Genomic DNA, 72089 nt, shown 5'->3' on the forward strand with positions numbered 1-72089 from the left:
GGAGTCCTCTCAGAAGCCTTCTGTGAGCTAAGGCAGCACTCCTGACTTGTCCTGTGGCATCATGGGGCCACCCTATTGGCAAAGTCCCAGTTCTGTCACTCCTAATCCACCTGTTCCAAACTCTTAGCACCCTCCTGGTTCTCTGTAGTTTTTCAATAGACTAGTTGCTGATAAGCACCCTGGCTGATAACAGTTTACTGCATTTCCTCTCCGATAAGGTGTTCATATCTTAATAGTGCCAGAAGCCACAGAGCAGCTCTGCTCCCTCTGGGTGGCCCATAGGATTCATTTGCTTCCATCTCCTTCAGTGGCTGCTTTGCTCCTCCAGACCCCTAAATAGGATGTCACACGAGGTCATGTCCTCACGCCCCCCATCTTCATTACATTCCTCTTGATCACAGACATTAGCTCCTTCCTGCCACTTCCCCAGGCCACAGTCTGTGTTTCCACTTTCTTATGGGAATCTAGCCCATGTCTCCGATGCCTGCTCCTCAGATGTCCTCTTTCCCTCTGCCCCACCCCCCGGCCACTTTCTACAACCCGTGGATCCTCTCATTTCGCCTGCAAGAAACCCATGTGCCTGTGCCTTTCTTTTCAGCCCTGTCCCCACCACCATCCAAGCCCTCTCCCTTTTCCATCCTTCTTGATTGTTGAAAATGTCGCCCTTCCCACCTTATCACTCTCCACCCCCATATCCTCTGCATCAACGTCAGATGCATCTTTTAATCAGCGTTGATTGCTGCTCAGTGCTTTTGGGGACGAGCTTTGGGCCAGGCATCCACATCCTCTGTGACTGGCGCCTGGAACCTCATCTCTGTAGAGCATCCTCATCACGGTGTGGCCTTTCCCACTGCTACTACTTTTCCTATTGCTGCTTCTGTAGGACATAACACTGTAGCACTGGACAGACTCAAGGGGTCACAGAGATCAAGCCCCTCATCCCAATGGCATGTCTTGGTGTCTCCTGCACATCGAGTGGCTCTTGGCCTGGACAGTCTCTTTTGGTACCCCTGCAGGGAGGGGTCTTTCCCCTCCTGAACTCTGCTGCACTTATGATCCGCGTGGCTCTTACTTTATGTCAGAAATAATTTTATATCTGAATGTTTAACCTGTGAATATGTTAGGTTACATGCAGAGGGAGAGTAGGTAGCAGATGGAATTAAGGTTGCTAATCTGCTGACCTTGACCTTGAGATCATCAGGCAATGATCCTGATTATCTACAGTGGCCCAATGTAATCACAAGGGTCCTTAAAAGTGGAAGAGGGAGGCAAAGAAAAGAGTCTGTGTCAGGGAGGTGTGACATGGGAAACACTTGACCGGACACTGCTGGCTTTAAAGATGGAGGCAATGGCCATGAGCCAAGGACTGTCCAGCAGCCTCTAGAAGCCAGAAAAGATAGAAATGTGGAGTCTCCCTCAGGGGCTCCAGAAGGGAATACAGCCCTGACAATGCCTTTGATTTTAGCCCAGTGAGATGAGCTCTAGAACTGTAAGACAATGAATCTGTGCTGTCTTAATCCACCCATTTTGTGGCTGTTTTTTTTTTTTTTTTTTTTACAGCATCAATAGAAACATTATATACTCCCCAACTAGATTTTCAGTATGTAGAGGACAGAGACATTCCTTGTACTTCTTTGTGTATCCCACAAGGCATATAGCTTAGTGTCTTGTTCACATTAGGTGCTCAGTAAATGGCCAGAGGTTGTTTTCAGGACCGTTAAGAGGGTGGTGCCAGCCTTGGTACCTTCCCACAGCCCTATAGAGCCCCATTGTGTCCTCTGGGCTCACATCCAGACCCCTGGTCATCAGCTCTTTCTGTATCTTCGTTAACGGACAATATTTTAAGATCGGACACTTCTTGGAAATGTTTTCATTTATAAGGGTAGTTCTAGAGCTATAAACACATCACACCCAAAGATTTTAAGCCACATACTGGAACAGTTAGGCGATGATACTGGTGGCCTTGAATCAGCTTCCTACTGGCTGGTTAACTTCCCGTGCACATTTCTACGCTAGGAAGCCAACGAGCCAGGAGATGTGGGTCCTAAACTCTGCTTCTCCACCAATTTCTTGGGTGTCCTTGAAGGAGTCACTTAACCTCCCTGAGCCTGAGATACAGGTTAATATGCTTTCCCCATTTCCCAGGCTGTAACTGGAGGCCTCCTCCAGAGAGGGGGGTGAGGCCCCACCCTGCCCAGAAATTCATCCAGTGAGACAGTGAGTCTGGAATGTGCCCATGTTTATTTTTAAAATAAAAATGCATTTAAAATGAATACACCTAGGGCTCTTGGGTGGTTCAGTCAGTCAAGTGTCTGGCTCTTGATTTCAGCTCAGATCATGGTCTTGCGATTTGTGTATTTGAGCCCCATGTCGGGCTCTATGCTGACGGTGCAGCGCCTCCTTGGGATTCTCTCTCTTTCCCTCTCTCTCTGCCCCTACCTCTCTCTCTCTCTCAAAATAAATAAACTATTAAAAAATGATAGATGGATACAGCTAGAAGACATGGCACAGCCAGCCTGTGGCTCTCCAGATTCCTGGCACATTTGAGGGTAAGACTATCGTAGTCTACGTGCTTAGCTCCACTAGCCTGTGTCCATCTGAAATTTTATTTTGATGTTTGTACTTCCCCTTCTCACCAGATGGAACTTCTCTCTTTATCCCAATCCTGCTCAGACAGGTGAGCAGAACCCATAGCTTGCCACCCACTGCCTTCCTGGACAATCACACTTCTCCCTTTTCCTCCCACGGGGGCTTAGTTCTGGACTCTCTTGCCTCACCTGTTGGTGTGATCAGTTCTGTTACAAAATCTGCCACGTGGAGAGATGGCGTTTCCCCTCTTGCTCAGACACATCTGTGTCCTGCCCGGTGGGAGAGGAGAAGGATCTTGTGGCATCCTGGTCACCATCAGGGCTCCGGTCTCAGCTCTGCCACCAGCCAGTGGAGCACTCTAAGCAGCTCACCTCCCCGATAGAGGTTACCCGTTTTGTACTGAAAAAGAGGGGCTTGAAGTAGATGGACCTGGAAAATGGGGTGACCAAGCATCCCCCTCAGAATTCTCTAAGGACTCCCATCACCCTCAGGAGGAAGTCCAACCTCCTCACAAGGCCTTTTGTTGTCCCTCCCCTCTTTATCTTGAGAGCTTCATTCTCAGTCTCCTCAGACTCAAAGATCTGGCAGCAATGAATGACTTAAGTTCCCAGACATGCCATATTCTCTCTGACTCCCAGGACTTTGCTGCTCCTCTGTCTTCACCACATTTCCTGTGCCCTGTCTTGCCTCTCACTCTCTTCCATTCTTACTTACTTTTAAGGGACTAAGCTAAGACTTCCACTTTCTGAGGCAGTCTTTCTGACCTTGGGCCCTCAGATTTGATGAGGTACTACTTTCTTGCAGGTCACTAACACGCTGCCTATAGCTTTCATTTGGCATGATTCTGACAGCCTGCTTTCTTGGCTGAGTCCTGTCTATGCCTGACAGTCTTCTGGAAGACTTCTTAAATCTTCTTGAAGGCAAGCCATGATTTGTTCACAATGGAATCCCCAGTGTCTAGAGCTGTACTGGCCAATATGGTAGCTACTAGCCATAGGTAGCTACTGAGTACTTGAAATGTGGCTACTTCAACTGAGATGTGCTAGAAGTATAAAATACACATTGGATGTAAAGACTCAGTAAAAAAAAAAAAAATAGAAGAGGAAAAATGTGAAATAATTTTATACTCTCATTCATAATTTTTTATATAGATTACTTGTTGGACTGATAAGACTTAGGATATACTGGGCTAAATAAAATGTATTATTAATATTAATTTCACCTATCTCTTTGTATTCTTTTGAATGTGGCTGCTAGAATATTGAAAATCACATATGAGGCTTGCATTTGTGGCTTGTATCATGTCTGTATTGGACTGTGCTGGTCCACAGTGTATTGCCCGGTGCATCTGTTGGGTGAATGAGTTGGTAGAGGGATCTCTAGAAAAGCACAGAACCTCAGCTCATGTTGATCGAAATGCTGGCTTTGCTCCAAGTATGACCCCACTCCCCTCTCATACTCAGTCAATGCTCTGAGCTGGGCGGTCTGGCTCTAAGTGACCTATGGGCCTGTGTCCTCCAAGGATGAAGCAAACTGGGGTGAGATACCCTGCCTTAACCTATGACTCCTGCAGGTACATTGTGGACCTTCTGCATATCTCTGGAATAAAATATTAACTTGACATCCTGAATTGGGAATAGGACAGATGTTCATTTTGAACAACTGTAATACCCTTTGATAGTATCAGAGGTGTTCATTCTCAGCAGCAGAGGGTGAGAACATTCTCTTACTGGAAATTTCTTGTTGTATAATATCTTGATGCTGTAATGAAGTAGGATGTATTGGTTATTTTGGGAACTTTCCAAGGCTCTGCAACCTTGAAGAACAAAGAACCTTTTATTAAAGTGCAACTGTAGATTTTCTTTGGGTCTATATTCTGACTTTTTCCTCATCCTGTACTTTGTGAGCTGATTGTAAAACTAGGTTGGAAAGGTGAGTTTAGTAGACCATGCTTATCACAGTCAGGAGTCTTCAAACTTTGATTTTTTGAGGATTTAGTGGTTGCTTGAAACAGCACTAGGTGTAACGAAACACAGTCTTTTGAGGTGCCAAAGCTCAAACTGGGCACAGAAATTCTTGAGTCTGGCTGACATTTTGAAAGCCATATTCTTACAACACAACAGGTTTGGGTTTTTCCATTCACAGCCAGCATTTACATAGTGCTTTTGTAATTTTCAAAATATGCTTGCACACACATTATCTATCTCCTTTGGTCTTTGTATTTATTTGGTACCCTTGTAAACAAATGTCTTTGGTAGTATTGTCTGTACTTTACTGTCTTCCATTTCTTTCTCCTCACTCTCTATAAACGTCCTCAATCATGCTTTCAGGCTCACCCCTCTCTTGAAACTGTTCTCCCAAAGGGTCACCCTCACCCACACGTTGCTAAATCCAGTCGTCAATCCTCAGTCTCATTTTACTTGACTCATCTGAGTCATTTGACATAGTTGATCGCTCTTTCCCCCTTGAAATTCTTTCTTTTTGGCTTCAAGATGTCACACTTGCCTGGCTTTCTTCTGACCTTGAGGGCAGCTCCTTCTCTATCTACTGGACTGTTACCTTCACAGTTTCCTGACTTTTCACTTTGCAACCTTCCAGATCTCAGATCTCTGATGTCTTCTCTTTAAAAAAAAATCTATAATCTCTCTATTGGTGATTCACTGGGTCTTATGGTTTTAAGTATCATTGCTATGCTAACAATTTCTAGATATGTATCATGGACCCGAACCTCTTCTCTTAATTCCAGACTCATAGATCCAGTTACTTACACAACATCGCAACTTGAATGTCTAAAAAGTATCTCCACCTTGACATTCCCAAACAGCCTGGAACTTCCCCCTCTAAATATGCTCCTTTCAGTTAACACCAACGTCATCCTTCCATTTGCTAAGGCCAGAGACCTGAGGGTTAGCCTTGACTCCTCTCTTTCTCTTACATCCCACAGCAAATATTCTCCTCTCTCACACCATTTCCACTGCTGCCATTCTGGTCTGACCCATGTTGTCTTTTGCCTGGATTCTCTTGGAAGCCTCCACAACTTTCTCAGCATAGTCTGTTGACTGATCCTGTTAAAGTGTACATTAGACCATGTTGCTCCTCAACTCAAATGGCTCCCACTTACCCAGAGTAAAAGCCAACATCCTTCTAATGCTCTTGAGGTCCAGTGTGGTGTGGCATTCCTTCTGACACCACCAATCCTCTTCCACTTGATTCTGTGCCAGCCACACAGCCTCTTGGCTGTGTTGTTCAATTCCAGGTGACATGCCTGCCCTGGGGTTTTGCATTTGCTTTTCCCTGGAATGCTCTTTCCTCAGATAACCTCATGTCTTTGTCTCTTACCCTCTTTTACACCTTTACGTAAATGTCTTCATCCCACAAAGGCCTTCCCTGACCAGCCGATTTAAGTATGCAACCCCTGCCCCAAACTTCTCCTGTGTCCCTTTCTTACATTATTTTTCCCCAGAGTACTTCATACCATCTGACATACTACATACTTTACTTATTTATATTGTTCATTGTCTGTTTGGTATGAAACTGTTAGATCCCTGAGGGTAGGGATTTTTATTTTTGTTACTATATCACTCAATGCCTAGAACAGTGCCTCACACATAGGACACACCTGCTAAAGATTTGTAAATAAATGAGTCCTATTAAGTAAACATTATGATTATTCTTTCCTCCATTCTATGAATGAAGGAACTGGGATCTCAACACCAAACATTCACATGCAAACTAAGAACAGGTAGAGCATCATCAATGTGCTTGACCCAGGGAATGGTCTGGCTCAAGATATGCATAGACTGCTTATATTTGGTAATAGTTGGTCTAGTCACTAAAGGATTGTAATGAAACAATACACCTAAAAATTCAGTTAATGATTTATAAATGTTACTTATTTAAAAAATAATCTTGAAGAAGCACTTGGGTGGCTCAGTCGGTTGAGCATCTGTCTTGGCTCAGGTCATGATCCCACAGTTCGTGGGTTCGAGCCCTACATCGGGCTCTGTGCTGACAGCTCAGAGCCTGGAGCCTGTTTTGGATTCTGTGTCTCCCTCTCTCTCTCCACACCACCCCCCATGCTCTCTCTCTCTCTCTCTTTCTCAAAAATAAACATTAAAAATTTAAAAAAATTTTAAATAATCTTGAAAACTTTTCATTAAATATTAATTTTCCCAAAGACATCAAAGTCTCCATTATTCATTCTAAGTATAGTAGCAAGCTGTCCTGTAAGGAAAGTGGAAACTGAAATGTCATCATGTAGCAATTGAAATGCAAAACTCTTAAAAGCAAGATGAAATCAGAGAAGGCTTTGTCCTCCTCATCACAATATTGCTGGATCTCTTGGGTTCTAGCAGTCAGTTGCCAGTTCCTACTTGATAGGCACAGGTGATAGCTTGAGGCTAACTTTTCCAACTCGCTGCTGCCACGTCCATGATTAGAAGATAGAGACTAGAAAAGGAGGTTTCAGGCATTGTCTTGGGACTTACCTCCTGTAGGAAGACTTAACCCCCACCCAGAACTGATTAGATACCCTTTTCCATAGTCACAGTCAGCTTCATGGGCATCAGACATCACAGGGACAACCTGTGCTGTCCCACAGGGCCCCACAGCCCCACACTTAGGAAGGCTTCACACTTGCCTTGATGCTTCGCTATGACTTAGAATTCTTAACCATTTTGGAACAGGAGACCCACATTTTCATTTTTCCCTGTGCCCCTCATGGGCCAACTCCCTGATAAGTCAAAGCTGGGTTAGGTAGTTAAGTGAAGTCCAGGATGGACAAGCCAACAGTCAACTTCAATTATGTTAAAACGATCATAGATGAGGTTGAGTTATTTGATAGTTCTGTGATCATATTTGCATAAATTTCCTGCACATGTTTGGCTATTGCTTCCTTTTATGATTCATTAAATTTTGTTCTATTTAAATAGCAGGTTGCAAATCGGTTCCATTGTGTTCTAATTGTTTTCCAAAACTCATAAATCTAAGTTTAGTCATATGGCATGTAATCTGTGGTAATACCTTTTAACATTATGCTGTTCTGATGAAATTGAGGAAACGCAATATCCAAATTGCCACATTCTTGTTGTGATCTTTTCTTTTCTTTTTTTTTTTTTTTTTTGTTGAGAAAATTTTCTTTGCCTCAGAAAAGCTAGCTTTTCAAATGTGAAAACTTTGGGATAGTAATTGCCTATCCAAAAGGCCCATAAAAGCTAGCTAGGTCACACACATAAAGGAAAGAGCCCCAGTGAATGGTATGGACCACGGCCAGCTGGGGAGTAGGTGTGTGGTTTAAAGGGGCAGCTGCTGTCTATCTACCTGCTCACTGAGAGGGGAGTGGAGGCCTGCCATTCCTGTGTCTTTCTTTGGCCCCCAAAGGGACTCTGAACAGAAATTTATGTGAAATACCTTAGTTTTTACTCCTGTTCACTGAGAGGGGAGTGGAGGCCTGCCATTACCATTACTGTATCTGTCTTTGGCCCCCAAAGGAACTCTGAGCAGAAATTTATGTGAAATACCTTAGTTTTTAATCTCTTGAGCTCAAATAAAACCCACTTGACTGCTGTCAGAGAGGTAATTCTTAAACATGATTCCTTCCCTTTGTCCCAAATAGCTCAGAAATATCTTTCCTTTCTCTCACATGACAAACTTTTTAAGATAAAGAAAAAAATTACATATAATTTCATTTTGAGGCTCTTTAGAGAGAAATTTTGTAACATTTAACACTCATGAAGAAATGTTAAATTTGAAATCCAATGACAGTAACCCACCTGGTTAGCTAACCTCCTGTCAGTGGAAACAGCCATTTGGTACAACTTCCGATGTTTCAGTAACCTCCAAAACTTCTCCATCACAATTAATAATGCTGTATGCTCCATCATAGCACCAAGCAATAGAAATATAATATAGGTCACATATGTAATTAGAATTTTTCTAGAAGCCACATTAAAAAATAAAAAGAGGTGAAATTAATTTTAACAAAATGTTTTATCGAACTCAGTATGTCTAAAATATTACCATTTCAACATGTGATCAATATAAAAATTACTAATGAGATATTTTATGTTCTTTTCTTTCATACTAAGTCATTGAAATCCAGTCTTTATTTTTTTACTTATAACACACCTTGGCTCAGACTAGGCACATTTCAATGGCTTGATAGACACATGTGGCCAGTGGCCAGCATATTGTACCGCTCAGGTTTGACATGTTCTGCTGTGCTTACGTGTCCAAAGTCATTCAGCTAGGAAGTTGGCAGATCCAATAGTTTTGCTCAGTATTTTGGACTCTTTGTCCTTCTCACTACATTGATTTGCCCCTAAGTACAGAATTCTTCACTTGGATTTGGCATTTGCAGGATTTGAGAAGATTCGGGGCCGGGCAAGTGATGGAAACAACAACAAAAAATAAAAGACATGACTAAATCTGAAAATGCTGTCGTGGTTGCAGTGGTCACGTACAGAATTTCCAGGCGACAAACGTTCTTGGATGCAGAGAGTTTGACTCTTTCTCACAGTGAGAGATGTATGAAGCTAGACACATACAACTAACTATATGCTAGTGGAGAAGCCTGACTTCATAACTCAGATGATCTGGATATGAGGCAAGCTTCTGTGAAGGGGGAGATGAGCGAGAGGAGAAAGTACCTTCACTTCTGGCTGGGAAAACCAACTCACCTGGCCTTTGAGGGCTAACAGGTGACTTACAATGGCCAATAGCAAACTCAGGTGTTGCTATAAGGATGCAGTGAGGGGGTGCCTCAATGCAGTGGTCAGGAGAAGGCAAGAGGAATTTAGGGAGCAGTCCATGGTCTTAGGTCTCTGGGCAGAGACTCTCTTGTGGGCTCCAGAGATAAGCCTGAGGCTGTCCACCCTGGTGGTAGTGGGTGTTTCCTGACTCCACACCAGCATCCCTGAGGGAAATACTCTGAGCGTACTTACGGCTCATTAGTCCAAACTTCCTCCGTAAAAAGTGTAAAGCTTTTCTCCTTCCTAAAAAGTTAGTACACTATATGTTACCTTCCAACGTGTTTTTGTTGGTGGTGTTTTTCAGCATCTGCAGAGAACTTTGCACTGCTTGTGTTAGTTACGCGTTTAAATTTATTTATTTATTTATTTTTTATTTTTTACTGTTTATTTATTTTGAGAGAAAGAATCCCAAGCAGGCTCTGCGCTTGTCAGCACAAAGCCAGACGCAGGGCTCCATCTTGTGAACTGTGACATCATGACCTGAGCCAAAACCAAGAGTCAGTGGCTCAGCCAACTGAGCCGCCCAGGAGCCCCAAGTTATGCTTTTTTTACTAGCTTGGTTCTGCATTTTGTCAATGTTGATGATTTTCCTGCAGACTGAATACATAAGTTGTTGGTTGAAAATTTGGTAATTTGAATCTTCTAAACCATTATGGGATAGCCAAAGCTAGGTAGTTCCTGAGATAGGATATGCTTATGGAATTGGAATGTTGATTTGGGGTTTTGGGTGAGGCTGAGGAACAGCCTTAGGAATTCTGATCTGAGGAGGAGTCACCAGGATTGGCAATTTGAGATTGCAGAGGCATGGGCATAATCATGACCCTGGAGAGAATTCAGGTTGCCTGAGTTCTTTCACTCAGGTAATTTCCCTTTTCCCTACTAGTAATTGAAAAAATTCATATTTTTCTCTAATAGTAATTTAAGAATCTCCTTCACAATTATTATTAAATCACCCCATTCATTCATTCATTCATTCATTTATTAAATACGTTTTTCCAGTGAGCAAATATTGAACACCAAGTGCCAAGCACTGGCCAGGTTTTCAGGCTCAAAACCAACAAGGACTTCCTCTTCATCCTAAGAAGCTCCACCATCTGGTGAGATTTTCCCCATCACCACCTGGATTGGATCACCATAGGCTATCCAGTCATTCCTCAGTGTTGATGCAATTTCTTTTGTGTTCAATTTGTTGTTATTATTTCTAGAAAATTCTTTGAAGTGGCTCTGCCTCCCCAGAAGGATTAGACACTGTCATTAGCAAAAATTATGCTGTTCTCTTACTTGCTAACTCTTCCTAGGGCCTGATACTTTGCACAGAGTGGGGCCTAATACACATTGTTAACCTTCTCTCCAGGGTGCATGAGTGGTGTCGGTTGATTATTATTTTTACACATGATGATGGGCATTGCTAATAGAGATTTGAGGGTTGCTGGGGACAGAGTCAACAGACATGAGTGTGATCACCCCCAACGCAATCTCTGTAGTTAGTTTGTAGACTAAACATGACTTCTCTTGTCTTTTCATAGACAGGTACCCTAAAGACACTCTCTTCCGGAAGAACCACAGTTATGTTTGGCATTGGTTTTTAACGGCAAGGGAATTAAATTAATGCTATGTTTATATGGACATCTTTCCTGCGTGTTGCAACTGTCCAAGAAGTACACCTTTGGGGGTTTCCCCGATGAAGTGCCTACAGTAACTTTACCTCAAGCTGTCAGTGAGGAACGCTGTGTTACTCAAGTGAATTTCAGCGACCTCTTACTCTAGAGAAACCCAGTGTCAGAACACATTTTTATAAATAATACACTGTTTGCTTTGTGGTGCTGATAATTTTCTCCTGTCTTGGAGGCTGTCATATAACCAGGAGGCTTATTGTTTCTCAGGACAAGGATATTTGCAGAGGGCCTGATCAAACTATTATTATTAATAATCTCGTTATTGAGGCATCGCCAGTTCTTTTGTGCTTTTGAGGCTACCAAATAGATTCAAGTTTTATTCTGAAAACTAGAGGCACACAGGAACAGAGCAGCTCATGAGCACAGTGTGGGGGGTGGGGGTGGGAGTTCTGTTCTGGCGGGGCACAATTGTGTTTGGGAGAACTGCTGCCTCATTTCTGCAAGAACACAACCCCCCTGGAAAGGGGTCTCCTAAAGCATTGGTCGTAGAAGCCCCTGAAGGTAGTCATGACTACGGACTACTATCGTTAATGAGGTTTTTTTTGTTGTTTTCTGTCCCCTGACAAGGGCACCGACATGCTCCTTGGTAAAAGGGACAAGGAAAACTCATTAGAGCCACAGACAGAAGCTGGCAAATGAGAAGAGATTTTGCCCTTTGCTTTGGTGGGAATCTGGAGGAAGAGGGGAAATGTGATGGAAGGGAGAGGCAAGCTCTCCTCCTTATATCCATATTCATAGCGTTCAGTCTCAGGATAATGCATTCGGTGTACCAATTTTCCATTCTCACAGATGCCCTGTGCTTCTCCTGTTTTGGTTTGGGCGTCTAATAGCTAGAAACTTCAGCCAAAGAGGCCAAGGCTGAATTGCTTCCCATAGGGAACAGTGAACTTTGCGGCTCACAGCCTGCCCCAGGAGGCTCTGTCCAGGTGGTGCAAGCAGACTTCAATGGTAGGATTCCAGAGAAAATATGGGGCATCCAGTTCGATTTGAATGTTAAATAAACAACGTACAATTATTTTAGTATAAGTGTGTCTCAAATATTGCGTGGGACATACTTGAATTAAAAAATGATTCATTATCTGAAATTCACATGGGACTGGGTGCCCTATATCTTAGTTAAATCTGACAACTCTACACAGGGTAGAATATGAGAGGTGGGGGCTTCAAAATACTCCTCTTACCCTGGCCATGGATTACCTGTCCCTGACCTCAGTCTCCACCACAGATTAGATAATGTAGGCAGAAGTTGTGTCCAGAAAGCTTCTGGAAAAATGCTCCTGCACTTTCTGGGTCTCCACTAACTGCCTCTGATCACCACATCCACACATCTACATCTTATATGGGTATAAACTTGGCTTGCGACGTCCTCCTGTGTGGCTCAAGTGGTGTATTTCAATGGGGAGGCAGCAATGACAGCCTGGCTGGCTGGATTCTAAAGCTGGGGAGACTGATCTAGGTGGGGCATCCACTCAACCCCCCAAGTCAAGGGGCAGTGTGGGGCACTGAGCCAGGGATGCAGCCGCATGGGCCTTGGGTGCACCACAGAGAGAGAGAGAGAGAGAGAGAGAGAGAGACTTCTTTTCCCTTTCCCTCCCTATCCTCCTTCCCTCATTCATTCATTCATAGTTTTTTTTTGCTTGTGCCCTCCCATGAGAATCTGAATAGTGTACCAAGGGTTTGAGGCTCTGTTTTTCACATTAACATCTGAGACCTTATGCAGCGCATGAGGTAAAGGAACCCTTCAGATCAGGCTTTCCAAAGCATTCCTATGGTAGGGTGGGTGATGGAGTGGGGCAGCGGCCTTCTTTCCCTGCTGTGAACCCAACAATCTTACATATTGGGCCAGGCTTTAGGAAATTAAAAATAAAACCAAAAAGCATAAAATCTGACATTTGTATAGTGCTTCAAAGCTTATAAGCAACTTCTCATATAATATTTCATTTAATTCTAACAATTTAGGAATTGTTACAACACTAGAGGGGCTAAGTGATTTGCCTAAGGCCACTAACTAATGAGTGAGAAAGCTGGTTTTTAATATTCAGGCTAACACATTTTTACTCTACAGGGAGGAAGGCAGATTTTCCAAATGGAGCCTGAAGATGCATCCCTATTTCTCAGTTTCGTGACAAATGTGCCTTGACCAGTTCACAAGACGGTCTGGAACAATGGAGATCAGACAGAACCTGCTGGAGAGGGAAACTGTTCAACATGGACCTCCCTGACTGGATCTGGGGCAGCCTCCTGTTTGGATTCTTTCTCCTTCATCAAGCTCATAGTGGCAAGTGCTCAGCAATGCAGAACCCCTCATGAGTATCCATGGCGGAAACACTGCTGATATCTCGCTCTGGCTGAGGTTGTTGGAGAACATTGTCTCGAAGCAGACTCCAAGAGAGAGGTCAGAGACAACCTGGGCAGTAGCAGCTGAAGACGGAATCCCCCTAGGGAGACTCACAGTCTCTAAACCAAGTTCCCTAACTTTCCTCTGAAAAGCATCATTCAGTAAAATGGGAGGTGGGGGCAGGGGTGGGGTAGGGGGGAACCACTAGGTGTGGCTTCTGGGCAAAGGGCTGAGGCTTGTTCACTCCTGGGACCTCCAAGTTCTGTTTCAGCCATAAAGATTACCTTGAACCTATCTGTTTCAAGGAAGTATCAAGTTGGAAACCAGATATTGGGCTTGAAAATGTACATTTGAGTTAATATTTGGCAGGAGATATCTAGATCTAAGGGCAGCTGGCAGAGTGGGACTCAGCGACAAGGTGTGAAGGTGACTCAGGTTCCTGGGTGTCCTGACCCTCCTGGGGTGGTCACATGCTCCCTGGCAGCTTCCTCTTTTCCTACAAACTGGACGTGGGGAAATCCCCACTGGGCACTATAAGAAGCCCCTGGGCTCTGTGTAGAAACCAGTGGCTCCAGCTAAGAGCACAAAATGAGGACAGGCCTCCTCTGCCCCCTGGCCCTTCTGTTCCTCCTTGGCCAGACCACAGGGAATTTGGAGCCCCTGGTCCCTGGCCCCAGTTCCAGCTCTTTCCTTGACTCTGTGTTCGGCTCCAACTTCATCTCTGGCCCCAGCTCCAATGACAGCTTCACTCCCAGCCCTGGCTCCGAGTCTCAGGTGAGAAGGCCCCACGGCCTGAGAGCTGTGTTAATTCCCTTCCTCTCACTTTTTGGGGACCTGAATATAATTTCATGGATGGCTAGACCTGAGCACTCTAAAAGATTTACGACTCCCTTTGTTAACTGTAGGCGCCCTGGAAATGAATTAAAACCTGGGTAAAATAATTAAATTGTTAGCAAGAGAGACGACATCTTGGTTTTTCTGCCGGAAGCTTTAGGGAAAGAACTGAAGGTTTAAAGAGGTTCTCAAACCTGGCTACGCTTGGAATTGGGGGTGGGCAGGGGTGGGAGGGGTACACCAAAAATAGAGATGTCCGGATCCTGTTCCAGATGAGAACTCTTAGGGAAGGGGCCCTGCCAGGAGTAGCTCCAGAAAAGTCGGTCTGGTTTGCTGCCCATTGGGAACCCTGAGGATGATGAAGAATCGCCCTGAGGGAGTGAGAGCCTCTTTGCTCCAGCTGGAGCCCTGAGGATTTCTTTGAGCCTAGTTTGTAAAGGAGATGGATGGCCGAAGCAGGGGAGGTCTTTAGGAAAGTGCTCTTACACACAGATATGTCCCCAGAAGAGTATTAACTGTCTTCCATTTTCCTTATAGGGAATCATAAGAGCCATTTCCGAAAACAACAACAGCAGTAGCAATAAACAGGCCAAACAAAATCAGCAACAACAACAAAACCAAAGCCTGTGCTAGGAAGGGACTGTCCCAGCTAGGCTATATCCCTAGACCGTACCCCGAGCCTAGTTCTTTGGGAGATGAGTCCTCTTCGTATCTCCTTCGAGGAGAGGGGAAGAGGCACCAAGGGATGAGACATTAGGGCGCAGGAAGCATTTCCTTCTTCCAACTCTGCCTGCGTCTGCTCTGGGCCTTTCTGTAGGAGCACTGCTCTGGAAAACCCACGCTTGCCTTGGGGTGGAGGAGTCTTAACTCCCCCAAAGCCTGCCCCTCTGCACTTCTATGATCTTTATTCACAGGTCAGGTCGCTGCTCACGTGATCATGTCTGAATGGGAGGGCCATTGGGATAAGGAGAGGAAAAGGCTTTTTTATTGTTTCCATTTTGACATCAGAACCGTGTAGATGAAAATTTGTTGATCAACAAATGGTTCGGATGAAGGCTCACATAGAAACTGCCGCAACAATGTTTGTTGAGCACCTGATAAATGCCAGGACTTGGTTAAGTACATAATATATATTATCTTATTTAACCCTCAGAGACAGGTAAAATTAATGGTCCCATTTTAGAGATGTGGAAACCGAGGCTTAGAGAGGTGCCGTCGTTGGCTTAAAGTCACTAAGCCAGCAAATGATAGAACTCAAACTTAGTCTGCCTATCCTCTTCAGCATCTCTGTCTAGGCAGCTTTCTCTGTTTGAGGGGAGTATAGATGCAAGTTGCTAATTTTTAGGAGAAGCGTGGTTTGGGAATCGTGACTATGCGTGAACATTCTTTGCAGCCAGAAATCAGATGCATCATTTTATTCCACGATACTAAATAATTTCTGGGGACAATTAGAACTGGTTAACACTAATGTCATCACCAATCAGAAAGCAGCATTTGGGTAAGATGAGCTAAAATGACAGAAAATAAAATATAGGTCAAGAAACGGAGAACTCCAATATGCCTGTTGTTTGGCAAAAAGACAAATATTTAAAAGTAGATAAGGAATGGTAGTTAAATTGTGCTTAGAGGTTTTAATTTCCTTCCCAGTTCGCTTATCTCCCTCTGGTGAGTCAGTATCACTACCCCAACTTCTTTTTTTATGGCAGACAAGGTGTCACTTCTACTATAAACCCAATTTTCTAGGGCTGCCTGTCAGCTTGATGAGCTCTTTGGAAAGTGGTGGAAAACCCCTTTATAACTGTCATTGAGCAAGTTCCAAACGTATCATTTTCTGTACTTTGAAAATGTTGAGTACCATTATTTTATGCCTTGAATCTTTACAGGCACTTAGGCTTGGCTGCTAATTAGAGCCAATTGCAACCTTAAGTCACAAATGTGAGTCACACCTTCAGCTCTCGTGCTCAGAGCGCTTCACATGCCTCAGATGTCCCCCTCCAAAGAAGGGGCCGCTTGCAGGGTCTTCATTTCACAGACAAGAAAAGGCTCCATGCTTTGTTCACACGGTAACTGGCAGAGTCGGAACCAGGAGTCATGTTCCTCTGTCATCAGGCTAAGGGGTTTGGGCTTGTCGGAAAAAAGGACACTAAGGCTCCCTAATGACAATGGGGCTGATTCACTGGGAGGGAATTGGGTCTTATTTGTCTCCCTGACACCAAAGGCTGGCAAGTTGTAGACACCAATAAATGTGAATTGAACACACGCTGAGTGAGAACCCATCAGTGCGGGGTGTCTTGTAAGGTACAGAGGGTCCTATTTGTCCTCCACAGGGGGACTGCATACCCTCTCAGAGGCCAGGGGACAAGCACACGCCTGGGTCTCCCATTCCTCATGCTACACTCACACCGAGTTTAAGCAGTCACTGCAGACAGAGTGAGACCCATCACCATTAGCTTCATTGTCTTTGAATGTGAGGAGCAGAAATGTCTCTAATGGGAGACACTGATCAAACTTATGGACCATTTTGATGTCAGCTGAGCACGCGGGGCTGATGATAAGCAGGACGGCAGCTAGGGAGTCCACAGTGCTGGGACAGAGACGTTCAATAGAAGACAGTGGAATGGCTGTCAGCAGAGCTCATAATTATTTGCCTGCCTTTCAGGTGAACTTCAGGACTAAAAGTTGTTAGCGAGTTGATTGTCTAGAGACTGCTTGATGATCTCCACTATTTTCTGATTTGACAGAGCTTTCCAGAGGAGTCTAAGCCTGGTTCAACCCTGTCCTGTGCAGCTAATTAACCTCCCCTTGTCAAAATGCAGTGCGAGACATTTTGGGGGGTAGACAGTTGTAATAATAAGCTTTTTTTTTTTTTTTCAAAAGTCCATGATACATTGGTCCTCCTGCAAAAGCCTTGGCGTGCTTGAGCCAGACGCTTTCTATCTTCAGTGGGAGTGATAAAGCGGGTTCCATTCTGGTGTAGCTCATCCAGTCCTTCTTCATCCCTGGCAAAGACCCTTACCTTAATCCCCTCCCAGCCCCAATGTTTAGCATAAACCTGCTTGTCTCTCCTCCTTACTCCCCAATTCCTGCAGGTGTGGGATGTGATTGGCAAAGAAAATTGAGGCCAGTGTCAAGAATTTACCTGATGTGCATATATATATATATATGTGCATGCGTGTGTGTGTGTGTGTGTGTGTGTGTGTGTGTGTTTGCTTATCTTAAAGAAGATTAGGTTAAACTGACAAGCAATTTAGTTGCAAAAGCCTGAATTAATTGGTCCAGAGGTCACTGACAGAACACATCTTGACTGTAGAAGCATCTAGGTCCGGCTTGTTCGGGGATCATGGAGGCTGGTAGGTACTAAATGCACAGAGCGCACCACCTCCGCTGCAGCCAGCTGACCTCCTAAACGTTGAGAGGTGTGGCCTGCATCTCTTCAAATTCTGCAAACCAGTGTTCTCCCCTCGGTCATTTCGGAGAGACACTTCGGCCTAATGTTCCACAGGTGAGCTTTGGGCTAGCCATCAGATGAGATCATTGTCAAGCACAGCCAGTCCACTGCCAAGAGTTACTCTGGAAGGCAATAGTTGTAATAAAAAAAAAAAATGTTAATTGTGCTGGGATCCCCTTGGGGAAGTTCGAGGGGGACAAAAGAAAAACAGGATCTTTCAAACCTGTCATTTTAAAATATGCAGCGGCACCAAAGTGTGAGTCTGAATATCTTAAAGAAACATCAAATATTTTAAAATGACTTTCTGCAAGTGGTAAGCTGGAAAACTTAAACATTTTTTTCGCACAAAACCTTCAGACTCCTACATTGTTCAGTCTTTTAAACATGGCTGTTTTTTTCCCCACTCTAAAGAATGTTAATTATGCAATTTTGCAGGTGGAGAGAGGATGTGAATTTGCATTGTATATTTTCCCCCGTAACTCCTATGCGTGAGGTTTTTCTCTTTCCCTTGGAAGGAATTGGGTTGCGATTGGAGGTAAAGGTGAGGAAGAGAAAATGAGTACGTGGAAGGAAAGGGAAAGTGACATTTACTGATCGCCTACGGCGTGCCAGGGACTTGGTTTACATTACTTGGTGACTCATGGGGACAACCCTGTGAAGTGGGTTATCTCTGTTTGGCAGATGAGGAAATTGAGACTCATAGAGGGTTCACGTCCAGAAAGTGGGAGAATTGGAATTCAGGATGCTCATCACCTCCTTCTTTCCCTCACCTTACTTAGGAATAGTAACAATTACCTTGAAACCTACTCAAGAAAGGAGAATCTTCCTTTAGGTGTAGGTGCCTGACCCTGGTTTAGCCTGACTGGTGGAGATGTGGCTACACACGGAGTGTAATCACTGCCTGAGAAACATGAGCTCTTAGCTCGTGTCTTTGATGCTATTCATTTAAGTATTGGACTCTACTTGCTTGCCTCTAAGCCCTCTTTTTTTATTTATTTTATTTTTTTTTTAATGTTTATTTATTTGTGAGACAGAGAGAGACAGAGCATGAACGGGGTAGGGTCAGAGAGAGGGAGACACAGAATCTGAAACAGGCTCCAGGCTCTGAGCTGTCAGCACAGAGCCCGACGCGGGGCTCGAACTCACGGACCGCGAGATCATGACCTGAGGCAAAGTCGGCCGCTTAACCGACTGAGCCACCCAGGCGCCCCTGAGTCCTCTTTTGACAGGCCAATTTCTGGCACTCCAGTTACCCAAAAGCTCACTTCCCAGCTTCGTACTGATGTTGAACTTATTTTTATTTACAGTCGCTTTCCAATTTCACTGGCTTCGAGGATGACCATGGGACCTGCCACTGCTCCGTGACCCTCCCAGACACGACCTTTCCCGTGCAGAGAGTGGAACGCTTGGAATTCACAGCTCACGTTATCTCCCAGAAGTTCGAGAAAGAGCTTTCTAAAGTAAGTATTGCTTTTCCTTCTCTTGCAACAACTTCTTGATAAGAGCAACCCAACCAACAAAACACAACACTTTTTATTCAGGACTTTGTCTGCAGGCTTCTTCGGTTGTGCCAAAGCCAGCATGTTTGCATCCTATGGAGGAGTTAGCCTTTATTTCACGGCACACCTATGGAGTTCTTTATAGCGGGAAAAATGAGGGCACGCGGAAGAAAATGGGCTGGAGATTATGCACGCCACGGATAAACTCACTTCAATATTGTATGCGTGCAGTTGGAAAGAAGCCTTGAGCTCTCCCTGCAAAACGCAACCTTGCAATTTGTATTTGGTTTTGGTTTTGTTGTTTCTTCCCTGTTGATCGTCCTCGTCTTCCCTCCAGCTTTGCCTTCTCTGTCCTCTCCTCTGTTCTCTCTTCCTTCACTTTCACTTTTTCTTCCTATTTCTGCCCATTCTCCCTTCCCTTGTCCACCCTTGTAATCTTTCTCTCCCTTTCCTTCCTGATTTGTGTTTCTGTTTTTTGTTTTGTCTTCTCTTACTTTTGGAAAGCCCCGCCTCCTTCTCTTCCTCCTCCTTCCCCTCCCCAACTCCTCCACTCTTGGAAGCTTCTCCTCTTCTCCTCCTTCCTTTCTCCCTCGTTTCCTTGCTCTTCCTCTTGTTTTTTCTTTCCAATTTACGCTCTTCCCTCCCTCCCACTCTCTGTCTCTCCCTCTGGCTCTGTCTCTGCCTCTCTGTCTCTGTCTCTCTTATTCTCTCCCTCGTGTGTTATTCTCTGTTGTCTCAGCAGGAGCATTACATTAGGCCTGTCCCACATTAGACCAAACCTGAAGAATTTGAATCAATTCTAGTAGGTCACACAGCCTTGGTAAAAATCCTGACTCCAACCCCCTGATTAGAGCTTTTTTTCTAGCCAGAGGAAGTTATCCCACCGGGTGTACCTTTCTCTGAGCCGGTGGGGCAATGTGACCTGGCATTCCAGTTTTGACCCCTTCTTCATTTTTTGGCCAAGTTAAAAATCAATTAGAAAGGCTCCCATTTTCTGCACAGGTGAAGTCCAAGCTAGGCTATAATCACATTATGCATTATTCAATACAACGCCATTAATTTACAAGGAGCTCTGGCTTTACTGCAGGATTCAAAATAAGTTTTCCTGAGAAATTTAAACTTAGCTGCCTCACCATCCAGCACAGTTATCCTTTAAGACAAAAGTGATGATGAGGCTGAGACCCTGCTTTCTTCCCGAATTGGTAGATAAATATTCTACGTTTCAGTGGATGTCCAGGAAAATGTGTTTGACTACTCTAGGAACCTAGCTTCTTAAGAAATAAAATGTCCTTGAATTAATCAGCAGAAAAGGCACGGCACTAAATTATAAATTCCAACCATTAATATTCATAGCCTTATTCCAGCATAATCAAGTACAGATAAGAAGTTATGCATAAAAACATAACAAGTGGAGGAAAATCCTAAGTAAAGATCTTTTCAGTTAGAGTCATTTGCTTTGAAATAGTGGAAGCTACTGATTTGCATGTCTTCTTTGCTGGCAGGAGTGTGAAGGGCAGTTTGAAACCCCACACTGATCCAGAGGAGGTGTGCAGCTCGCCAGGGCTGAGAGTACGGGACGTTTAATTCCGATCCTGTGAGGGGGCAGATGACATCTGCCTTGCTAATAGTTGACAGGGAGGAAGGGAGGAGTAGGTGGGAAAACTTTTAGTTCCCCAAACGTCAGTAGCTAGCTGGTCCTAAAGAAATCTGTGATTGAGGCCTGAGACAGGTATTGACCTGCCGGCTGAGATTTGCATCAGAAATTCTGTGCGACATCGATAATAACAACAATAATAACAGCTTCCTTTTCTGTTTCAATAAATTTTATTTATTTATTTAGAGAGAGAGAGCATGCAAGTGAGCGAGGGGGGTGGGAGAGAGAAAGAGAGAGAGAAGTGGGGCTCGAACTCACGAACTCATGACCTGAGCCAAAGTCAGAGGCTTAACGACTAAGCCACACAGGCACCCTTGTTTCTGCTTTTTAAAATGCTTTCAGTCCTGTTCTCCTCTCAAGCAGCTCTTTAAGGCCGATAGGCCAGCGCTCTTCCCATGTTAGGGAGGGAAACATGGGGGTCCATAAAGGTCAAGAGCCATAAATGTGGAGGTCATTCCTCTCTTGGCCGAGTGAGCCAAGTCAGGAATTTGGGTCTCCGACATCATCCCAGTCCCTTTTCTCTCTGCCATGCTGCTATCAACCTCAAAGAAGAGATGTAGAAGGACAGTAATGCCTTCAATCCAAAGTTATCTCTTCCACTGAGGGCTTTTGAATTTTCAGGTGAATTATTATAGCCGTCCCTAAGTTGCCTTGGAAATCACCATTCATCTGGAGGCCTGGAGGGAACGCCCGATTGGACAGGCCCGCAGAAGAGGGTTTTGACTGCCTTACGTTGATTCATTATCTGTCAGTACACAGGAAAGACAGGGAGCTGCCTCTGCATGAGCTGCTGAAAGCATTTTATACTTTTCTGTTGTTTATGGTATGTCTTCTTGTGACTATACTCAGGAGGGGACGACAAAAAGACAGCTCAGGGTTTTCTTTGTCCAGAGGGCTGTGGCGTTTGGGGCGAGTTATTTCATATGACACACGTTTGCCAATGGATCCTCATGCATGAGAAGGTCAAGGTAGTCTGGGAGACATTTAGGCAACTTATAAACAAAGAACTTTGACGGAACAACGTGTCGTGCACTGAAAGAGAATAAATTAAAGAGTGAGATTGAAGAAAAAACCCCTGAAAGCACTGTTTCTCTAATAATTGCTGTAACTTGTAGACATCCAGTAAGTGAAGCACTTAGTATGCATTTTCCCTAGTCTTTGCAGAAACCTGGTAAGCTTGCTACCATTACCCCCAGTTTATAGGAGCAACTCAGGCTTAGAGAAATTAAGTGATTTGCCTACTAAGTACTGAAGTCAGCTTTGAGTTTAGGTGGACCTAGCTCCAAAGCATTTCTCATGTCTTCATGGTCAATTCAAGCTCAACTCCTCTTGTTGTTAAAGACATATTAAAATAACAGTATGTTGCAAAGTACATTTATCTGTTTCCGATAATCCGGCCATAATTATGATCAGAGGTTTTGAGGCAGGAACATGAGCCAGGCTGATTCCTTAGCTTAATAGCCAGCTGTGCTGCATCCTTATATTATGAGACCATGTCTACCATGCAGAACAACAATGAACACCCCAAAACAACCCCCCCCAAACAAATGTTGATTCTTAGAGCCCATCCGTGATATAATATGTATATAAGAAACAAAATGGAAGCTCTGTTAGATTGGTGATTTGAAGGCAAGCATAGATGAGTCTTTTAAAGCTCAAACTGCTAGTGATGAGGAGCTCGTAATAAAGATGTTGGCACAGGGGGGTGTCCTCTTAGGGCTAGACCCTTATTATTTTATTTTTATTTTTATTAGAGAGAGAGAGAGCTGGGGAGAGGGGCAGAGGGAAAGAGAGAGAGAGAGAGGGAAAGAAAGAAGGAGAGAGAGAGAGAGAGAGAGAGAGAGAGAGAGAATGCCAAGCAGGCTCCATACTCAGTGTGGAGCCCAACATGGGGCTCAAACTCACGAACCAATAGATCACGGCCTGAGCCAAAATCAAGAATGGGACACTCAACTGACTGAGCGACTCGGGCCCCCTGTGGCTAGACCCGTATTCTTGCTCTACATCTCTGGTGCAAGTTGCACTGTGGCTTCTGACCTTGCACTTCCAGGGAGAGCTAGATGTTCTGGGAATTGCCCACACCAGCTCAACACTAGAGATCTGTGCATGTAAAGGGTTTACATGAGCAATCTACTTAAGTCAGTAGAGTCCTCAAATTCCCTCCTGCCTTCTAGTAACTCTATGGACGATTCTAGTTTTCCTGAACGTCATCGAGCTTTCCTTTAAATGTCAGCTGAAAAGAACCTCGAGTTTTTTCCCGAAACAGATCTTTAGGGACTCTTCATTTTGTGGCTGAACGAGGGCAGGCATGCCACACATCCTCATAGGTAGCAAACTCCAGGTTATGCCTTGGTTTTCAGTGAGAATCTGGGAGAGCCACATTTTATTTAGCAGGGATGACAGTTGGATCACTCATTTTTGTAGAACAACAGCTGCGATGTGCCACCAACATGTTCCAGGAAAACAGAGGGTGTTTCATTTGTTCCAAGAGCTGGCAAGACCAAATGCCAACAAGAATATTCATTTTGCAAACTTCCATTTCTGTGATGGATTGGCACTTTATTATTATTATTATTATTCTTTTTACAGGCAAGTTTTTATGCTTGATTTTTGCAGAAATTAAAACCTGGCTACCTTATATTTGTATTTATACTTTTGAGGGAGACTCGTTAGGTTTTCTGTTTTTTTCCAACTTCCTTAACCACCAAAATATCACCAGCCTTGACAGCCTCTGACGATGGCGCATCTGATGGCAGTGAGCATCAGTTGCCCGAGGAGATACACCAGCAGTGCCGAGGGCTGCATTTTCAACTTTCATTAAAATCCTCTTTGCCTGGAGCCCTAGCCCTTTAGGTCTGTGGCCTATGAGTCTGCTCTAATTTGCACAGTGGGGTTAAGTGGAAGGACGAAAATGACAGAAGTTAAGGCTGCCTTTGGTATTGGGAGGATTACAGGCCAACATCTGGCTCTGAATTCATCCAGGCACCGTGGATCAGCTCCTTGACATTAGCACAGTTTGGGGAAAAGTATCACTTATGTTCGAATTTTTAGAAAGAGTGTAAAGCCAGCAACTTTTAATGAGCAGGTCCTTAAAAAGGCCATGGCATTTCTTTCAGAGATCAGATACAAAAAGAACCACCAAATGTGTTTATTGAAATACCCATTTGGAGCTTCCAATTATACACTAAACCACCAAGGGAATTTTTGGAAGTATTTTAACTTAATGATCAGACATTCAAATATATGCAACAAATGCGTAAAGGTCTGATTGCAATAATCAGTTCTTGGAATAAATGTGGGTGCACTTAATGAAATGTGCACTTTATAGTCACATACACACTCACATATTGTGTAGTAAAGTTGGGTCTTTATGGCACTTTGTAAAAGGTAGAGGGGCTCAAGACTCAATGCATATGGCCACCAGAGAAGGAATTCTACTCAGTGCACTTCTCTCTCTTCTAGAAAATACTTAGATTTAGAGCGGTGTTTCTAAATGGAGGGAGGGTGGTGGTGATGGTGATTTTGCCCCCAGGGAACATTAACAATGGCTGGGACATTTTTGGTTGTCACAGCTGAATGGTCTGTGGCTGTTATTGGTGTCTAGAGGCCAGGAATCCTGGTACACATCCTATAATACACAAGAAAGCCCCCCCCCCCCCAACAAGAAAGAATGATCTAGCCTAAAATATCAATAGTGCTGAGGTTGGGAAACCCTGGTTTAGATCCAGTATGTGCATTGAGGGGAGGAGGGAGGGCAAGGGAGTCTGGTTCAAACCAGTTCAGTTTGGAGACCTAATATCTTCAAACATTAAAATGGAAATTAAAATATACTTGTGAATGATGACTCTGAAGCAAAATTATTTTTAGTCTAGGCAAGTGCAAAATCCACCCCACCAATTGTAATAATGTTTTTTTTTTCGTTTGCATTTAGATAGATTAAAGAAAAATTAGTTAAATTTTTAGTATGTGTGCTGTGGAAGCGAGCACTAGTTAAATATATTTTTGATCCCTTTCTTTTCTTTTTAAAAATTTTTTTTAATGTTTATTTATTTCTGAGACAGAGAGAGACAGAGCATGAGTAGGGGAGGGGCAGAAAGAGAGGGAGACACAGAATCAGAAGCAGGCTCCAGGCTCTGAGCTGTCAGCACAGAGCCTGACGCAGGGCTCGAACTCACAGACCGCGACATCATGACCCAGGCTGAAGTCGGACGCTTAACCGACTGAGCCACCCAGGCGCCCCTCTTTTCTTTCTTTCTTTTTTTTTTTTTAAGTAGGCTTCATACCCAGCATGGAGCCCAGCACGGGGCTTGAACTCAGGACAGTGAGATCAAGACCCGAGCTGAACTCAAGAGTGAGACGTTTAATCAACTGAGCCACCCAGGCACCCTGATATTTTTGATCCATTTCTTTACCAAGAAAGAAAGAAAGAAAGAAAGAAAGAAAGAAAGAAAGAAAGAAAAAAGATTGACAACAAACAAATAGTCCCCAAAGTCTTGGTAGTGGAGGAAGACTGTATAGTATTACTTTGGGAACTGACTTAAGCTTTTTGATTCCCTTTCAGGTAAGGGAGTATGTCCAATTAATCAGTGTGTATGAAAAGAAGCTTTCAAACCTAACTGTCCGAGTAGAGATCATGGAAAAGGACACCATTTCTTATACTGAACTGGACTTTGAGCTGATCAAGATAGAAGTGAAGGAGATGGAGAAACTGATCATACAGCTGAAGGACAATTTTGTTGGAAGCACGACAATTGTTGACCAGCTGGAAGTGGAGGTAAGTCATGAGCTCACTTCTGAGAGGCTTAATAATAAATTAAGAAGTGGGCAGGTGTTGGGACCAGGCTATGGATCTCTCTTCTGACTTCTAATTCTGCACTCTCTCATGACCACCTGGCATGTCCTGTGTTCTGCTTTGGGGGGGGGGGGTGTCTGAATAGTGAGTGGAACACAATGGGAATGCGTTCATTGAGGAGCAGGTGTCATCCAGTGGGCCTGCCCCAGACCCAGGTGGCCTTTCAATGTCTCTAGAAAGGTGATGATATAAATCTGAACAACTCCATGGCCAAGTTAGATTGAGTGCCTTCTCTGTTTTGGATTTATCCTTGTGGGACTAGAAAGCCACAATTTACCGGATTTTGGAATTGCTAGGTCTGTTTCTCCTTTTGAATGATCATGTGATCCTTGATTCCTCTTGGAACACTTCTCCACATACTGGCAACCCTCTTTAAAGGAATTTCATGCGATTATGTTTTAGTGAAGCCTTTTAAGCTCTATGGATAAAGACCATCACATTAATGTTATGGTTGGGTAATTTATCTCAACGAGAATTTACTAGCATGGACATGATGTGGGCTGTAATGGAGAAGTCTAGTCACACATCTCAGGTAAGTTTTCTCTGGCCCTCGCCATTCGTTAGAAACTTAATTATAATACAACATGAGTAAACACGAGTTTATAGGGGAAGGTTATTAGAAATGAACTTTAATGGACCTTTGTGGAGGCTTAGACTGAGCCTGTGCTCTATTATTAAATCTGTTAAAATCTTTGCCATTTTCTTCTTGTCACACACATCTGCCTGAGATCTGACAGGCGTTCACGCTAAACCATAAAATGTATTCTTCCAAATGAAACCATTCCGAAGAATCTCGGCTGTACTCTCTAGCAATGTTTCACTAAGTGACAAATTCAGCCCTGGAATGTTTATGAAAGAAATTGCACAATAATATAAAGTCACTCTGCATTTTTATTTCCTTAGATAAAGAATATGAGTCTCCTGGTAGAGCAGCTCGAGACGCTAGACAAAAACAACGTCCTTGCCATTCGCCGGGAAATCCTGGCTCTGAAGAACAGGCTGAAGGAATGTGAAGCCTCTAAAGGTGAAAATGTTACTGTCTCCCCACCGCCTCCTGCCCCTGGTAAGCCTGCCATGTTGTCACCACCTGAGCCAGCCCGGTTAAGGGCTGAGAGTGGGGCGGGGAAGGGATTTGGGATTGCAGAGTTGAAGCGGGGATGGGATTTTTGCAGGGCTGAGTTTACTCTCCTGAGCTCCGAGATCTCTCTCCTAGTAGCTCCACATGCTGGCAAGTTCTGGGGCTCATCGAGGAGAACCACCAACAGTGAGTGGATTTAAAGCAAAACTCACACATTACACGTGTCCCCTTTGCATTTGCTAACAAGGAAAACAGCTCTGTGATGATGGAGTTGCTGTGGGGGGCGGGGGGGGGGAGGGTAGTGGATGGGGGGGGGTCTGGTGAAAGCCGCTGGAATCTGCAAGGCGTCGGTGCTGTCCCGCGGATGGCAAGGGCTGATTGGCTCATGTATCCGATGAGCTGGGTTATGCCTTGACTCTTCCTTTCCTCTTGCTTTCTTTCCGTCCCTGCTTCCACGCCTGTATTTTTCCTTTACGCTTTCCTGAAATGCACCTGCTGTTTTTTCGCGTGTCCGAGGATTCAGGGAGGATTTAACGGTCCACCTGTACAGTACTTGTGGGTGTGGCCTGCCATCCTGCCTAGAGTGTGAGTTCCCGGAGGGCAGGGATGGCCTCATACTCTCTAAATAATCCTTGGGGCTAGGTATAGCATAGAGGTGGGTGCTCCATAATACCTCCATGAATGGAGGCAGTGGAGTGTAGAGGTCAGGAGTATGGCTTTGGGACGCCAAAGACCTGAGCTTCCCAGCTATGTGGCCACAGCAAAAGATCCTTAATCTCCCCCTCGATAAAACGGGAGAATACTACTTACCTGTGAGCGGGTTAATGAAACAAGTCTTGGGAAGCACCGCGCTCTATGATTGACACTTATATGCTGGAATTTGTTATTATTATTAACGATGATAATTGAAGTGAAAACCTGGCTGTGAACGAAAGCGGTCCTTGTGTGCTTCAGCACGTCCCTCCAGGTGAACTAAAGCCCTGCTCTGTCGCCCTGTGCAGCCCTGTCACAGGGAAGCCCTCCCTGCAGGTCATAAGCATCTCAGCCTGAAAAGGGCCTGTACCTTCTCATCACATCATACAGCTCTTGTTACTTTCGTTAATTTCTGTTTCCACAGACTGTTTCCTCTTAGGCTGTGTGTTTCTGGATCCTTGTCAATGTAACTGGCTTCTTTAAGGCTTTAATTCGATACTGCCATAGTTATAAGCCTCTCGGTGGTGTTCAGGAGACTCTCTTCCCTCCCTCTGCTGTTGGCAACCTGTCATAGTATGACATACAGAGGAAGTTCAGGACAAAGGCCATGCCTTGTCCTCTGGAACACACTGAGGTTAAATTTAGTCTGGGATCAGCGGTGTCAGTGTGCATTGAAAATGTGAGCTCTTTCTGCTGGGCCACACAGGGCTCCTTGAGGACAGGGTCAAAGCAATGACAAGCCCTGATAACACGTGAACAAGGTTTTCTTTCTTTCTCCCTCCCTCCCTCCTTTCTCTCTTCCTCCCTCTATTCCTTCCTTCCTTCTTTCCTTCCTTCCTTCCTTCCTTCCTTCCTTCCTTCCTTCCTTCCTTCCTTCCTTCCTTCTTTGGAGTGACGACATTTTAGAACCGGAAGGGACATTTAGGGCCATCTAGCTCAGGTCCATCATGTCTCAGAGGAGGGAACTTAGGTGGTGAGGGTGCTGCTTTTCCTGAGTCCACACGGGTGGTTAGTGGCAGGGCTGAGGCCAAAATGCAAGGCCCCTCACTCCCTGGGTATCTCAGGACCTAGAGCGTCCGTGGTGATAACCCAAGAATGGCAGTGGAAGAGAAAGTACACTTCTTAGTATATCTACAGAGGAAAACAAGCGAGCCTGCTGGATTATTTTTGTTAGAAGTTTTTTTCGAGAACTTTCCCCTAGGTCCTCACACTTAGACTTTTGTGAGTCATCCCAGCCCAGCTGTGTTGTTTAAGCAAATTGGACCCAGATTTCCTCTCACTTTCCCACAACCTTGGCTGTACCTGGATCCCGGCCAAGCCACTTGGCCCTCCTCCAGCTTTGTTCATATTATATTTATGATGTTTATATTAAACTGACTTTTTGTCATGTTTTTAAATCAATTTCTTTTACTTGCTCTCTTTCTGTTTGGATTGGTTGATAATGCAGAATTGGAAACTCCCCAGGCACCACAAAGTTGTCAGCCTGTGGAGACTTTAATTAAAGTTACTCACTATTATGGGACTTTAAAATCTGGCCTGTCTGCTTTTTTTCACTGCAGAGTTGCACAGAACAAAAGACTGCACGCAAGTCTCAGCTATAAAGGAATTCCGTGCTCTCGGGGCTCCTCTCTCCCAGTTGCAGGTTGCTGTCTGTGGTCAGCTTGATCTTAGAACCAGTACATGTAGTGAGGGTTCAATAAAATGCGCTTTGTATTTGGTTTATGCCGCAAATGGTATCCTTTTCTGCTTCATTTCATAGAACCTTCTAATCTAAAATAATTGCCCTTCTGCTCATTAACTTTTTTTCCTGAGAACAACTGTCTCTCTCTCTCTCTCTCTCTCTCTCTCTCTCTCTCTCTCTGATCTCCCCCTGAATCTAGATGACTGGAGATAGGCAAAATGTACATATACGCCCAGGGGTCGATTGCGGTTGTGCTTGGAGATGATGTCAGGTTCTGTGCTGACACACAGTAGGTGCTCAGTAAATGGCTGATGAAAGATAGTGACCTGCCAAAATCCCAAGCCTTAGGAAAAGCAGAGTGTTGGGGAGTATGTACCCAATAATTTAGTCTTCATCATTTTGTGATTATGATCAGGTTAACTGCCTAATTCCCACAGGTGAATTGTACTCTCCTCTTTGCTCAAAGTGCAGTTGTCTAGGTAGGAGACTGCACTGATAGATCCAAGATTAAGTTTCCCCTGCAGATAGTCATTGACTTAAGAAAAATGCTACTAAGCATGAGACTTTAAAAAAGCCAACTTAGGGAGTGCCTGGGTGGCTCATTCGGTTAAGCGTCTGACTCTTGATTTTGGCTCAGGTCATGATCACATGGTTTATGAGATAAAGCCCAGAATCAGGCTCTGTGCTGATAGTGCAAAGCCTGCTTAGGATTCTCTCTCTCTCTCTCTCTCTCTCTCTCTCTCTCTGTCCCTGCCTCACTCATGCTCTTTCTCTTTCTCTCTCTCAAAATAAATAAAAAGCATTTAAAAATTCTTTAAAAGATAAAAAAGCCAAGTTAGGGTGTGTTAAAGTCTTATCATGTGGCTTCCTGGGGTATTTTCAGAACACCATGACAAGATCTAATGAATTGCATGATGAGATTGCCAACCAAGGCGACACTTGTGTGGAGAGTTCCCTTGCTTTATGTTCTGCTGAGTGAATACCAGGCTTTTTGTAAAACATATGTAGCAGGGTAGAGTGCTAGTTGTTTTATTAATAAGGTAAGCTGGGTTTGGGGGCTTTGATCAGTCTTTCATTCTTTTATTCCACGAACATAATTTGGTGCCACTGCATGGCTGGTCCTGTTCTGGGAGCTAGGGTTCCCAGGACGGATACAGGAACCTCCAGAAACCACTATGTAGGAAGGGAGACAGTCGTGTGAACTTTCAGCTATATATAACGTGATGTGATTATAATGCTGATAGTTACCATTTGTTGAGTTGCATGTACATACCTTCTCTCTCTTCTTAACAGTTCTGCAGAGTGGGTATTATTATTATTATTTTTTAATACAAGGAAACTGAAGCTCAGAAGCTTACACAGCCAGTAAGTACCGGAGTCAGGATTTGAACTGGAATCTGTCTGCCAATAGCTTCACCTGTACCAGGCTGCCTTCCTTAGATGCTCTGATAGAGAGGTGCACGTGTGATTCCCGCAGTAACAAGAACGTTTCAACCACTCACCAGCCTGATTAACACCGATGTATCTTTACTTCCTTGCCTGTAGAATAGCTAAAAGTGTACTTTTACTCTTAGTTCTGTGGCGTGTTCTTGTCCACTAGGAAGACGTGAAGCGATGCATTGGTCTTTCACATTCTTGGATTATGGTTGGGCAATGGGTGGTTGTGCCAGGGGTGGAAGCTTGGGACGGCCGAGAAGGCTAAGACCTTGAAATGAAGGAAGGGGCGGGGAAGGGATATGAGACGAGGTAAGGGGGGGTTGGGGGAAGCTTGGCACAGATTGGGGGGAGGAGGGGTGGAGGCTCCGGCTGGGCAAAAAGGAGCAGCGGGCACCAGGATGGCTGTCAGTTTCAGTATCGTTTCCAGGCCAGCTTGCTGCCGGGAGTCGAGGAAGCCCGCCATAGCCTTTTCTCTGGCCTGTCACTGCTGTAGCCACATCTGTAGTATTGGCAACAGTGCCCAGTTCTCCTCCCTGTTTCTGCTTCCTTCGACCACAGCCAGGGCCCCCCAAATGGCCCAAAGGACATTGAGGATGAGAGAGGGGTAACAAAAAAGGGTAGGAGAGTGTTTAGGAATGGCTGGGAAGTGAGAAAAAGAGATGTAGGCTTCATACAGTTCTGGTATTTATACCAGGTACAATGTTTAATTTCCTGGTTCGACTTGTAAAATGATAAGCCATTATCATTAGTAGTCGTAGTAGAAGTAGTAATTTTGAAGAGAAGTTTATTTGGATTCCTTTATATCTAAGGATTTCCACATCCAAGACAGAACAGTTTATTATCTTTAACCCCGTGATAATGCTTGAATAAGATTATACATCGTAAGTTTTCCTTACGTATCTTGTTACTGTTGGTTCGGGATATTTTCTTTCCAGGAAAGCAAGATTCGATTAAACAAACAATTCCTAAGTCTTCCAACCTGCAAGAAAAACGTGACTTTCTTACATTTCCTTAGAGTGAAATGTAGTTAAATAAGTAAGTTCTCGGGAAGGTATTTTAACTAGCAAATCTGGTTTGTAGCATATGGAAATTCAAACAGTTTTTGTTATCATTAAACTGAACACACCATTAACTTTATTTTAATAATTCATGCATTGTTTCATAAACAAAAGCAAACAAGCATTCATCTGAGAGATCACTTTTAGGAGAAGAAATAATAATTTATAATTTTATTTATTATTTCTTTGGTGGAGAACAGTCTCTTGGCTGAACACACGTTGCTTTTTTATTTATGAAATGGTGCATGCATTATTAAAATAAACCAGCGCCTGTGTTCTGCTTAATGATATGCAAAATTATTTGAGGTTGGGTACAGAATGGTCTCATTTCTCTACCTGTTGTATGGTTGGCTGGCTTTCCCACCAACTGCGGATTTATGAGAGCATTTAAGGAGCACGTATTTAATTCTGGGACCAAAAAGCCCCAGCAGATTGGAAGAATAAAAGCAGGGTTTCTAGTAATGGTTTCACCTCTGAGCAGTCCTTGAGTGAGGAGGGGAAGAAGGGGGGGGGACATTTAGCAAGGAAAGGAATAGGTCTTTCCATGTCGGTCAGAGGCACAGACTTACAGGCAAAGCTTTGCTCTCCCTTAACCAATGTCCTAACCTCCCCCCCCCCCCCCCCCCGATAAATCAGGTAATTCTTTGGAGCTCTGCTTTTGGCTGTAGCTCACATCATGTGCTCTCCACGGCTCCCTGATTCCCTCCAAGCATTCAAAGCCAGAGCAAGTGATTCAGGTTCTGTTCCTTCTTCCCTCACCTGCTCAGCTCCAGGCAGTAGGATGAGGGAAAATGACCTCAAATGTACTTGAAGTGGAATTTTCTTTGTCATCCAATAAACAATGTTACCCACTTTTAAAGAGATATTTACTAAGATCCCTCAAAATGTGTGTTCAACTCTGGATAGTTATAAAGACCCTGGAGGAGTTTTATGTTATTTTTGTAGCTCATAAATGATTTGGGTTGGCAGGCGTTTCAGAGTGTGACGTGTAGGGCCAGTTGTCCAGCCTGGGTTGTTCACTGCTGGTACAGGGAAGGTAGAGTCAGTGGACCGGTGAGCCTGGTCCCACTTGATTGTACACATTGTGACGACAGTGTCAGATTGAGAAAGGTGAAGGACTTGCTGTCATCCTATGACCCAGTAGAATATGTGGTATAAACAGCAAGTTTACAACTACTTTACAACTGCAGCAAGGTGGTCACCAAGTGATCTATGCTTTGGGCACACATCAGGCCCTATTGCCCTAAAATCACTTCCATGGCTTCTCAAGGCGGAAATCCCACCATTAGAGGACTATCTTTTTGTATCTTTAAAATACCATATTTAAAACTTCGTCTTCTGAGATTGGCTTGGGGCAGCAATGGTACCTGGCGTGCATATGTACTTGGGGTTCCAGGGAGGGGCAGAAAGGTGAAGGGCATGGATACTTGTCCAGGGCAGTCTTCTCCTTCGTCACAGTTGTCCCTGATCCTGGCAAATAGCACCTTGTGGCTTTATGGAAAAAGGGTAGGATCTGGGATGACCTTGCTCTTTTTGATTTCTCTAGAAGAAAAATGAAATAAAAAGTGGCTCAGTCGGTTAAGCGTCCGACTTCGGCTCAGGTCATGATCTCGCGGTCCGTGAGTTCGAGCCCCGCATCGGGCTCTGGGCTGACCGCCCAGAGCCTGGAGCCTGTTTCAGATTCTGTGTCTCCCACTCTCTCTGACCCTCTCCCGTTCATGCTCTGTCTCTCTCTGTCTCAAAAATAAATAAACGCTAAAAAAAAAATTAAAAAAAAAAAAAAGATTGCAAAATGCTTTCTGGTAGAAGAAAATCTGTCAAACCCACCAAGTCCTTCTTTCCTCTTTCTAGGCCCTCAAACCTTTTTAATATGGCTCTTGGCAGTTCTAGCATCCCCATCTCTGGAATGAAAGCCCATTAATGGAAATAGGAGGTGGTTTTCTCTAGAGCTGACAGGAGGCTTGCATTGAGACTGACACCAAAAGAAGGTCTTGATCCTTCTCCATCAGAACCACGGTCGTCGCCAAACCTTGACAAGAAAAGTATTTATGGGTTCCTTGGTTCTTAGGACATTAAACCATTTGTATCTCGTCATTCATTTTTCTCTAAGAATGCCCTTGTATGTTCTTGTTTGTACAGGGAGCTGTGGCCATGGTGGTATAGTGAATATCAGCAAGCCGACCATCGTTCAGCTCAACTGGAGAGGGTTTTCCTTTAAGTATGGTGCCTGGGGTCGGGATTACTCTCCCCAGCAACCAAATGGAGGGCTGTATTGGGTGGCACCTCTGAATACAGATGGGAGATATCTGGAATATTACAGACTCTACAATACCCTGGATGATTTGCTATTGTATATAAATGCCCGAGAATATCGGATTACCTATGGCCAAGGCAGTGGTACAGCGGTTTATAACAACTACATGTATGTCAACATGTACAGCAGCCAGAATATTGCCAAAATTAATCTGGATGACAACAGGGTTGAAGTGACTCAACCTGTCCCTGATGCCGCCTATAATAACCGCTTTTCGTATGCTAATGTCGATTGGCAAGATATTGACTTGGCTGTGGATGAGAATGGGTTGTGGGTGATTTATGCAACCGAAGCCAGCACTGGTAACATGGTGATTAGCAAACTCAATGACACCACACTCACGGTGCTAGACACTTGGTATACGAGACAGTATAAACCATCGGTTTCTAACGCCTTCATGGTGTGCGGGGTTCTGTATGCCACCCGCACTCTGAACACCAGAGAGGAAGAGATTTTCTACTACTATGACACAAACACAGGGAGAGAGGGCAGTCTAGACGTTGTAATGCCTAAGATGCGGGAGAGAGTTCAGAGCATTAACTACCACCCTTTTGACCAGAAACTTTTCGTCTATAATGATGGTTACCTTCTCAATTATGATCTGATCTTTAACAAGGAACCCAAGTAAGTTGTGGAAGGATGAGAGAGAAATGAAAGGTTCCTTGAAAAAAAAAGGTCTTTTTCACTTATTTAGCTATCCGCGGGGGGGATTTGGAAGTGAGTTTGCTTAGTAGTGATACTTGGGAGCATAGTTCTATCGCACTGAAGACTTAGGATATTTGCCCTGATTTGGTAAGTTCTTTTGGAAACAGTCTGCCTCCAGAGAATGCATTTCCCTAGTGAAAATAAGGTCCTTGCAGGGTAGATGGGATTGTGGGGGTCTAGGGACATTATAGGTTCAAGGAAGGTGTCAGTGAGACAGCTCTGGAAATCAAGGAACTTAAAGAGAACCTATGGCTTTTGGGGATTCTTCGTAAGAATGCGTGTCAATGACCAGCTCTCCTCCATGTAGTCAGGTTAATTCATCCATGCCTGAAAGAAACCTGATCTCAATTAGGCAGATTAATACTTGAAACTCCTTGAGGGATCAAGTCTCCATCTTTGGTTTTTCTTACTAGCATCTGGACAGTGTTTTATATGTAGCAGATTAGTAAACTTAGCATGCTTGTATTATATCTGTGAGATGCTCAGAGTTTTCTACAGAGAGGCTCTTTTATGCACTAAATTGTACACTGTAAATCAGTCCCAGATGGACCTGCAGGTGGGGGATTTGATTTTTCTTTTATCCCTTTTGTCCACCTCTAGAAGAGTCAGTAGAACCCTCCTACCTCATAACTCCATTCCAAAGGCATGCAGAAGACTAGAACCAGACTTACCAACCAGTTCCCTCCACCCATTTCCTACCTCCTGCTTTTTATGAAAATTAACCAGTTTTTTTATGGAATGGGTAGAAGAAAAACAAATACATTTTTTTTGTCTCATCATGAAATTACACTTACATGACTCTAGGACCGTAAGAACAGATGGCAGTGATAAAATAATAGCATATCTGGTTACATGACAAAGCCCTTGGAGCATATGTGACATTTGTATTAAGTCATATCAATTGTTTCATGCAAGTGTTGTCTTTGTTTAAGCCTAAAAGTTGTAAGAAAATAAATTTTTTTTTATTTGAGGAAGACATATTTTTAAAAAACCATTGAAAATATCTAGTAAGTCAGTGCAGTTTGAAAACCTAGCAGGTGTGTGTGCTTCTGTGCTTTTGGATGGCTTTCTCTTCTGGTCTTGGTCTGTTTCCCCTTGATGTTCATGAGTCCCAGTCTATAGGACTGGCTCTTTAAATGCTATAACCGTCCCCTTTTATTAAATGATTAAAGTGTGTTTTGATATAAATGTTGTCTTTTGGGTTTTTTTTAACTCTTTTATTTTTATTATAAAAAGCCTCTTAATAGGATGGTCTCCACCTTGCTGTGAGGTACAGTGTGGCTACCTCCCGAACACTGATGCCCAGGAAATCATACACCTAGCAGCAGATAACATCAAGACTTTTAGAAAGAGTCCAAAGTCAGGGCTGGCTCTTTAGTTTTCATTTCCCTTTAAAATCCATTCTTTCTGGCAGCTTTTGTTGTAGGAGACTGCACTCTTTTCTTTTGGGATATGACCTTATGTACTTATTAATTTGCATGACTGATCTGATTATTTCCAACGTTAGACTATATTTGTGTGGCTTATGTTCCTTTTCCAACCGAGCTGTTAAAATGGGTCAGAAGCCTCCAGATCTTCCCTAAACAGAAGGTCTTGGCCAGAAAGCAAAGAGACTAAGTGGCCATATTGGAGAGAGAAATACCTTTACCAAAGACAATGTATAGGGGGACAGGTGACCTAGAGCTGGAAGGGAAGATAGACCTGGCTAGTGCAGTTAGTCCTACTGAAATGCTCATTTTTAATACATGCCATAGTTTTTTTTTTTTTTTAGGCAGGTGGTAGCTATGATATTTAGTATTTTTAGCAGTATTATTCTGTATTTTTCAGGCTGAGCATAGAGACAGGTATGGCCTTCAAAATGCAACAAGATGTGAAGATAAAGACCAGTATGTCATGTGAGATATAAGTTAAAAAACAGTGATGCTACCTTAATCTGGCCAGCAGGCAATTTTCCAGATGAATGTTCTACCACATTCATAGTATGATCTCTGAAGATCTGGAAAAGAAGGCAGGAAGCCAAAGTAACCCTAGCAATCAGCTTCTTATTTAAATGGCTACAGAAGCATTTGCCTGACATTTCCCTTCAGAACCTTCTTCCACTGGATGTGGTGTATCAGGGGTGTATGCAGGGGCTGCCTGCCGGAAATTTCCCTACTGGGAAGGCTGAACAACTAATTGAAGGATTGAGATGCTGGAGTTTATTGCGATGCAGTTGCACAGTGGAAACTTTAGCTCAGGATTCATCAGCTAGTGCCCTTTGTGGGGGGGTGGTGGGAATTGGATGTATATATTTTAAATCAGCTTTATGGAGATGTAATTTACATGAGGTAAAATATATAAATTTTTTTAAGTTTATTTATTTATTTTGAGAGAGAGAGAGCACAAGTCGGGGCGGAATAGAGAGAGAGGGAGAGAGAGAGAGAGAGAGAGAGAGAGAGAGAGAGAGAATCCCAAGCAGATTCCACACTGTCAGCACAGAGCCCGACATGGGGCTCAAACTCACGAACCATGAAATCATGACCTGAGCTGGAATCAAGAGTCAGACACTTAACCGACTGAGCCACCCAGGTGTCCCAAATCTGCCAACTTTAAGTGTGCAGTTAAATGCCAGTTGTATAAAGGCTACCACAATTAGGATGCATAACATTTCCATCACCTCCCAAAAGTGTTCTTGTGCCCTTTCAGAGTCAGACCCCACCCTCATCTCCTGGTGCCTGCCAACCACTGATCTCTTTTCTCTCTCTGGAATCATATAATATGTAGCCTTTTGAGTCTGGCTTCTTTAGGCTGAAAAAGAGAAGTTGTGGACTGAAATTACCCCCAGGGGTTAACAGCATTGCTCTCAAGGTTCCCTACATTTTTGTTATTTGGGGGAGATCTCTGGTGACCTCCTTCCTTGTACCTGTTCCCCCCTGGCCTGGAATTGCCGTGGGAAGGACCTAGCTCTGGGTGTCGATCAAACCTACCTACCTGGCAGCATGCCCCAAACCTGAAACTTCCTTTGTCCCCAGCCTTAGTCAACATTTGGTCCCCGATCTCTACCCCTGAGCCGCAAGCATGTCTACCCAGATGAGTTCTGATCTTAATTAAAGATGCCCGTAGCTAAGAGCACAGGATTTGGAGTCAAACAAAACCAGATGTGACTTTTGGTTCTGCTGCTCACAAGTGGTATGGCTTTGGGACAGTGTCCTTAATTTTTTGGAGACTCAGTATCATTCTCTATATAATGGAATAAAACCACCTACCTCAGGGTCCTGTTGGGTGAATTAAATGATATCAAGTACGGAAAGTGTTTAGTACAGTTTTCAGTGCATGCTCTACCCTCAACAAAGAGTTATTACCCTCGTTTCTCATTCTGAATTTTAGGTTCAGTGTGGTTATTGGGTTGACAAGATACACAGCTCCTTGGGGTCAGAATTTACATCTTCTCCTCTACAAGACTTGTTGTGAGTAGGAACTCTTCAAGCGGGTGCCATTTTGTTGTGAAAGAGTTTCAAAGGCAGGAGCACCCTCTCTTTGTCCTCAACTCCAAGACTTTCCCTCAGAGCCGATGTTTATTGTGTTCTGACGTCAAAACACAGATTGGCACCAGCAGCAGGAGCGGAGGCCTTCCCCTTTCTTTTGAGCCCCTGAAAGCCTAAATGAAGGCTCGTTTTTATCAGGGGTGGGACCAAAATAGATGCATGCGTTCATCTTGTCAGAACAGGGATGGGTATTTATTTTGAACTCTACTTTTAGTCCAGTTTATTTCTCTTTTAGGGTGTGTTTTCATTGCCAGCCTGAAGAACATCCTTTCTGTCTCTTCTTGATTCGTGAGCCACTGAGAAGGAAATGGCAGTGGATGGACCGACGGTGACTATAGGGCTGCCTTCATGACGACGTAGGGAGGTTCTGGGCCTGAGCCCTCGGTCATCTCAAACAGATGTCACACCATGAGGGATGATTAGCCTCCTGTGCTCCAGAACGTTCCGAAACAACGAAAAGGGTGAATTGTGACACATCAGAAAATAAAAGGCAGGCACGTTTGTAAGGCACGCTCCCAGCCAGTGGGACAGACCAGCTGGCCTGGCTCATCGACGAGAGATGCTATTTGAGTTGTCAGTTCAGTTGCCAGGCCTCACATCTGTAGCTTGGGATGCGCCCACTTGTCTCTGAGATCTGCATCTGCTCCTGGAGTTCATTCAAAGGGAATGGCTCTTGGAATCAAGGTCCGCTGTGGAAAAGGATGGCCTTTAATCTGTCCAGCAGGGAGGCTTCTCCTTGGGGGCCATCTCTAGGCCTGGAACCTGGAAGGATGGTTTCCCGGGCCCCGGCCCCTCTGGGGAATATTAAAGAAAGACCCGTGGTGTGTTTGGGGGCTTCTATGTGGTTTGTCTGGAGCTCAGTGTTTGTGGCAGGCAGAGGAGGATAAGGATGGAATGATACCGTGGGCCAGGGTTTATATGACATCAAAGGAACTTCATTCCTGAGGCTTCACTCAGGAAATTTAAACTGACTCCAAATCTCTCTTTTTAGGCAAATTCTTGCAGCTCACGTGTTCTTTTTGGTTGTGGCCTATAATGTTTTTATGTATTGTTTTATGTATTGGTTTTATGTATTGTTTTATGTATGTTTTATGTATTGGTTTATTTTGACTTTCTTTCACTTTGGTAGCTGATATCAGTCCGTTCAGGGCAGAAGCAGAAACAGAAATGTCTTTTAACTGGGGTGCCGCTAACTGCCATATTAAACCTCATAGCCTTAGAGACTTAGCGCCATAGCAGTAGCCGGTGTTGTTTTCTCCCTTATTCAGTGACCGCTACTTTCACCATTTTGTTCTTGGTCATTGTGTCTATAACATCTTCTTCATCTCTAACACCTCCTTCCCCCCCGCCACCCCCAAAGACTGGTTGTGGTTTTATCCGGTGCCATGATGACGGCCAAGAGCTTCTCTTCCAAACAGTGATGCAGGGACCCAGGCTCATTCTCTTCCATCCTGCAGCTCCCCCGCCTCCACACATAGCTTTCAAGGTCACTGTGCTTGTCTGCATCCCACAAGCAGAGGGGAGAGAAGCACGGAAGCTTTGAAGTATTGGCTGTTTAGCTCAGATCTGAAAGTGGTGTCCAACTGTGATGGATTGGGATGGGTCCCAGTCCATTAACATAGGGTCACACCTAATTCTTTTTTTTTTTTTAATTTTTTTTAACGTTTATTTATTTTTGAGACAGAGAGAGACAGAGCATGAACGAGGGAGGGTCAGAGAGAGAGGGAGACACAGAATCTGAAACAGGCTCCAGGCTCTGAGCCATCAGCACAGAGCCTGATGCGGGGCTTGAACTCACGAACCGCGAGATCATGACCTGAGCCGAAGTCGGACGCTTAACTGACTGAGCCACCCAGGCGCCCCGGGTCACACCTAATTCTTAAGGAAGGCTTGGAGACATACAGGTTAGTTGGGTGCACAGGAGAAAAGAAAATGGGTTGGTGAACACTCAGCCAGTCTGCCTCACCACTCTAGGTATTGCCAGAAGGATTTAACATAGAGAAGCAAGTGCTTACAAATCCCCTGAAAGGCTGGAGGCAGGAGAACTAGAGGCTGCCATTTAACATTCGGCTTTGAGGTCACACTTTTTGCCAACTGCTACTACGTCTGGTGTCATCCTTGTACCCTCCAAAGTGGTACCAGCCATCGGCACGCGGAGCCCCTTTGCTGCCAACCCTCACCTCTGCTGGTACCCACTTAACCACTGGCACACTTGCAAAGCCTTCCACCTTCCAAAGCTTCTGTAAGTGGATCTTGTTCACTGAACCTGCACGGACCCAGAAACGTAGCCACACCGGAGACTGGGAGATGTGGTTTCAGTCTTCCTTTGCTGGGATACAGGGAAGATGATACAAGTTGGAATTGATACCAGAGCCAATAGACTGTGGTACAGCAACCTTATTCGGTGACCACTGCTTTTCACCATTCCTGCTGTTCCCATTTTGTCTCTGGTCACTGCTTTTTTTTTTTTTAGCTTGTCCTTCATCTCCTGGTCATTCATCACTGTTTTCTTTTTAATGCTCACTCCCAGTGGTCGCTTTGCCTGATGCTGCCATAATGGGAGAGTTTCTCCTCTGACAGTGGTCAATCTGAATGAACTTTCAAAGGGAAGCTGGCTTTTGCAACTGTATAGTTCCTCTGTCAGACTCCATCAGAGATACTGGAATGGTACTGACATCAAAGGTAAATCCATCCTAAGGATCCAGTAGTGTCCTAGGAGAGGCTCCTATTTCTATTGGTGGAACCATCTAGAAAGTTCTAGAACTTGGGGTATACCCTGTTTCACATTCTCCCCTTGGATGATGTTTCCCTCCACTGACTTTGAGGGTCCTTGACTGACAGGCTGACTTTTGGAGGTGACGCTTTACCCAGAACTCCTGAGGTGACAGTGCAGATAGGGACACCCCTCCCCCACCCCGAGGGCCTTTCACCAGGCTCTGATCTGCTCCTGAAGAGAATCATGGTAAGGACAGTAGCATGGTGTTGCTTTCCAATGAAAACATAGCTTGTCACTTTTCTCAGAGCCATCCTGGGCGGGGCTGCACCACAATGAGTTCCACAGCCCCCCTGAGACCATCTGCTGCTTGCTGGAGTCCGGGTGGCAGATTTTCCAGAAGGATCTCAGAAGTCAATGAGTGAAGTCAGAACTGCCCTGGAGAGGAGGAATTCTGGCAGCATAAGCTCAGGGAATTCGTTTGGGAAAGAAAGTTTATAATAACAGTGTTCTAGTTGCTGCTGAATAAAACATTCACAGAGCTTTTGTTCTCCCAGCAGAAAAATAGAATACCCTGGTGGCAATAGAGTGGTTGTTCTGTTTAAATGTTGTTTTTAATAAAAATCAGATGGCAGCAGTCATTTGACCTCTACACTGCTCCCCTCCGGGTCTTGTACGGGGCCTCCTCTGGGAGCACACTGGACACCACGTCCTGGGGCTGTGTGGAGGCGCTCTCCTCGAAGCAGATGGGGAAACAGCCATTTGAACGAATGGGGCATGAGCCCAGAGAAGGTACAACCAGCTGCAGAAAGACCAGTAAATATGGTTGTTACACATCTGGTAGGTAGTTCAGCAGCGACACAGCTAATGGTGCTGGTATTTAAACGGCCATTAGTAGACTTTGGCTTCTGCGCGCCCAATTAAGAAATACCCCGGAAGCTCTCTCTTGGTGCTGCTCTGCTGTCGCCGGGCCGCAGAGCTCCGGTTTGCATGGCCGTCTTCATTGCCTGCAGGGAGAGAAACTTCATTTTTGTCAACAGCACAGAGCAGATTCTGGAGTGGCCCCCGCCAAGGGTGGGGCATCTCAGTATCCTAGGGAAAGATGATTCGGTGGGCAGAGGGGGAGAGGCTAGGGCCTGAAGGTCCCTGGGTGGGGGAAAACACAAATTTTAAAACATTTCTCCTGGGCGCCGCTGACCTCCAGCAAACTCCCTCAGGCATAAAGTTCCTCTTAAGCGTGTGACATCACCTACTCCCCCTCAGGTTTGCCTCAGGAATTTGACAAAAGACCTAACTAAAAATAAGTAGACCGTACAACACGCGAGGCACAAAGAACAGTACGGCCAGAGACCACCCCTCATGCAGTGGAAACGAGTCAATCAAAATAGAATGTCTAGTGGGCCTGGGTGGTTCAGTCGGTTAAGCTTCCAACTCTTGGTTTCAGCTCAGGCCATGATCTCACGGTTCGTGGGTTCGAGCCTCACAATAGGCTCTGCGCTGACAGCATGGAGCCTGCTTGGGATTCTCAATCACTCTCTCTGTCCCTTCCCTGCTTGGGCACACACACACTCTCTCTCTCTCAAAATAAATAGATAAACCTAAGAAACAAAAAAGAAAGGGATGACTAGACACGTAGAGTTATCTACCCAATAAGGGTAGAACCTGTGAAGAAACAAGGGAGAAGGAAAGGGGGCCCCCCAAACCCTATAAAACAAGTCCCTTGCCTATAGTCCGTGGGCATTCACTTTCAGATGCCCCCTCTCTGTAAAGAGAGCTTTCCTGTGATTCTTACTTTCTGATCTTATACTCTAATAAACTTTGGTCTGTTGGCGCCTATTATTCTGTGTCCACCTGTTCATTCTTGGAGCGACAATGAACCCTGGGTATTGAGGTAAAAAATCCTGCAACCCCTGGGGCTATACCTCCGAGAGGTGCTGCTTGGCCCCCTCCTACGTGGGTGAGGGTGCCAGCCTGGCACATGAGGCACGCTCAGCAGCTTGGCCCTCATTAACCCTGAATCGACAGCACTTAGAGCCAGTTAATCTTAAGGATTCAGTATTCGCCAGTGCCAGGTTATTCCCTTTAAATCTCTGAAAAGAGAGGAAGGGGGAGGAGGCGTTTTCTCTTCTGAAAAACCTCACCGCAGGGGGCAGCTTGAGCAGGCTTCCTTCTACCTTTTGTAGGATTCCCAGGTCCCAGGCTGCTTGGAGCCACTCCTGTCCCTCAGGGGCTCCTTCACAGTTGCAATGCAAATATCTCTGGCCCGAGAATTTATTCAGAATGGTGCCTGCAAAGAGCAAAGGCTTTGAGGAAGATGGGGCCCAGTGTAGGGACATCTCTGGCTGTTGACAGTTTGCAAGGAAAGATAACGGCAGGAAAGGACACTTTACCTACTCTGCTGGCCCCAGCCCCGTTTCTTTTCTTCTCATTTCATAGGTTTATTACTGAAAACCACCACCACCTCCTAATATGCTACGTGCTGCCCAGGAAAGAGTCATGACACGGACCCTGTTTGCAGAGACTTATTCCACGGAAACATCTTGTCTTGCACAGGCCGGTCCAGTTTGTGCTGACGGTCCTGATGTAATTATTAATAGCCGGGGGCGGGGTGGGGGGCTTCACTCCCAGAAGGTTCCAGTTCGAACTGCCCACCATATAGGCAGGCACCCTGTCTGCAGATACATCATAGGAAGACGCCATTTGTTTTCTTTTGTTTAATCTCTTCATTTTCTCTCTTGTTTTGGGGAAGCAGCAAGGAGACCCAGGCTTCTGCTTTTACGCAGCAAGGCGGTGACAACCAGAAACATGGGTTGATTGGAGGAAAGCCAAGACAAGCCTAAAAGAAGTCAAGCTGCACAACAGTGCAGACTGAAGCGCGGCACGGGGTCCCCGGTTCCTCCTCAGCCCTCTGATGCTCACTGTGATGGCTGCTTTTCACCAAAGCCTCCGCTCCCTGGCAGCCGGAGAGAAGCTTCGGGAAGCTGGTGTGGTAGGCTGGTCTACGGATGGCCCAGTGGCCTGCGTGGAACCTTTTCGGGTATGGTATGCTGAAGAGGTGGCCGCGTGGTGGGAGCAGCATGTGACACACAGGGGGGGTAGGTCACACTCGCCTCTACTTCCAGCCCCAGCAGTGATGGCTGGTAACTTGGCCTGGCTGCCTTCACAGGGGAGGATTCTCAGAATCAGGAAAGATGGCCAAGCAGAGGTTTGGGCGGTTTGCTCCACTGGACTGATCTGTGTTCAGATCCCGCAGTGTTTGGAGATCTCTGTACAAACACACACACACATATGACCTCTTCCTCTCTCTCCCACCCCCACGCCCCCCACCCCCCCAGACACTGCCATCCATTGTGTTTTCTATAGAACAAGCTCTCGACATATGGATGGGAGGTGACCATGTGGCATAATGGAACAAGGGCTGGTTTGGGAACAATCAAACCCCGGTTCCAGTCCCCCCAGCTGTGGGATTTACTAGCTGTGTTAGCTTGGTCAAGTTTCTTAAACTTTCTGAGTCTCGGTCTCCTTAACTATGACATGCGGTACTTGTGAGGACTGAAAATAACTCAGATGAAATAACTCTGGCCCATAGCACCAGGTCTGGTCCACAGCATCGGTCAAGAAATGGGAATCACCAGGAGCTCCTCATCCTTACTCCAGCTCAAGCATTAAGAACCTTTCAGTTGAGCAGGGAGGCTTGTGGAAGAGGAAATGTACTCTCCCTTTGGCTGAGCGTCCGTGCCCATGGGCAATCTTTTACTCACTGTCTGTTTTCATATTCACCCGCCTCAATTCACCCATCTCCACGTACTCCATGGGGCCTGCATGTGCCTGGACCCTGGCTGGCTAGATGTTACTGGTTTACCAGGGGCCACGTGGCTCAGGAGAGGTTTCTGTTCTTTGAGGTTCCTGCAGGTGGATCCTGTTGAGATTTAACGCAGGTGTTTGTCCCTCAGACACCGCTGAGGGCCCTCTCCTCTTTCTGTTTCTCGCTGTCCCTGAACAGTAATAGGGTAACATTTTCTGGTCCCCGGAAAACAGCCTGCTCTTGGCGTGTTTCTATTGTGCATCATCTATGTTTGGCCTTGACCCTCCTGTGTTCTGCACTGTGAGCAGAATATCAAGTGGGCTGGAGAAGCGAGCCAGGCACTGCCAGCCCAGTGTGTGCATCGTCAGGGGGAATATCATGCTACGTGCACAGAAAATAACTTTCTTTTCTCATTTTATAAATTAGCTCAGCGATCCCTGAGATTATGAGCCTTCATTCCCATAGACAGTGCTTTAAAGGGGAAAAAGAAACAATAACAATGGAATCAGAATACAGTTCTCTGGGCAGTTCCAATCAGGAAGCGTGGGTAGGAATACGGTCTAGAGATTCTTACAGCACCCAAAAGCTCTCCATCATCCCCGATCCCACTTTCTCTCCTAGCCTCACCCCTACTTCGGCTGCTTTATCACAGAAAAGCTCTGATGAAAGGCTTGTGATCTCAGCTGGGGCTGCCGGGCTGGGGAGAAGAAAAGGGGTCCTCTTTCTAGAGGAGAAAGGTCGTGCAAAATGCTGGATTCCTGTGTCTGGGAGGCAGCCGACCAGCCTTTTCAGATACAGGTTTGTCCTCTGTCATAGAATTTGTCATAGAAGCAGTGACAATTTTGTCATAGAAGCAGTGATAATCAGAGTGAGGAATGTATAAATCATCTGGACCTACCCCTACAGATGAGGAAACTGAGACCCAGAGAAGGTAAGTGACTGGGCCGAGGTCCTCACTCAGCTGACGAGGGGCTGGCCTGGGACCCCCGTGAGCCTGACTGCACTTCTCAAAGCAGAAGGGTTCCCAAGGGAGAAAAAGGCATCTCTTTCCCATCTCATTTTATTCCAAAGTACAAAACCCATTCCTATTTTTTCTTAATCTACTTGTAAACTCTAATGACTAGTTCTAGTGTTAAATACTTCACATAATTTACTTAATTAGCTAATTGCTAACAATGTGAAGTCATTTTCTTTGACCTTTTATAATCCCCGTTCCTCCCACAGAAAACAAGGTCCTATCATCAGTGTTTTGGTGACACTGGCATAAAAAGTGAATGGCTTGACATAAAAGCAGAGTCTAGTTCTGGAATGTCTGGCTTTCCTCCACTAAGCACCCGGTATTCCCTTATAAAGTAGAGTGTGTGTGTATGGGGGGGTGGGTGGGGGCAGCGGGAGGACATTTTTGAAATTAGGAGCATTACCCCCACCTGTATATTTACTGATCTTAGAGGCGAGTTAATGAAGTAAGTTTGAAAGATTGGGACCACAGAGACCTAACGTCGAGTCTCACCTCTACCCTGTCCTCGCTGGATCGCTTTGAACAAAGAACCTGGCTCCAAGGCTCTGTTTGACTGTAATATGGATTTAATAATGGGGCCTATTTGATAGAGTCATTATGAGAATTAAGTGACTTGATATGTGTATAAAGTTTCTAAGACTGGATGTGGCATGCACTAAGACTTCAACCAATGTTCATTATTATTATTGTTAATAAATACTTACAGGAGTATTTGAAGGTTCAGAAAAGTAAGAAGAAGGAAGGCTGCCTCGATTCCCTCCCTCTGAGTTTGCTACTTTTCCACCATGGAATCATCATGGTATCACAATGTATGTATAATTTATCAGGCTGCTTTTTCCATTTAGCATTCTTTTGTGAACATCTTCTCTTATTCTTCAGACACATGACTTTTAATGTCTACAAAGTATTTCATAAACAGACATACCGTCATTTATTTAACTCTGTCCCTATTGTTGCCGTTCGGTGTGTTTTCCCCATTTTTTTTCTCCTTTGTAAATATTTTGGCATATAAATCTTTGTACTTTTGATCATTTTCTGAGGCTAGATTCCTAGAAGCAAAATTATTGGGTCAAAACATAAACATATGTCAGAATCTCAATTCAAACTGTGAGTTGCTTTGTAAGAAGAAGCAGTGCTTTACTTTGTAAAGCTCATTTGCCAAAGCCGTGCATGTCAACATTTCCCACTGGGCTGTCATTGGGAAAGGGGTAGTCGAATACTTAATGTCTGCAGTCAATCGAAAATTAATTTCCTCTTCCTTTTCTTCCTGGGTTGCCTAGAGGACTGTTGGAAATGGCCCTGACCGGGGAGTCCTTCGGGATCTCCTCCTCAGGAAGCCTCATGTACTCTGGTTCGGAGACGCTCAAGCCCGAGCCAACCTCGCAAGCCCAGTTGATCTAATTCAGTCTTCTGACCAGTGGAATGGAATCTAGCATCACGTCCAGCTTTAAAAGCTTTCAGAAAAGGTGAGCCCCTGGCTTCTTTGCTTAGTCTATTGTTGTGTGGGTAATACCCCTTATTTGTTAGAAAGTTACTGCTTAAGCTCATCCCCTAAATCCTTGACCAATTTGGTCCTGTTAAGCAGAAGTCTTCCGGAACGTGCGGTCTCCATAGCGTGTGGGTGGTGACCACATCACAGGAGTGCTTTGCCGGTACCTTTCTAGGTCCAGCACAGGGATGCCTGCTACATGGCTTAGATATTGCTAAGCTTCTCCTCATGCTTCTCTTCCTTGAATATAGAATTTTCACCTTTCCCGGATTCACCCTTTCTATCCTTGCAGACGCTCCCCTCCAATCCAGGGCTCCCATTCTTCCAGCCTCAGATGCTTCTTACTTCCCTAAATGGTCTCTCTGCTGCTAAAGTGTTCCTCCTCCAGTCTGTCCTATGTAGAGCCACCAGGTTCGTCTCGCTTAGACATAGTTCTAAGCCTGCCACTCTTCGCTGAGGACCAGATTGAGCACGCTCTCAAGGCCATCCATTGTGTAGACTCTGTTTCCTGGTTATCCCATAACACTTTCCAACCAAATCATACTACTCTGTTCCCGAATGGGCCCAATCCTTGTCAGATTCATTAATTTCCTTTTGCTTAATTGCCCTCCCTTTTCCCATGTCGCTCTTGAAATTTCAGGGGCACCTGGGTGGCTCCGTCGGTTGAGCGACAGACTTTGGCTCAGGTCACGATCTCACAGCTCACAAGTTCGAGCCCCGCGTCGGGCTCTGTGCTGACAGCTCAGAGCCTGGAGCCTTCTTCTGCTTCTGTGTCTCCCTCTCTCTCTGCCCCTAACCCGCTCGCATTCTGTCTCTGTCTCTCTCAAAAATAAATAAACATTAAAAAAAAAATTAAAAAGCAGTAAAAAAGAAATTTCATCTACTCATCCCAAATATCCATATATGAAGCCTGTCTTAACACCCTGTTGCCAGAATGAAAGCTCAGCCACCATGAACACCTGTGCACATCACTTCCCTTTTCTCAGTTTTCCCCATAATACAATATTTTCTAACCCTCCCTTTGTCCCAATCTTGGTAGCTAATAACGATTATGTACCTTTATTCTCTATCTCTTGTTATCTAATCCTCCCTTTGTGCTAGCCTCTGTAGAGAATAAACTCCTGGAAGGCCGAACAGTGCTTGCCTCTTCGTTGCACCCCTTACATCCCCCCAGAGAGTGCCTTGTACATGGTGGACACTCAGGTTCTGAGACAGAAGTTCTCTGACACAGCCCCCCTCTCACACCGCCACAGAGTGGGAGCAGCACAGCTGCCTGGATTTATTGCTTTTCCCAGGAGAGGCAATTATAGTGCTTTATCTTCCCCTTTGGCTTTCAGCCAGTGGCTCTGCACCTAGTTTTTAATTTTCTTTTGTTTGAAGGGATGTTCTGTCTCCTCAGTCAAAACAAAATGATGACGGTAATAAGAGTTGCTGCTATTTATTGAAAGACTACTATGCGCTGGACGTTGTGCTTTACGTACGGGATCTCATTCATTAGTCTCCATATAAACCTTACAAGTTAGAGATATGATTATTCCCCTTTATGGATGAAAAAATCGAAGCTCGGAGAAGTTAAAAATCTTGCCCCCATGTCACTAAGGTAGATTAGAGTTTGAGTCAAGAGTTGAACCCAGATCTGTGGGCCCCAGTCCCTTCCATTGTGTCCCACTGGAAAAGGATGGCTTGAGGGTGGGTAGGCGTGAGGCTCTGGCTCAGTTTTCCTGGGATCTGAGAGCCTTGGGCTTTGTAGTTGGGGGAAATGCGTACTCCCACTGCAGCTCAATTATGCTAGTTATGCCAAGCCCCTGGTGCCCCTTCATCCTGTCGCGTTGCCTACAGGAGGGCAGGGAGATGGCGTGAGGCCACTGCTTGGATCTGAGTGCCCTTGGTGCCCCCAAGGTCTTTGGCTCTACACATACTCTGTGCTTCTTCCAGAGACCTCCAGAGCTCCCAGACCTATCACTGCGCAAGGTACCCTGGACATTAAATTATTGGAAATCTGACAGTTTAACACAGTCTCCGGGTCATCTGTTTGCTTGGGAGAAGGCAGTTGAATATGGGTGTGATGTATGCCAAGACTGAGACAAATGTCTTCCTTTAGGCATCAAAACTAGGTAAGTCGGGATAGTTCAATGCTAATTTTTAAAGAACTCTGGAAAATAGCATTCTAGCACAGTGCTTGAAATACACTAGTTATTTAATAGACATTAATTTCCCTTATTCCATCTAACATGTTAGCCTGTCACACTGGTTACCTATACACACAGTGAGCGGTGTTATATAGGAGAGTGACCTGGGCTTAGGGATCCTGAGTTTATAACAAGCAGTAAGTACGCCTGCCTTTTCCTCTGGTGAGTATTACTATCTCTACCTTTCCAGGCCATTTGCTATACAGATGTCCTTGAGAAGACATTCTGGAATAAAGGGAACTATAGCTTTGCTTGTAAGACATGTATGTAGAAATGCATAAGATCCATGAAGAATCATCTCCTAACACCCACCTCATGGATCTTTTTTATGAGGATTAAATGAACTGACATATTATATAAGTCAGGATAGTTCAGGTTATGCTGCAGTAACAGATGACTTCCTAAGTTTCAGTGTCTTAAACCTCCAAAGACATTCTTCTTGCTAATGCCACTCGCTCTTGAGAATTAGCTGGGCACTCTGTTCCAGATCATCCTCACTCTGGGTCCTAACCTGAAGGAGGCTTCATCATGTGGCACATCATCATGGGAGAGGGAAAGTGAGTGTGCAAAATAGCATGCTGGCTCTTAAAACTTTATCCCAGAAAGAATGTGTATCTCTTCTGCTCACATGTCCATCCCCAAAGCAAGTCATAGGGCTAAACCTGACTTTGAGGGAGAAGGGAAATGTGCCCAGAAGATCTAAGATACTTAATTTGTGGGCAGCATGAAATACTACTAAAGAAATGCAAAGTCCTTGCACAAAGTTTGGCACCTGAGAAATTGTGGCTTCTCTCTTCCTTTCCATTCCTGGAGACGTGAGTTTGGGAAGGGTCAAAAGTGTGGGTCATTGGTCCGGAGGAAGCTCATAGTGATCAGGGATTCAGATTATTCTCTGACTGTCTGTGGCTGTGGTCAAGAAAATGTGCAGGATTTTCCAGAGTAAAGTTATGTGCCCAAGCTTGCAAATCAGATTAATCTATACTAATTGCTAACATGCATTCAAGTTCACAAGTTTGTTGGTCAACACTAACAAAGAAGGAACAAGAATTTCTCCCAATCCCCAATTATTGCACAGAGATAATAACTAGATTGAGAGAGAGAAAAAAAAATGTTGATTTATTTTTATTCATGAAGCAATGCAATCACAGATTCAATAGCTGAAATACTTCCTGACCTGAACTGGTCCCCCCATCTGACTAGAAATCATTGGATGCCATAGAATGAAATAAACATTAAGGATCATCACAGCCTCCATGCTCTAGAGTTAAACAATGCCAGATGGGTATTAATTCATTTCTTCAAAAGATATTCATAAAGCTTCCCCTGCCCCAACCTGTCAGGTTCTGTGTTCAGCATCTGAGTACAAGGTGCTAAACAAAACAGACATAGTTCCTGACTCCATGGAACTTAGAGTCTAGAGGGAAAAAAAAGATCGTAATAAAAGGAACCCTTATTCAAGGCTTGCTTACTAGGGCCTGGGCACCGGGCTGTGCAATATGTTTGCATTTCATCAAAGACTCAACAGCCTGCGGTGGTTTATTATTCACAATAACCGTGTGGAGGTAGTGGGAAGCATAGCTTTGACCCAGTGTAGTCAAAGCTCAGAAAAGTTATTCTAGATATTCCGTGGGTACCAGAGTTTTTAGGACAGAATTCAGGTCTCAGTAGCTCAGCGTACAGATGTATCCACACCCAGACATCGTCACTAACCTGTATCACAAGAACCACCCTTGTTCATGGGCTGTGGATCCCCCTTCTCCAGGCTGTGCCTTGTCCTCATTTACATCCTCCATCAATGAATGAGTTAGTCAGAGAACTCAGTGCGCATCGATTAGGTGCCAGGCAACACGCACCTACAGTTATCTTCCTACAATCACCTGCAAGGGTAGGAATGACTATGATCACTTTGCAGCTGACTAAATGGAGGATCAGAACATGAGAAGACACATGCCTGTTATTCCAGGGCTCGAAATTGGTACAGGCAGCCAGGATTCCACCCACCCTGTCTGAGCCAGAACTCTCCCCAGGGCCACGATGTTGTTCTTCCTCCCTGCCGGCAGGCCTGACCAGTGGATGTTTCCAGACCTATAACCATGGCTCCCGCCTGACATCCCTAAGTCCCCCTGCAATAATGCCAGGTTATGAAATCCAGGCAGCTCTAGCAGAAGCAGACTCATTCTGGGAACACCTGCCTCTCCTTACGGCAACAGTATAGCTTCCAGCTCTTACTCACCTATTCTAATGAACCCAGCAAACATAGATTAAGCAGTGGCAGGCCCCGAGGCTAATGCGGTGAGCCCAGTGCAGCTCTGGTCTCCAAGGCCTTAAAATCGAGAGTGTGAGCGAAACTTAGAGCCACAGCAAGTAGAAGGCAAGTAGACTTAACACAGGGTTATAACAAATAAAGTGTAACAGGAGAACAAGGAGAGAGAAACTCCTAATAGGCAGTCTAGGAAGACTTTGGGGGGGAGATGTGATTTTCAGGGCCTTGAAGGATGGGTAAGACTCAAGTGCTAGAAGCCAGGCAGTGAGGGGGATGGAGGGAAAGGGTGAATGTGAAGGAGCCAAGTCCTGCAGGCACAGGAAGGTGCTATTTCTCCCGGAAGCTGGTAAGCCCAGGGAGAAGTTGTTTTTCCAGAACACTCCAAGGCTGACCCATTTTCACAGAGGCCCCAGGGAGGAGCAGCTTGTGGAGTGGGGATGGGGGCAAGTGCGATCAGAGGGGCTGCTTCAGGGGTGAGCTGAGAAGAAAGAACACTCTGGACACTTCGAAAGTCTTATCCGAAAAGGAGCCATCTGGTCTGGTGCGGAGTACCAAGCAAACTTTTTATTTTCTGCAGGCATCTGGGCTTTGTGGAAGGATCTGCGGTGGCTCCCTGGGCTGGTGAAGGGCCAAATCTCTGGCGCCTGAAGCCTGACTGGTCCCAGCCTCCACACCTCTGCACAGAGCGGTCCTCACAGTGAGCTGCTGAGCTGACAGCTGTCTCTTTCGGAGCCCTTTGGGTCTGCCGCCCCGTGCTGTCCCCTTGAGAGAGAATCATGGTAGGTTTTTTTTTGTTTTTTTTTTTTTTAAATCCTGGCCAGTTACATCTGGGAAAAACAATCCAAATGTTAATCCATCTGGAGAGAGAATGAATCCATCTCTTCTGCTGCTGCCTGTATCTTTTCATTCTCATTTCTGGACCTTTAAATCACATTATGAAGCCAGAACGAACGCCCTGCAAACCTGTCTCCTACCCTTCAGGCAGCCTTTTAGACCTTTCTTCGTGCCCTGTCTCCTTATGCTCCTGCCTCACAGAGCTCCTTTCATCTGGGTGTGGCGCAGCCCGTGAAACAGAGAAACAAAGCCTCGCTACACCCCCATGAGGAAAGAGGCAATCATAACTTGCCTTCCTCCTGCCAGGGAGGGGACAAAACAAGGACGGTGCAGTGATTTGGTCACAGTTCCAGCTCCTCCTGCCACCCTAACGCAAGGATTTGGCCACAACACCCTGCACTCGTGTGCTTTCGTAGGAGGGGACTCACATGTTCAAGAAGGAACTTGGTACATTTCTTCCTAAACTGGATCCTCCTCCTGCATGCATTGTTGGGGGAAAAGCAACAACCAATCACCCCAGCTGGGAACTTTCAACTCTCCCAGGCTTTAGAGACGTACCGGGGGTCCTAACGCTCATGCCTAGGCTGCTTCTCTCCAGTTCTCTGCGACTCCTTTCGGCGCCCTGCTTGCCTGCATTACTACCACAGCTTGCTCTCCACAGTCCTGTTTCTGCTGCGTTTCCCTCCAAATCCACCCTCCAGGCTGCTGTCGGAATAATCCTTCTGAAATACACTTAGATAGGTCATGCCTCTGCTCAAAACACTTGTCCTAAGATTTCAACCCCTTACCCTGGCCTAGAGGCTCCACGTTCCATGCCCCAGCGTACCTGCCCAACCTCCTTTTCCACCTGTGCCCCTCCACACTCTCCATAACTGGCCACTTAGAACCACTTCCTGTTCCCTGCGTGTGATGCATCATGCCTTTGCTGGTGTTCCCATGCACGACTCTGATCCTCTGGTGCGGGAGCTCCTGTCTGTTATCAAAGCCCAGCTTCAGGAGTGGCCTCCACCCTGAGTACCAGATGACACTGGCAGTTCGCTCCTTCGCGTCATGTTGTATCTTTACTGGGTTTCCGTTAGGGCTCATGGTAGGATATCAGACATTGTTTACGTACTGCCTCATCTCTGGCCCCAAATCACCTGTGTGTTCTTTCTCAGCTAGTGTGGTGTCCTTCATCTTGGCATTGCCAGGACCCAGTGGAGTGCCTTGCAAATAGTCGATAGAGTTTGCTGAATCAGGAGGGTGATCACGTCTGTTCACGGAAAAGGCAGAACTAACAGACAGGGAAACAGAGGCCAAAGACTGTTGAGAGGTTTTCCCAGTCTCGTGCTGTGAATTTAAGTAGCAGTGCAATGACTAAACCCAAGGCTTCTGGTTTCCAGATTATCACACCTCTGTAGTCCCTAGAACCAACGCATCGAGCAAGCCTGTAGGGGAGAGTTTGTATTCCTCTATGTGTCACAGATAACCTTCATTCATATATTCAACGTGTACTTGTGTGTTTAACAAGTCAGGAAGGTCCCCTTTCCCATGAGAAACTTGCTACTGGAAACAGAAAAATAGATAACAAAGTACATAAATCAGATATAAGGTGAGTGGACAGGAGTCAGAACAGGTGGAAGCTTGGAGGCCATCATAGGGGGCCCGGATTCTATTCTAACAGCAGTCATTGGCTTCTAAAAGCCAGGAGTTTGACAGCTGTGGGACAGGAGTTGGGACCAGAGTGACACAGGGAGAGGAGTTACTGCACTGCCTCTGAAGGATGCGACAGTGACTTGGACCAGGGTGGTGGAAATGCAGGTGGAACAAGGTGGACTGATTTGGGATTTATTTCAGACGAAACCTGCCCACACTTGCAATGGGTTGGTTGTGGCTAAAGTCTTTGGTCTGGAAGAAGGGTTATTAGGCATTGTTCTCATTTATCCCCAACAAATTGATGACCACAGAGGCAGTGTTAGAATTCTTGGGTCATCAAAAGATTCCAGGATTTGGTAGGCACCCGTTATTTCTGTGAACGACCCCACAATATTTTATTATGTGAATGATGTTGTCAAAGCCTCCTTTGGGAGTCAAAGTTTGTCTTCTACCTCTTAAGGCCATGGACAATGGCAATGGGACCCTGGTTGGGACCATTCTGGGTTTGTGTGTGGCCCCTGGCTCTGCCTTGCACGGTTTGAGCGTGAGGGCCAGCATGGTATAGGAAGAGATTAAGATTTGAAGCTGTACAGTGCCTTTTTCAAGCTGTGTGACCTTGGGAAGGGTTTCCAACCTCTCAAAGCCTCAGTTGTCTCATCTATAAAATGAACTTCAAGAATACATGACTCACAGAGTTTGTGTGAAAATTTAATGACCGAAGTAAAGTACTTAGAGGGCATTCTTGCCTTTGATTCTCCCCAGAACCAATATGTGGGGAAAGAGGAAAGTTCGGGAAAAGGAGGGAGCATTCTTCACATTCCCTCCCAATAGCTTGGGCCCTGATGTAACTACACCCCCAGAACAAGAACCTTCATATTCCTAGTAGGTATTCATCTGGTTTTAGGGAAGAAAACAGTATGGGGCACTGTAAGGTATCCTTCTTACCAGCTAGTAGCTTGCTCTTTTCTCTGTCCCCATTGAGGGTAACCGTAGCTTGAGTAATGACAACATGATAAAGATGTCCATCTCCAGCCAATACCGTGGCATCTGGTGTTTTGCTTCTGGGCTTGCGGGGTAGGTGGAAAGTATAAGAGGAGACTCCTGTGAGGACCTTTCTCTTATTGACCTTCATATGAATGTGCGGTTTTGAGTTGGTGAGCAAAGAGGGGCACCTCTGTGGGCTGGCGTGAGCTCCTCTGATGTATGTCGTTCCCGGAAGATCACTCACCTGGAGACGAGGCAGTCTTTGGACAGGAGCCAGAACTTAGAAGGGGGTCTTAGTCAGGCGTGATAGGGAGTTTTCTGGCTTTCTTGGGACTCTGCTTTCTTTGATAAGGACTTTGGGGATCTAAAGCAGGGATGACAAGTTGGTGTAACTTTGGCTGATTGGGAGTTGATACCTAGAGACTGTGTCCAAGTCTGTGCTCAATGAGGAAGAGTGCTGTGGTTGATTGGGGATGTCTGCCCTGAGCAGCCTACGGGGACATGTAGTAGGTAGGTTGTGAATTGGCCATTCTTGGTATGGAGATTCGCAGGATCCCTCCAGGATGGCAGGGACTAAACGTGACCTTCACCACATGGAGGCAGAAGGGCAGCCAGGCAGGGAGACCTCCCCATTGAGGCCAAATACTAAAGATGGATAAACTACATTGTATAAGCCAGATGATCTGAGTGCTTATTATTTTTGTTGATTTCTCTTTTTGAGCCCCTTGCTCTTAGTGTAATCTTCCAAAACTTTTGTTGGCTGGGCCTCTGCCTTGTCACAAGGGACTGGTGGAGGGCACGTGCCTGGGCTGGAGGACAAAGGAGAGGGACAAACCCCTGAAAACAGTGGGGCTGGCCGTGGATGGTACCCGAAGACCCCAAGGAGATGGCCAACCTCAGGGCCCAAGCCTCCCTCCTCACATGTGGATTTCCTCTCCATTGCTAGCTGCAGGCCAGTGGAATTCTAATGTTCTATAGGCAGCATTCCATCTTTTTTTCACTTCACCTTTTCCAGAATTTTGCCAAAGACTATTGTCAAGATAGTTATTCAACCATTTCACTTCTTTTTTTTTTTTTTTCAACGTTTATTTATTTTTGGGACAGAGAGAGACAGAGCATGAACGGGGGAGGGGCAGAGAGAGAGGGAGACACAGAACCGGAAACAGGCTCCAGGCTCTGAGCCATCAGCCCAGAGCCCGACACGGGGCTCGAACTCACGGACCGCGAGATCGTGACCTGGCTGAAGTCGGACGCTTAACCGACTGCGCCACCCAGGCGCCCCAACCATTTCACTTCTTAATTCCATTAGGAAAAGAAGGAAAACTACATAAGAGGGGAAAGAAACCAAGAAGACTGAAATTGAACATTTACCAAATATTTTTATGTATGTTTTTCTTTATTTTTTTATGTATGTTTTTCTTTATTTTTTAAAAAACTACCTTATTGAAGTATGACTGATGCTTAAGAGGCTGTACGTATTTAATGTACACAGCTCCATAATTTTGGGAATAAATATACATCTGTGAAACTATCACCACTTTCAGGCCATAAAAATCTCCCAAAGTTTCTTTCTGCCCCATCATCATCATCATCACTATCATCATCATTATTTGTGGTGAGAACACTTTTATCTCACAATTACCCTATGAAGTAAGCACTATTGTCACTATCTAATTAATGATGCAACTGAGGTTCAGAGGGGGCCGGGCCCAGTCCCCAAGTCTCAAACCTGGTCGAAAGCAGAGCCACACCCCCGGCCCCAGGCATGACAGTCCCCAGTGTGCATGCTCCTTGGCTCTGTCATGCCACGGAGCGTGGTGGGGTTTGCAGTCCTGACAGGGAGCCACGGAAGGAGTGTGGGCTCCCCCAGGCTGAACGCCGGCAGGGATTGCTGCCCAGGAAATAGCCAGAAAGCTTCATCTCCCGTGGCAACCTGGCGTCTGGGAGGACGGGAGAGGGCTGAGGGCTGGGAAGCTCTTGTGCCCTTTGAAATGGGGAAGGGAGCGTCTTCCCTGCCCAGAGGGGCCACTATGAACCCAGGTGACCGCAACCTTCGCCCCACTGCTGAGCCCAGAATACCTAGAGCCTGAACGATGTTGTATTCAAGGGGCCCTTCCAGGAACTGCTGTCTGGTGCTCTGTGCTAAAAATGCTTGTAATCACAGGATTTGCTTTACAGATTTCTTTTTTTATTCATAAAAATTCAAAGAACTGAATGGGGTGTTACCTATGTGACTTTCCCCAGTTTGAATGGAAATTGTGTAGCTAAATCAGGGAGCGAGATGTCCTTGAGTTCTGTGTGCGTGTGCGTGTGTGTGTGTGTGTGTGTGTGTGTGTGTCAGGGATAGAGGTAGACATGATTTGACTTGATGTCACTATGAAATATTTTTAGAGACCTTTAGAATTCTCTGTAATTACACTATCTATACTCGGGCCTAGTGTTATTGTTCAGGTGACAAAATACTGGCTGCTAATTACAATAAACAAAGGATTTCATTTCTCTAAAAAAAGGAGTCCATAGCTTCTCTTTGCTTAAAGCAGCCCAAAATACCTACTGGGATTTTCTTCTTCTTTATTTTTTTAATGGCTAAGACTGGCACACCAAGACAATTTTTATCATGATTACATTAGTATGGTTTGCAAACAAGGCAGCGTGTCTTCACACCTTCTGTCTGATGTGGTGGCAGAGATATTAGAGGGGTTTTGTGTAAAAAGTTTAAGCTGAAGCCTGGATTTTGTATGGCTTAATAGAGATGCTTACTCCAGAACTGTTCCCCTCTGGTATTGGTGTGCTGTGTGGACAGAAGTCTTGGGATTTTTCTATGCATTCACGAGAAAGGAATTGAGATTTGCAGCCTCCCTTTTCACAGATGACAGAGGAAGAGGAGGAAGAAAGGACAGGCCGCCTTGCCAGGGTGCGTGGGTTCGAGGGCTGCATTCTTTAGACATAAGGGAAGAGGCAGAGTGGTCAAGAACAAAACTCTGGCTCTGGTGGGATTTTATCTTATTTTTATTAAGTTTAAAAATTTTAATTCCAGTGTAGTTAATATACAATGTTATATTAGTTTCAGGTATACAATATAGTGATTCAGCAATTCTATACATTAGTCAGGGCTCATGGGAAGTGTGCTCTTAACCCCCTTCACCTGTGAAATCACCCGTCCCACCACCCACCTCTGCTCTGGTAACCATCAGTGTGTTCCCTGTAGTCAAGAGTCTGTTTCCTGGGTTCGTCTCTTCCCCCCCCCCCCCGTTGCTTGTTTGCTTTGTTTCTTAAATTCCACATAGGAATGAAATTACATGGTATTTGTCTTTCTCTGACAGACTTATTTGGCTTAGTTAGCATCATGCTCTGTAGCTCTATCCATATTGTTGCAAATGGCAAGACTTTATTCTTTTTTATGGTTGAGTAATATCCCATTATATATATGATATTTTTATAGATAACTATATATATTTATATTAGTAACTATATCACTTCTTTATCCATTCATTAGTCAATGGACACTTGGGCTCTTCCCATAATTTGGCTATTGAAAATAATATTCTGTAGTAAACATAGGGGTGCACGCATTCCTTTGAATTAGTGTTTTTGTATCTTTGGAGTAAACAGCCAGGAGTGCGATTCCTAGATTGTAGGGTTCTATTTTTAACTTTTTGAGGAAGCTCCATGCTGTTTTCCAGAGTGACTGCACCAGTTTACATTCCCACACAGCGCATGAGTGTTTCTTTTTCTCCACTTCCTCACCAACACCTGTTATGTCCAGCGTTTTTGATTTTAGCCATTCTGAGAGGTGTGAGGTGATAGGTCATTGTAGCTTTGATTTGCATTTCTCTGATGGAATCTTAGTTCCGCCATATGCCGTGTGACCGGTGGCAAGTTACCTTACCTCTCTGAGCCTCATATACAAAATGGAAAGAATAATGGTACCTCCCTTATAGCATCGCTATGAGTGGATAGAAAGCACCTAACACAGCATTTATACAGGGAGTGTCCATATGTAGCTGGCTATTATTTTAAAGATGCGCTCAGTAAATGTGTGGTGAATGAATGAAGAATGTTTGTTCTGATCGCAGGATGCTTCAGGCAGCGTTTTCAATTTTAAGTTGCGCTATGAAGAAAGCCTAACGAAGTGCCAGCCTCCCCCAGGAACCTTGTAACTTGTTTGTCTCCAACAAAGACGGCTGCTAATCTTCCTGTTGAACTGTGGCCATCTGCACTCTGCAGAACAGCAGCCCCGGACTCTTACTGGGGCTGGAGTGGGAGTGGAATTAGGACTGGGCTGACCTAGCACGGGCCAAGGGTGCTGCCAGGCGCTTCGGTAGCTCTATATGGCTAATGCTTATTCAACTCTTGCCACGTGCCAGGCGCTGTTATAAGCACTTTATGCTTAGAGCAAACAATCCTACCAACAGGCGCTATTGTTAGTCCCATTTTGCAGAGGATAAACCTGGGGGACAAGAGACTGTTTCAAGAGACCGTTAGGAAGTCTCTTGAAATCCCACAGTTTGTAAGTGACAGAACTGGGACCCAACATGGACATTCCCACTCCAGCATTCCCCCCGCCGCTGTGCTCTGGGGCCTCCCTGGCGCCTGTAAATCTGAGGGTGCCCTGAATAAAATTTATGTTATGGGTTGGCAACAGGACGTTGGTTCTCTGATCTACAGATGGCCCGGTGAGAGATATACCCAGGGTAGATCACGCAACTGGTGCCTGAAGCTGGCCTGGCTTAAATCTCCTACGTGTGTGCGTGCGTGTGTGTGTGTGTGTGTGCACATGTGTGCGTATGTGTGCATACACATCTGTTTGTGCGTCTTCTTAAGCATCACATGGGGCATAGACAGGCAAGTGAGAAATACACTTGTGAGGACCACAGGAGGACACTGTGTAACTGAATTAAGTGATTTTGAAGGTGAGGGAAGAAATGGATTTCCAAATACTTTGTGTTTGCTGCAGGGCTCTTAGAGATTCATCTTATTTCCATTTGCCCTTAAACATTTTTTTAAGCTTGCCTTTCTGGGCTGGAGATAAAGTCACCGTCTTCTCTAATTGTCCGCCTCCCCTAGGAACGCTCTTCCTGCTTGAGGCGAGGACATCTGACAGTCACCGAGATTTTCCTGGCAGACAGACTGCAGCATGTGCCCTGGTCTCCACCCTCCTGCCTTCCCTCTCCAGGGAGTACAGGGCTGTGTAAATCAGCCATGAGGAGGGCTTAGCAATTAAGGAACCTGACACCTAGGTGATTGCTCCATCCCCTGGGGTTTCCAAACCTTTTTGAACCATGAATCTCTATGTTCAGTGTAAATCCCAGACCCCCTGTGTGTGTGAGGCGGCTGAAAGTGGAGCTGCCCTGGCAGATGCTGGGGGTCCCGGGAGCCCGCCTCGTCTCCCGCGATGACACCCTGGGGTAGAGAAAAGCAGTTTGAAAGCCCAGTGAGCAGCTCTCAGTTCCCTTCTATAACTCTGAAGACCAGCTTGTTTCTCTTCTGCCCTCCGTTCTTCTCATCTTCTGGGTGCCTGTGATCCACTGTGACAAACAGGCGTAGCTAGCATGCCGGAAGGATCAGAAGGCAGTGCTAACAGGCCAGATTTAACACTCATTCTGCTCCAATCTTACTTAAAAAATGAGAGGTGATGGTGGCGAAAAGTGTTTGGAAAGTGGAACAGTTTAGAGGTTGGGAACATGGCTTGTGGAGTCAGACTGCCTGGGTTCAAAGCCCAGCTCTTCTACTTACTAGCTGTGTGAGCCTACACAAGTTTCTTAGCCTCTCTGTGCCTTAATTTTCTCATCTGTAAAATGAAGATTAAATAGTTACAAACTATCTCATTAGGTGGTTGTGAGACTTAACTGAATTAATATATATGATGTACCTAGAACAGTTCCTAGCACGCGGTAAGTGCTCAGTAAGTGTTACCCTTTATTATTTAGATAATCATTCCTCTCTTCCCCAAAGTGAATCCAGTATATCCTAAGGTGTACATGACAGACTTTCTGACAAGTAACATTTTTTTTTTTTTGAGGGGAGGAAGAGCAGAGAGCAGTATCAGAAGAAAGAGAAAAGAGTTTCATGGAGAGCAGTAAAACCGTAGAAAGGGAAGCCCACAGTCTGTGGGAGACATGAGCACCTGACTACCACTATACCAGACCTGTCACTACGGGGTCTTGAGCAATTTAAGAAAGGGGATTATTGGGGCTCCTGGCTGGCTCAGTCAGTAGACCATGAGACTCTGATCTTGGGGTCATGAATTCTGGCCCCACATTGGGAGTAGAGATTACTAAAAACAAAAACAAAAACAAAGAATGGGGCTATACCTTAGAAGAACCTACAGGAACAAAAAAGCTCATTGGAATTTTATATAACAGTTCTGTTTTATGAACCAGCACTGCCTCACCCAACCATTTTATGGTAAGCCATTTTCATTTCTTTCTTTTTCTTTTGGAGTTGAATTCTCTGTTACTATATGAGATGCTAAGATATTTTAAGCTACTTCGGGCCTGTAGCTCTGCTCCAGGTGCTGGGCTGGGAGAGCGTCACATATTCCGGCCGGAAGACTTCCTGAAGGATTGGAGGAGGCTGCAGGGCAGAAATGCCAGGTTTCTCTGGAAATCACTAGCCTGCTAAATATAGCGGTGATTATGCAGTTACTCCGTTGATTTTTTTCTAATCACAGTTTACTGGAGGCCTTAACCTTTAGAATTCTTAACAGCAGGAGGGCTGCAAAAACAGTTCTGGTGTCCTCTCAAAATAAACATCTTTGAAGAGTAATTAAGGCAACATATTGTTACCTTGGTCCCACAGAACCAAGTCTGGAGTACACAGGGGTCAGAAAATAAACAGACTTTGGGGTAGCTGAAGCAAAGAGAGGGGTAGGCCCATGGATCTGGAGTCCAGGGCTGGGGGTATCACAGATATAAGGGAGTTGGGTTAAAGGATGCCATCCGTTAATTCTCCAATTTTTTAAAAGCTGAGAGCAACGAGAGTTAAGTTCAACATAAAATTAACACAAGTTAGTGTTAGAATCAAAGGAAATTTTGGAAATATATAATCATCCATTGGGTAATCGTAAAACATACAAATACAGGCCGTCGTAGGAATCAGTATGATTGAAGGAATGATAATCTGCAAGGAAGGTCTGATTGTCTGAAGACCTATTTGCCCCTTGTTCCTCACAATTTTGACTAGACAGTACTTTGATTCTGAAGTCCGGTGACCAAACATTTAAATTTGGTGAGGCCACCTGGGGAGAGCTTACAGCTAGACATACAGTTTTTTGACACTGACTCTGGTGATTAATTTGGTCTTGACCTTGCAGAAGGAAAGGCCTGGGGTCAAGTTCATCTAAGTAGATGATAAACCCCCAGAGGAACAAAAGAATAAGATGGGTGTTGGGTATTTAGAGAGGGAAGGAATGATGGAGAAATGGAGTACCATCTCACACTCTCCAAATTCTGGGCTCACTGGGAAAGACCAGAGTCATTTGGAAGGAGCGCCAAGCTGGTCTGAGGTTCCTCTGAAAACTCCCTGTTTGTCATTCTTATTTTTTAACTTAACAAATATTTGTTGAGATCCCAGGCACTGTTTTGAGTCCTGAAGGATGGCTAGCAGAGAAACAAAAATACATAGACACATTCCCTGACCTTAGTTTAAACCTAATGAGTGGTATAGTTGATGTGTACACAAGTAACACATGGCAGCTTCAGGGCATGTGAGTTCATTTTGAAGTTATCCAGGCTATGTTTCCAAACTGAAGCACCGCGGATGGGTTTCCCTTCTAAATGCCACCATGGCCACGTGGTCCATGTCGGCATGTTTGCCTGTGTCTCAGGGGAGAGGACAGGGTGACAGACAGAGTGCTGTTAAGCCTCCTCTCCTTTTTATAATGTGTGGGAAATTCCACTTGGAATTCCACTTGGAGGACTTTAATACTGGTAATAATCTGTGGTCTTTTTGGCCATCGTGCCTGAAAAAATGAACTTGTCAGCATCTTTATTCTTATCCCTTTTGGGGAAGAGAGCTAGAGAAGCACAGAAGGGCAGTCAGAAGCCTGACTGCCCATTTAGCCCCCGCTCAGCCCTCGTTCCTGAGCAAAGGCAACGGCTCAGGTAATTAGAGTCAGAATCCTAGATGGAGGTACTTTGTTCAAAGTTCAGTCATAGTCTGGGATGGAGAACTCTGCATGCTCACTTCCCTTGTTAATAGCTTTGCTGACCTTCTCCAAAGAAAAAGTCATTAGAATGTTGAGTTATGATCTGTTTCTTGTAAAATTGTGCCAGTCCCCCATTTATAGCCCTGTATTTCAACCAATTCTAATTACTTCTTAGAATATACTTCTTCCAACCCTTGGAAAATATTTCAAACCCTGATCCAAGCAATCAAGCATACTTCTTGGTTTGCAAGCCGATTGGGACCCAATGCATGCAAGTCTCAATGAAAGGCCCCTCCTTCCCAGAAGCCACACAATCCTTATCTCCAGGACTCTCCAGGGCTCCCAAGAGCCAGCGTCATTTGGCTTCCTAACTTTGGAAAGTGACCTTTCATGGAGGATGTTGGGTGTTAGGAAGCTAATGAGGAAGAACAAAAATTTTCTGCATCTCCCCAGGGAGGGTCTTTCCTTCTCTGTCATAGCTGAGCATCATTGGAAGTCACTGGCCATTCCCTTCCTCCACCTCTGGAGAGTAGGCTCGTTCAGTTCAGAATCCATTGTGGGGTCCTGGGTAATAGAGTCCTTGCATTGCTTCTGCTTTATCTCTACAAAATTCCCACAAGGTTTAAAACAAAACAAAACAAAACAAAACAAAGAGTCCCTGTCAGCTTGTGAAGTCAAGGTCTCCTTGGTACAGCTCAAATTTGGCTGAGTCCAGTGGATGTTCTCCCTCACCTATCTTTTTAAATATATTAATCATTTCAGACAATTTAAGCAACTCAAAGATTTTCAGAAGTCTCTGTTCCTTTTATGCTTTGAATGGGAGTAGAATCACCAGCAGTGCTGAAGGAAACATTTTTATAGACTTTCTAAATCTCCCCACTGCTGAGAAGAATTAAAAAAAAAAAAAAAAGAAAAAAAAAGAAGCATTTCTCTTGTCTCTTTATTTCTAATCACTTTTTCCTTCTAACGGGACTGAAGCACCATGAGAAATGGCGCTCTTTTACAGCAAGGACTCATTTGCCCATAACGAACACTGAGTACAAAAGCAAATTAAAAAAAAAAAAAAAAAAACCAACCCTATGCTTAGAGAGACCATTAGGAACGATTTGACATTTATTGAACAACAGATGGCGATTAAAAGCATAAAAGCTAGATTGCCTTGCTAGAAACAAAGGGTAGTTCTACTGAGGAAGTCTAACGTTTCAATTAAAATACCTCTCAATGTCAATTAAATCATATGAAGATAAGTCTGAAAATGGTTTCTAGCTGCACTATAATCAATAGTGCAGTTAAAATCCTCATCAAGAAGCACCCAAGTTTTTAGGTTGACAGTTTGCTAAAAGATTAGCCAAAGCTTCAGGAAACCATTTCCTTCAGTGTAGGGTTCAAAAGGTAAACATTTAACCAGGAGTGCTTCCTATGTATGAAACAGATTTATTTCAATGATGGGAAAGAAGCCTCCCTGCCTTTGCTTTGTTTCAAATCTCAACCACTTTTCAGTACGGATTAGGCATTAGTGAGGGGTGGGGAAATAACCCCATTATTTCCACAGCAAGGATCTCGCTTTAATGATATCCATATCATTTGGGAAATAGCAAGTTGGAGTGGAGAGAGAAGTGGTTTGGTAATGAGACAGACCTTGGTTTGAAACATGGCTCAGTTACGTTGGATGAGTGTCTTTGGTGATCAGAATCTGTTTTTTCATTTGTAAGTTTCTCATTTTTCATTTGTAAAATGTCATCATAACATGACCTTTCTTGGATTGCCTGGTGCATTCTAGGGTCTCGGAGAATGAGGACCCCTATCTTTAGCTGTCTTTTGGAAGAACCTAATGATAGAGAATCCATTGTAGCAGATCTTACCAAAACTGAGTTCAGGGAGACAGTGGTTTTGCTACACATTATATGCCAAAAGGTGTGCTAATGTTAGAGTAGGCAGTTAGTTGGGTTCTAACAGGATACCGGGAGGCCAGCAAGGACGAAGTCCTGGCCAGCTATCGGGAAGATCAGAGGCAGGTCCTGACAGCACTCCACAAGAAGCCAGATCTAACCAGACAGGCCCAAGATGGCAGATGCCATGACAGGAACCCCCTGACCAAACTGAGAAGAAAAGGCTCGGGAATTCTGCTTTCTGTCCCAATAAATACAATAAATATTCTGCCCCTCAGAACTGTCAATAAAAGGTAGAAGCCCAAGCCCCAGGGCACACAGCTCTCTCTCTCTCTCTCTCTCTCTCTCTCTCTCTCTGTCTGTCTTGAGCTCAACCCTTCTCATATCTCAAAAGTGTACTTTTCGCTTTTAATAAACTTTCCTGCTTGTGTTCCTTGTCCTCTGTGCTATGTGTCTGTCCTTAAATTCATTCTTGTGACTAGACCAATCGTCTTCCATGACTCCTTCAGATCTGGCTGAGTCAAGGCCCTAGGACCCGAGGTCTCCCTAGTTCACCCAGCAGCAATATGGATTGAATCATTTCCCCCTAAAATTTATATCTTGAAATCTTAGCCTGCAGTACCCCAGAATGTGACTGTTTGGAGATGGGGTTGTTGCAGATGTAATCAGTGAAGTTAAGATGAGGTCATACTGTGTAGAAGGGTGAGCCCTCATCCAAGGTGACTAGTGTCTTTATGGAAAAGGCAAATATAGAGACAGCCACCCACACTGGGAGGATGCCATGTGAGCGTGAAAGCAGGAGAATCTATAAGCCCAGGGAAGTCAAGACATTGCCAGCAGGCCACCAGAAGCTAGGAGAGACACTTGGAACAGATTCTCCCTCACAGCCTCCAGAAGGAAGCAAACTTGCTGAGATCTTGATCTCAGACTCCCAGCTTCCAAAACAGTGAGATGACAAATTTCTGTTGTTGAAGCCGCCAGTTTGTGGTTCTTGCTACCACCGCCCTAGCAAACCGATACACTGTGTCAAATACATTTGGTAAACATTGGTACAGCACCCTGCTTTTGACATTTCATAAAGCAGCTTACTAAAGAAAGTCAGGTCTCTGAGAAATCCTGCTACTAAGAATTGTCTCTACCTTTGCTAAATCCAGTGTTTCCCAAACACTTGGCCATGTAAGACTTTCCCACGTGCATCAATACCTATTTACATACTTTTGGAACTACTTTGGGAAAGAAGGCTTTGGAATGCTTTGCCCTGAACCCCACCCTGCAATTTACATCAACCCATTCCTTCACCTCAGCCCCAGGGCTGTCACTCCAGCTCTTGCTCCCTTCCCAGCCACAACCAGTCACTTAACCACGTGCTCCGCACCACTCCAGAATGACGCCAGCCCCTTCCTCATCGCTGCATCCCTGAGCAACTCTGCCGGATGCTCTCTCCCCTCTGCTCCAAGTCTGCTCTCCAGGTGTTGGGTGTGGCTTGAGGAAGTGATGGAACTGAGTTAAATGATGGATTTGGATCCTGGGCAGTAAAATGTAATACATTTCAAGCTGAGTTTCCACTGCCGCTCAGTAATCCTTGTATTCTCGTATTGCTTCTCCTGTGCTTGCATGCCTGCTTTTAAGCACTCACTCATTCATCACCTAGTGAGTGACCCACCATGAGCCAGTGCCTATACCAGTCACTGGGCAGGTAGGCGAGTAGGGGAAGGCATTGATGAATCACTTCCTTCAAATGCCGCTGGTCTAGCAGAGGAGGTAAACTAACACTATCAGAGGAGAAGCATTCACGGAAGTACTGTCATATGGGGCAGAAAAAGGGAATACAGAACCGACCAACAACTGTTTGCCAGCCGAGGGTGGGAGAATATATTTCAGGCAGAAGTAATAGCAGATGTATTCAGAAAATTTCAAGTCCTGGTCAGATGTTAGGTTACTAGTTGGGGGAGAATACCATGCGAAGCTAGGAAGGATACAGGGGTAAGAATGTTACTTGCTGAGGCATTTGCAGTTTATCTCGTAGGGAAGGGGAAGCCATTGATCTGTACATATGTAGTGATGGCATTATATGTGATTTGAATTTTCTTCTTTGTCCTTGTTAGTATTTTCAAGATTCTCTGCCTGCTTTAGTTTTTGTGCTGCATGCACGTGTTTTTACCAAAAGGATTCAAAACATTCATACATACACAGAGGGAATCCTGGATTTTCTCACCACTTTCCCCACCAACTTATATTCTCTTCTAATAAGTCGTGGTTTATTCTTTCTGTCCCTCAGTTACCTTTCTATGTATTTGGTGTATATGTACACGCATACGTGCATACATAAAGGTATGCACGTATGCCACATACGTGTTCATATACACATGCCTGTGACTCAGATTCGTTAGCTATAAAACAGATACAACCATGCTATGCCTCTGTTTAATGACTTAGGCTTTCACATTTGCAATATTTTCACATTGCAACTCTTTCCACACATGGGTTATTGAAATAAGTTTTTAATAAGTTTTTTAAATAAGCTTATGTATTTTGATAAATAGAGATTTTCCCACACTAGACTAATTTCTGAATTATGTTTTCCTTTTGGTGCTTTTAAGGTTTCCAGACTATACTACAGTATTTTTGCATGTGGTATGATATTAATAAGATGTAAGTTTCTTGTTAGTTTTTGATTCAAAAAGGCTAACAAAAGTCCCAATGCCATTTATTGAATAATAATACTAGTATAATCAGAAATAAAATATTTTAAGTGTATATATTAATTTGGTGCCATTTTACAGGTTGGATTGGAAGGGATTGAGAACAATTAGGAGATTTTTTATAGGAAGAAAATTCCCAGGTAAGGAAGTCTAATAGCTTAAGCCAAGGAACTGGCTTTGGCCCAGAGAAGAAGACATGAAATTGAGAGGTCATTACGAAGAAAATAAATAAGGATTTGTAACTGACTGACTGAGGGAGAGGGAGGAATCCTGTGTGATTCTCAGGTTTCCAATCTTGGTGACGTTAAGTACTAAGAAATGTCCTGGACAGGAGAATAGATTGAACACAATAAAATATGCTTCGCCATCTCAATTAATCAAAATCCCGGGTAAAATGTTTAAAAATTAAAAATGCACACTAAAAGCAAGCAGGTCCTCTAATGCTGAAAATGGAAAGGGAACTGAGAGCAGTGAGTCAGAAGCAAAGCCATCTTGCTCAGGGAGGCCTGGAGGCAACAGAGGCCGGAGTGGCTATGTTTTGAACAGCATCTTGGGATGGCGTTGAGTCCACAAACACTGGGTTGGGCTGGGGGCACCGGGGGCCCCCTGGGTGAGACTTTGGGCTAGAAAAGTGCTTCATTTACTTGTAAGGGGGGAAATAATGGCTGCCCACTACATAGGGCTGCCACCTGAAACCAGCTGCTGCCTCAGGCTGAGGGTGGAAGCCATCTTACCAGGTCAACAACAGGATTGGGTCACATTCAAGCCCAGGCCCACATACACGCAACCAGGGTGGAACAAGAACCCTGAGACCATAAACTCACTTAAACACTGGTTTGGAGCTGGTCAAGCTCACTCTGCCTGAGCAGAAGACTATAAAATTAGCCAACTGGGAGGCTAAGAAATAGAAAAAATAGTGATAGACAGATGTAGACGGATGAGTTTCACATCTAGGCTCTTAGCAGTCCAAGCGCCGAATATCAAGCATAATGAGAAATCCTATAAGCCACTGGAGGAAAAAAATAAAAACGTAGACCATAATCTCACAATAATAAGGTGGGCAGCCTACCTCTTAGCAGTGATAGTTATCATAAGGCAACGGGATAAATTTTTAAAGTCCTAATGGCAAATGATTGGGGATTTAAACATTTATAATGAGTAGGATATTTTATACTTCTTGTTTTGTTTTGGGTCAGGTGCTTGTTTTACCTATTTAAAAAATTAAATAGAAGAGTACAAGTAAGAAATAGACATCTCAGGCCTACTAGGACTTAGAAAGGTTTCCACGAACAGTAACTTGAATAGATTACGCTCACTAAAAAGATTACTGAATGATATACTTTAGTTTGAAGAAAAATATATTCAGAAGGAAGAAGTGGAATGCAAGTAGCAAGGGGAGCAAATAAATTGTGGTGGTAAATCTAAATGAGAATTGACATTAAAATCAATGAGAATAACGACAGCATTGTTCATCATATGCGCTGAAAACAAAATGATCTGAAATATCAAACAAACAAACAGAGCACAACAGCAGGGGAGTGATTCTGAAGGGAGTTCGATTCTACAAGGTTTGGTTTAGTTTAGAAGGAAGACAGATATGTGTATAAACTTTAGCTTTTAATAGAAAAATTTTAATTTAACTATATATATAACTTTATATATCTTTTTTTTTTAAGTTTGTTTTTTTTTATTTTGAGAGAGAGAGAGAGCAAGAGCACGAGCAGGGTAGGTGCAGAGAGAGAGGGAGAGAGAGAGAATCCCAAGCAGGCTCTGCACCATCAGTGTGGAGCCTGATGTGAGGCTTGAACCCACGAACTGTGAGACCATGACCTGAGCTGAAACCAAGAATTGGACGCTTAACCGACTGACCACCCAGGCGCCCCTATACCTTTATATATCTTATAAATATATCATATATATTAACTATACATACATATGAAAAATCTAGGCATAATTACTAAAGGCACAAACATAGACTATCATGCTAAGTGGGTAAAGGAAAATAGGGAAAATGAAGAAAAGGTAATTAATCCACAGAAAGTAGGACAAGAAAATGTATGAAGGAAAGTAAAAGCACAGCAAATAGAAAACATCAAAGGCGGGGCGCCTGGGTGGCTCAGCCGGTTAAGCGGCCGACTTCGGCTCAGGTTATGATCTTGCGGTCCGTGGGTTCGAGCCCCGCGTCGGGCTTGTGCTGACAGCCCAGAACCTGGAACCTGTTTCAGATTCTGCATCTCCCTCTCTCTCTGCGCCTCCCCTATTCACGCTCTTTCTCTGTCTCAAAATAAATAAACGTTAAAAAAAAAATTAAAAAAAAAAAAAGAAAACGTCAGAGGAATTTATAAACACATCAGTGGAATGGCAGAGAGGCCCCAGAAAATACCTTAGGTGTGGAGCTTGGTTTATTGAAGGGACATCAACACCAGTGGGGAAAGATACCCTACAAACTCCATAATGTTGAGACAGCCGACTTTCGGCAAGGAAGGCAAAGGAGAATTAGATTATGACTTCACACCATACACAAGCAAATTCCAGACAAAAATGCGGAAAATGAAACTCTAGGAAGCGAAAAGAAACTACTAGGAAAAACATGTTTAAAAAAAAAACCATAGAAAATAATTGAAAAAAATGTGGACTAGAGATAATGAATTTTTTTTTTAAAGATCAAAAAGCACATTCTATTATGGAACAGCTAGATAATTTTGACTCCACAAGGCAAAATGCTCAATAAATTGAAATTTAAAAACAACCTATGGACAGGAGAGGGTATTTTTTGTGCCCACGGGAAAGGATCAGTGTCCACAATAAATAAAAAATCCCTATGAATGAATAAGAAAAATACAAAGAAAATACAGAGAAAAAATGTCAAAGGATATGAAAAGCAGGTCACAGCAGAGAAGTGAGTGAACAATAAACACAGGAATTTTGAAAAGCTTTCCATTTTACTAGTTATTTGGCAAAATGCAAATTAAAATAGGGAACAACATCTTTTACCCTCTGTGTACAAAAAGTAAAGTCTGACACTTTTACGTATTGGTGAGCATGTGGACAAAGATACCCAATCAACCACCGAAAGAAAAATAGACCTAATGTTCAGGCTGGTACTTTACTATTTTCCCCTTTTGTTTGTTTTGCATTGCATCCCAATCCTGGCACAGGACAAAGGCTGTAGGCAGAGCACATGACATGATTTTTGAATGAGCGAATGAATCCCCCAAATAAACTAGGTATCCTCTCTTTCTCTGTGGACTGAATGTATGTGTTCCCCCCACTGCCCCAATTCAGATGCTGAAACTCTATCCCTCAATATAATGCTATTAGGAGGTGGGGCCTTTGGAAGGTAATTAGGATTTGATGAGGTCATGAGGGTGGGAGCCCTCCTGAAGGGGATTGGTGCCCTTATAAGAGGAGACACCAGTGAGCTTTCTTTTCCTCTCCACTCTCCCACTTTGTGAGCATCCAGGAAGCAGTTGACAGTCTATGACTAAGGAGAAGGCTCTCACCAGAACGGACCATGTCGGCACCATGATCTCAGACTGCCTGCCTCCAGAACAGAGAGAAAAGAAAGGTCTGTTGTTTATAAACCACCCAGTCTATGGCACTTTGTTATAGGAGATGGAACAGACTAAGACACCTTCCTTGACACCTTATTTCATTTTGTTTGTATCTTTTTATGGCGCTTACGTTATTTTGCTTCTGTTAGAGTCATTTGTTAGTGTGTGTACTTGTCTTATTTTATTCTCCATTTTCATCCTTCCAGTGGCAAAAATTTTGAAGGCTGGCACTATTTTATATGTGACTTTTCTATTACTCGCAGCCTACTACCTTGGATATAATGGGTGCTCAATAAATATTTGTTAGATTTAATTCAGTAGAGGTAAAAATCATGTCATCTTCTCTAGAAAAATGTGCTGGACATGAGAACCATTGTTTACCAGTGAATCTCCTAGAACTTTCATGTATCAATTTTAAAGGGCTTTGTAGCCTATGAACACTACATGAGGTGGGCTAAAATGTTTTTAGCCCACCTCACATTTTAAGCTTTTCCTTCTGAGAGGAAAAAAAAATCGCTAGATTTATTCATTTATTCTAGGAAGATTGTACTTAGAGGAGGAAATGAGGGTTATGGCAGCAATCCAAGCATCCTGAAAATGCGTTGGAATTCCCCCCAAATTGGATTTACCTTTCTTCACACCACTGATGCTCTCTTGGCATTTTGATCACTAAAGACAATAGGATCTCCAAGCGATTTGGGGTTTCCTGGAGAGCGAGTTTTGGTTTAATTAGGTC

The 72089-nt window shown here is 44.5% G+C and overlaps 1 protein-coding gene across 1 annotated transcript; it reads left to right on the top strand.

Moving 5' to 3' along the window:
- Positions 1 to 13903: 13903 nt before the first annotated feature.
- On the top strand, positions 13904 to 35793 carry OLFM4 (olfactomedin 4). The gene is made up of 5 exons (XM_030311839.1): positions 13904 to 14126; positions 18942 to 19094; positions 25349 to 25561; positions 26543 to 26702; positions 33726 to 35793. Exons 1-5 carry the CDS (start codon positions 13941 to 13943, stop codon positions 34526 to 34528), a joined length of 1515 nt encoding a protein of 504 aa, XP_030167699.1. The 5' UTR covers positions 13904 to 13940; the 3' UTR covers positions 34529 to 35793.
- Positions 35794 to 72089: the final 36296 nt, after the last annotated feature.

The sequence above is a fragment of the Lynx canadensis genome, chromosome A1 (assembly GCF_007474595.2).
Source record: "Lynx canadensis isolate LIC74 chromosome A1, mLynCan4.pri.v2, whole genome shotgun sequence".
Classification (NCBI taxonomy): Eukaryota; Metazoa; Chordata; class Mammalia; order Carnivora; family Felidae; genus Lynx; species Lynx canadensis.

What these genes read in the sequence shown, in the direction of transcription:
- OLFM4 (XM_030311839.1), top strand. Translation starts at nt 13,941, where the DNA reads ATGAGGACAGGCCTCCTCTGCCCCCTGGCCCTTCTGTTCCTCCTTGGC. An exon ending in GCCCTGGCTCCGAGTCTCAG is followed by an intron (nt 14,127 to 18,941) that starts GTGAGAAGGCCC and finishes TTTTATTTACAG; the next exon opens with TCGCTTTCCAATTTCACTGG. An exon ending in TCGAGAAAGAGCTTTCTAAA is followed by an intron (nt 19,095 to 25,348) that starts GTAAGTATTGCT and finishes ATTCCCTTTCAG; the next exon opens with GTAAGGGAGTATGTCCAATT.